Source organism: Mobula birostris, chromosome 15, assembly GCF_030028105.1.
Source record: "Mobula birostris isolate sMobBir1 chromosome 15, sMobBir1.hap1, whole genome shotgun sequence".
Classification (NCBI taxonomy): Eukaryota; Metazoa; Chordata; class Chondrichthyes; order Myliobatiformes; family Myliobatidae; genus Mobula; species Mobula birostris.
In genome coordinates this window covers 64,127,670-64,199,758 of record NC_092384.1, presented here as the reverse complement: position 1 = coordinate 64,199,758, position 72,089 = coordinate 64,127,670, and the positions used below count along the sequence as shown (strand labels likewise).

Below are 72,089 nucleotides of genomic sequence, written 5' to 3'. Positions count from 1 at the left end.
TTTCAACCTACAGAATGCAGGCGGTAAGGTAGTGCAGCAGTTAATGTAATGTTATAATAGTGCCAGTGACCCTGTTTTAACTCTGCCGCTAAGGGGGTAGTACGTTCTCCCCACGACCACATGGGTTTCCTCTGGGTGCTCCGGTTTCCTCCCATATTCCGAAGACAGACAGATTAGTAAATTAATGGTTATATGGATGTAATTGGATGGCAAGGGGTCATTGGGCCTGAAGGGCTTTTTACCATGCTGCATTTCTAAATAGAAAATATATATATTTTCAAAACATGGTTAGTATTGCACAAGTACAGCTGTGAAGATCCCTGCTGCACCTGATGACCCTGTGATCTCTGTCTCACAGGCCGATGTTAGACTGTCTTTAAAGAGAGTGAACGCTCGCAAGGCGGAAGGTCCTGATGGAGCACCTGGTAAGGCTCTGAAAACCTGTGCCAACCAACTAGCGGGAGTATTCAAAGACATTTTCAACCTCTCACCGCTACAGGCAGAAGTTCCTAATTGCTTCAAAAAGGCAACAATTATACCAGTGCCAAAGAAGAATAATGTGGGCTGCCTTAATGACTATCGCCCGGTAGCACTCACATCGACAGTGATGAAATGCTTTGAGAGGTTGGTTACGATTAGACTGAACTCCTGCATCAGCAAGGACCTGGACCCATTGCAGTTTGCCTACCATCACAATAGAGCAATGGCAGATGCAATCTCCATGGCTCTTCACACGGCTTTAGACCACCTAGAAAACTCAAACACCTACATCAGGATGCCGTTCATCAACTATAGCTCAGCATTTCATACCATCATTCCCACACTCCTGATTGAGAAGTTGCAGATCCTGGGCCTCTGTACCTCCCTCTGCAATTGGATCCTCGACTTCCTAGCTGGAAGGCCACAGTCTGTGCGGATTGGTGATAACATATCCTCTTCGCTGACGATCAACTCGTGGAGTGGTGCTGCAGCAACAACCTGGTACTCAACGTCAGTAAGACAAAAGAGCTGATTGTGGACTTCAGGAAGGGTAAGATGAAGGAACACATACCAATCCTCATAGAGGGATCAGAAGTGGAGAGAGTGAGCAGCCTCAAGTTCCTGGGTGTCAAGATCTCTAATGTTCTAACCTGGTCCCAACACATTGATGTAGTCATAAAGAAGGCAAGACAGCGGCTATACTTTATTAGGAGTTTGAAGGGATTTGGCATGTCAACAAATACACTCAAAAACTTCTATAGTTGTACCATGGAGAATATTCTGACAGGCAGCATCACTGTCTGGTACAGTGTCTGGTGACTGCACAGGACTGAAAGAAGCTGTAGAAGGTTGTAAATCTAGTCAGCTCCATCTTGGGCACTAGCCTACAAAGTACCCAGGACATCTTTAGGGAGCGGTGTCTCAGAAAGGCCATATCCACTATTAAAGACCTCCAGCACCCTTTTCTCACTGTTACCATCAGGTAGGAGATGCAGGAGCCTGAAGGCAGACATTCAGCGGTTCAGGAACAGCTTCTTCCCCTCTGCTGTCCGATTTGCTGAATGGACTTTGAACCTTTGGACACTATCTCACTTTTTTAAATATACGGTATTTCTGTTTTTTTGCATATTTTTTAATAATCTATTCAATATATGTAATTGATTTACTTGTTTATTTATTATTATGTTTTATTTTATTTTTTTTTTTCCCTCTCTCTGCTAGATTATGTGTTGCATTGAACTTCTGCTGCTAAGCTAACGAATTTCATGTCACATGCCAGTGATAATAAACCTGATTCTGACTCTGAAACTTAAAAATGTGGCAGGCATTCATTACAGAGTTATGGAGGGAGACAGCTCAGAAAGAGAGTCTTCAGACCAGTGATCGTGCACCAAACATCAGACACCCATTTACACCAGTCCGAAATTAATCTCCTTTTTAAAAATTTTGATCACTTCCCCCAGATTCCAGCACTCACCAGCACAATCGGGGAAATTTACTGCGTTTAGTTTCACGCAGTCCGTGCATAAGGTTTAGAGACTCGAGCCCATCAGGATAATGGACGGGAGGGAGAGGATTTGGGGGCAGGTGGTGTCCTCTGGGTGCTGGCTAGTAGCATCACAATCACTGGAGTTGAGTATGATCTTTCCTGAAGGGATTGCCTATTAGTGAGCCCTCAGGTGACTCTAGAGCAGAGGTTCCCAATGTGGGGTCCATGGACCCCTTGCTTACGTATATTGGTCCATTGCATGGAAAAGGTTGGGAATCCCTGGTAGAGCTGATTTGGGGTCTACATAATCCAGGATGTTAGGGTGGATTCCCTTAATGGAGAATGCCCGTCGATGCCCTTGTCTAATGTGGGGAGGCTGACGCAGGGTCAGCCACCGTGGTTCTTGACAGATCGAGGTCAGGGTCCAGTGGCACGGAATGGAAGATGACTGGGGATCCTTCACTACTGTAGCCTTCCTCCGCCTTCACTGCTGTTGTGATGTGGCATCATCTTTTGCCAGCTCCACTGTTGAGGTCATCGGTGGATTGCTTTTTGTCTGGAATCTCACCCTTAACATTACTGCCCTGCAAGACCCTACCAGGAGCTAACCGCCAGTTGGCTGAACTCCAGAGAGCATTGCTCTTGGAGTCTCGGGAACTTTTAAGCTTCTCCACTATGATCTTTGGTGAAGACTGGCCAATAAATAGCTCTCAATCAACCTCGTTGAAGGCTATCTTCTGGGTAATTTGTGGGAGTGTACTGCATCCAGTGTGGTTTGGCACAGTGGTACAGTCACTATCACTACCTCACAGTCTTAAAGCCCTGGGTTCAATCTGAACTCAGATCTTGTCTGTGCTGGTTTTTCACTATCTCCCTATGATCAAGTGAGTTTACCCCAGATACTCTGCATGTCTTTAGGAGTTGGGAGGAAGCCAAAGTTCTGTTAGCTGTACTACTGTACCACACTGGGTAAAATAAGCATTTTGCCACAAACACCCAGAAATTCTGCTTCAGTGAAAATGATTGAGAGATATATATTGACTAGGACTGGAGGATACTATTCCACACAAAACCTTCTCCCTCCTATACATTAACCACAATGACTGATTTTTCAGATAACCTAGTCATTTCTTTTGCTGCCACTGAAAGAGCCAACAATTTGATGTGTCAAATGGAAAGTCAAAGAAGCTTCACAGTAATAACAAAAAATTGTAATTAGAAAAGGTGCTAACATCAGAAGATGTACTACAGCTTTCATTTTCTGGAGTGGGTTGATGTAGATGATTAAAGATTGAAGATTAGCTTTATCTGTCATGTGTACAGTACATCAAAGTATACAGTGAAGTGTTGCGTCTGTGCCAAATCAAATCACCGAGGATTGTGCTGCTCAGGAGTCACCATACTTCTGGTGCCTGCATAGCAATCCCGCAGCTCACTAACCAGACCATATGGCATTGGCATCTGGGAGGAAACGGGAGCACCTGGAGAAAACCCACCCAGATTCGGGGAGAACACACAAACTCTTCACAGGCAGCAGTAGGAACCAGCTCCCAATCTTACACCTGGCAATGCAACGCGTTGCACTAGTCGTGTTGCATTGGTGGGATCAATGAGCACTGGCCCGACACATTTGAAATACTGTCCACTGTACGAAGGAGGGATGTTAATGCTTTTGAAGAAATTCAGAAAAGGTTTATTAAGCTAAATCTGGGATGGTTGGATTGTCTTATGAAGGAAGTTTGGGTAGGCTACACTAGTATGGAATTATATATTGGAACGTAAGGTATATGGAGGAATTTAAGGTGGCAGGAGTTATATGGGAGGCAGGGTTTGAGGATCGGCACAACATTGTGGGCCGAAGGGCCTGTATTGTGCTGAACTGTTCTATAAGTTCTATATAAGTCTACAAGGGAAAAAAGCAGGGATTTGATTGAAAAATATAAGATCCTGTAGGGTCTTGATTGGATGTGGTTAAAGATGACATTTCTTGAGGTACATGGTGACCCTCTAGTTTTAGATTTATAGTGCTGTGCAAGTCTTGGGCACAGCTAGGGTGTCTAAGACCTCTGCCCAGTACTGTAGTAATTCTGCTGCTGCGGCTGCAAAAAAAAATCATGATATATGTTAGTGATGATGAACCTGCTTCTGATATGGGTCTCCATTGTGGACTGAGAGTGGGAAGAGGGTGGGGAGAGGGGAATCATTATTGGGAAAGGGGAGTGGCGAGGGAGTAGGAAGCACCAGAGGGTCATTCTGTAATGATGAATAAACCCACTGTTTGGAATTAATTGACCTTGCCTGGTGTCTCAGGGCTGGGTGTATCTGCACCCATGGCAGCCCCAGCCCCTGGCACTTGTGCTCTGCCACCTGTCCCACCCATTTCCCATGGTTCACCACCCTTGTCATTCCCATCATCCTTTATCCCAGCCAGATTCATAAACTCGCCCTCCACTGCATGTTGATAAATACAGGTACTGTGCAAAAGACTGAGAGGCACCCTATCTACATAGTTACAAAATACACGTGGACTAAGATGTTAACTGTCCTGTGCTATCACCAGTGGGGTCATCAGTTGATCTGCCACCTGCCTTCAGGAGTGTCGGCCCGCTTATGATCAAGACTCCCTCGAGGTGGTGGACCAGCAGTGCTAAAACACCACCTCCAGCTTAAAAACTTGGCATCTGCCTCTATCAGTCACTTCCATCCAACAGATAGTCTGCTCTTCAGGTGTCTATGCAACTACTGAAGGGTTTGCAAGATATGTATACACTGTCTGACTATCTGCCCCTCTGGACATACTTGGTCCACACCCGTGCTGATCCTGTCTCTGCTGCCTCAGCTACAGCCCTGCTGGTTGATTTGATCTCTCTTCTAGTGAAGCCAATATATATATGTACCTAAGACTTTTGCATATCACTGTAAATCTAAAACTAAGGGGCCACTATTTAAGAGGTGTCCTTTTGAGACTAAGAAGAGGTGAATGCTTGCTCTCAGAGGGCTGTGAATCTGAAACTCTCTTCTTTCTAGGGAGGTAGAAGCAGAGTATTTAAATATTTTAAAAGCAGACACAGTAACTAGATAAGAGATAAGCAAGAGGTTTCAAGGTTACTGTGGTTAGAAGGGAATGGGGAGTTGAAGATACAGTAGATTACCCATGACCTTATCAAGTATTGGATCAGTGTCAAGGGACCAAGAGATACTTCTGTTCTTCATTCATAAGTTTGTACCCTCATCCAGCTGACAGCTCACACTCAGAAGACTGAAATGAATATCATAAACACAAGAGAATTTTGCTTTGTCCTCCACAAAAGGCGAGCTTTCCCCATGGCCACCAACTTTAATTCCACTTCCCATTCCCATTCCAACATGTCAGTCCACAGATTCCTCTACTGCCATGATGAAGCCACTCTCAGTTTGGAGGAGCAACATCTCTTATTTCGACTGGATGGCCTGCAAACGGTTGGTATGAACATTGATTGCTTCAACTTCTGGTAATATCGCCCCCTGCCTCATTTTCAATTCCCCTTTCTGCCTCCCCTCTTACTAATTTTCTTCCTCACATGCCCACCATCTCCCTCTGGTGCTCCTTGTTCTCTTCTCCTCGTCTTCCCTCAGGCAACCCCTCCTGTTCCCTTTTCCACAGAGCCTACTCTTTTCTCCTATCAAATTCCTTCTACTTCAGCCCTTTACCATTTCCACCTATCACCTCCCAGCTTCTCATTCCCTCTACCCCACCCACCCACCCATCTTCCCCCTCACCAGGTTTCATCTATCACTGGCCAGGCTATACTCCTCCCCCTCCCCCACCTTCTTATTCTGACTTCTTCTCTCTTCCTTTCCGGTCCTGACGAAGTGTCACGGCCCAAAGCATTGCCTGTTCATCCTTCATAGATGTTGCCTGATAAGCTGAGTATCAAGCTTTTATATATACACTCTTATATTTAAAATCAAACGTTTAAAGTAAACTTATTATCCATAAACATATACTGTACTGATGATGATTATAGCCGTTCTTTGCTTGCGAAGATCAAGAGGGAAGAAAAGTCCTCAGGAACGACAGCATGATCGTTGGTGACTGTAGAGGCTAAATCTGGATCTACAGACTCTGGAGCAGTGGGGACACGGGAACATCTGGGATGGGACCGCTTGGGCAACAGGATGCTTCCTACACCTCCTACTGTGCTGCATGTTACCATATACCATGTAGAACATCGAACATTGAAGTCTACAGCACTTTACAGGCCCTTCAGCCCACAGTGTTTTACCAACCATGTAACCTACTCTAGAAACTGCCCAGAATTACCCTACTGCATAGCTCTCCATTTTTTTAAGCTCCATGCTCCTATCTAAGGGTCTCTTAAAAGACCCTGTTGTATCTGCCTCTACCACCTTTGCTGGCAGTGCATTTCACGCACTCTGTGTGAAAAATTTACCTTTGACATCCCCTCTGTACCTGCTTCTAAGCACCTTAAAACTATGCCCCCTCATGTTAGCCATTTCAGCCGTGGGAAATAGCCTCTGACTATCCACACAATCAATGCCTCTCATTTTCTTATACACCTTTATCAGGTCACCTCTCATCCTCTGTCGCTCCAAGGAGAAAAGGACAAGTTCATTCAACCTATGTTTCTGATCGCGTCCACAATATCTTCAAGTGGGAAGGAGAACAGCCAGAGGTTGTGGTACATATTGGTACCAACGACATAAGGAGGAAAGGGGAGGAGGTCCTGAAAACGGACTACAGGGAGTTAGGATGGAAGTTGAGAAGCAGGACCTCAAAGGTAGTAATCTTGGAATTATTGCCTGTGACATGTGACAGTGAGTATAGAGCAGAATGAGGTGGAGGATAAATGCGTGGCTGAGGGTTTGGAGCAGAGGGCAGGAATTCAGATTTCTGGATCATTGGGACCTCTTCTGGGGCAGGTGTGACCTGCACGAAAAGGACAGGTTGCACTTGAATCTGAGGGGGACCAATATCCTGGCGGGGAGGCTTGCAAAGGCTTTTGGGGAGAATTTAAACTAGAATTGCTGGGGGGTGGGAACCAAACTGAAGTGATGGAGGAAAGGGAGGTTGGCTCACAAGTAGAGAAAGCCTGGAGACAGTGCGAAAGGGAGGATAGGCAGGTGATAGAGAAGAGACGCACTCAGACCGATGGTTTGAGATGTGTCTATTTTAATGCGAGGAGCATTATGAATAAAGTGCATGAGCTTAGAGCGTGGATCAGCACTTGGAGCTATGACATTGTGGCCATTACAGAGACTTGGATGGTGCAGGGGCAGGAATAGCTACTTCAAATGCCAGGCTTTAGATGTTTCAGAAAGGACAGGGAGGGAGGCAAAAGAGGTGGGGGCATGGCACTGTTGATCAGAGATAGAGACACGGCTGCAGAAAAGGAGGAAGTCATGGAGGGGTTGTCTACGAAGTCTCTGTGGATGGAAGTTAGGAATAGGAAGGGGTCACTAACTCTTCTGGGTGTTTTTTATAGGTCACCCAATAGTAACAGGGACATCGAAGAGCAGATAAGGAGACAGATTCTGGAAAGGAGTAATAATGACAGGGTTGTTGTGGTGGGAGATTTTAATTTTCAAAATATTGATTGGCATCTCCCTAGAGTGAGGGGTTTAGATGGGGTGGAGTTTGTTAGGTGTGTTCAGGAAGGTTTCTTGACACAATATGTAGATAAGCCTACCAGAGGAGAGGCTGTACTTGATCTGTTATTGGGAAATGAACCTGGTCAGGTGTCAGGTCTCTCAGCGGGAGAGCATTTTGGAGATAGTGATCACAATTCTATCTCCTTTACCATAGCATTGGCGAGGGATAAGAACAGACAAGTCAGGGAAACGTTTAATTGGAGTAAGGGGAAAAATGAGACTATCAGGCAGGAACCTGGAAGCATAAATTGGAAACAGATATTCCCAGGGAAAAGTACAGAAGAAATGTGGCAAATGTTCAGGGGATATTTGCCTGGAGTTCTGCATAGATACATTCCAATGAGACAGGGAAAGGATGGTAGGGTACAGGAACCATGGTGAACAAAGGCTGTTGTAAATCTAGTCAAGAAGAAAAGAAGAGCTTACGAAAGGTTCAAAAAACTAGGTAATGATAGAGATCTAGAAGATTATAATGCTAGCAGGAAGGAGCTTAAGAATGAAATTAGGAGAGCCAGAAGGAGCCATGAGAAGGCCTTGGCGGACAGGATTAAGGAAAACCCCAAGGCATTCTACAAGTATGTGAAGAGCAAGAGGATAAGATGTGAGAGAATAGGACCAATCAAGTGTGACAGTGGAAAAATGTGTATGGAGCTGGAGGAGATGGCAGAGATACTTAATAAATACTTTGCTTTAGTATTCATTACGGAAAAGGATCTTGGTGATTATAGGGATGACTTGCAGCGGACTGAAAAGCTTGAGCATGTAGATATTAAGGAAGAAAATGTGCTGGAGCTTTTGGAAAGCATCAAGTTGGATATGTCACCGGGACCGGATGAGATGTACCACAGGCTACAGTGGGAAGTGAGGGAAGAGATTGCTAAGCCTCTGGTGATGATCTTTGCATCATCATTGAGGAGGAGAGAGGATCCGGAGGAATGGAGGGTTGTGGATGTTGTTCCCTTATTCAAGAAAGTGAGTCTTACTTCAGTGATTGGTAAATTGATGGAGAAGATCCTCAGAGGCTGAACATTATGAACATTTGGAGAGGCATAATATGATTAGGAGTAGTCAGCATGGCTTTGTCAAGGGCAGGTCGTGCCTTATGAGCCTGATTGAATTTCTTGAGCATGTAACTAAACACATTGATGAAGGAAGAGCAGTAGATGTAGTGTATATGGATTTTAGCAAGGCATTTGATAATGTACCCCATGCAAGGCTTATTGAGAAAGTACGAAGGCATGGGATCCAAGGGGACATTGCTTTGTGGATCCAGAACTGGCTTGCCCACAGAAGGCATAGAGTGGTTGTAGATGGGTTATATTCTGCATGGAGGCCGGTGACCAGTGGTGTGCCTCATGGATCTGTTCTGGGACCCCTACTCTTTGTGATTTCTGTAAATGACCTGTATGAGGAAGTGGAGGGATGGGTTAGTAAATTTGCTGATGACACAAAGGTTGGGGGTGTTGTGGATAGTGTGGAGGGCTGTCAGAGGTTACAGAGGGACATTGATAGGATGCAAAACTGGGCTGAGAAGTGTCAGGTGGAGTTCAACCCAGATAAGTGTGAGGTGATTCATTTTGGTAGGTCAAATATGATGGCAGAATATAGCATTAATGGCAAGACTCTTGGCAGTGTTGAGGATCAGAGGGATCTTAGGGTCTGAGTCCATAAGACACTCAAAGCTGCTACGCAGGTTGACTCTGTGGTTAAGAAGACCTCCATCAATTGTGGGATTGAGTTTAAGAGCCGAGAGGTAATGTTGCAGCTATATAGGACCCTGGTCAGCCCCCACTTGGAGTACTGTGCTCAGTTCTGGTCGCCTCACTATAGGAAGGACGTGGAAACTATAGAAAGGGTGCAGAGGAGATTTACAAGGATGTTGCCTGGATTGGGGAGCATGCCTTATGAGAATAGATTGAGTGAACTCGGCCTTTTCTCCTTGGAGTGACGGAGGATGAGAGGTGACCTGATAGAGGTGTATAAGATGATGAGAGGCATTGGCCGTGTGGATAGTCAGACGCTTTTCCCCAGGGCTGAATTGGCTAGCATGAGAGGGCATAGTTTTAAGGTGCTTGGAAGGAGGTACAGAGGAGATGTCGGGGGTAAGTTTTTTTTACACAGATAGTGATGAGTGTGTGGAATGGGCTGCTGGCGGCGGTAGTGGAGGCAGGAACGATCGGGCCTTTGAAGAGACTCCTGGATGGATACATGGAGCTTAGACAAATAGAGGGCAACGGGTAAGCTCAGGTAGTTCTAAGGTAAGGACATTTTCAGCACAGCTTTGTGGGCTGAAGTGCCTGTATAGTGTTGTATGTTTTCTATGTTTCTATTCTCATAAGGCAGACTCTTTAATCCAGGCTACCTCGAGATTCTTAATTTTGCAGACACTCCTATTTGTCCTGATCTAAGGTCAGCGACAAATTTGAACTTTAAAGGAACCCGACTGACAAGTCTAATCGCAACAATCTGCAAGTTGCCTCAAAAAGTTAAGGTAACACACACAACTAAAGTTAAAGGGTAGCACTGGGTGGGTAGAACCTTGAAAACTGATTCTGCACAAGGAGAAAAGTTTGCAGCTTTAAGGATGAAAAGTCCGATTTTGACTTGGATTTTGATAAATAGGAGAAGTAGTAGGAAGTTAGGGAAGGTCAGTTTAGTAAAAGGCATACATAGGTCATTGCAGACTTCTGTTAGAAACCTGCAAACATGCAATCAGTGGGTATTTTATTAAGTAATATCAGAAGGGTTTGGGATAAATATGTGCACTTCTATGTCTTGGAAATAATGTTGAGAGACTGGAAGGAGAAGGTCAGCTGCTGAGAAAAACAATAGCAGCTCATCCCCAGCGATATTAACTACACTCAGTCCAGTTCATCCATGTTGAAGCAGTGCATTAGTGAGTGCTCCACTGGGTGAGGCTCTCATGATGAATGGACACTTCGATTGAAAGCTGAATACAGAGAGAGAGGGCCATTCCTCCATCAAATAAGCTAAAAACATCATGGCTCTAGGAAGGATGTCATGAATCTGGAAAAGATGCTGAAATGGTTCACGAGGAAGTTAACAGGATTGAGTCATAAGGTGTGGTTGAATAGGCTTGGGATATCTCTCTGGAGAGTAGGAGGCTGAAGGGTGACCTGTCTGTAAGAAGTTTTGTACATTTTCTCTATGGTAGGACCATAAGACTATAAGATATAGGAACAGAATGAGGTCTTTTGGCCCATTGAGTCTGCTCCGCTATTTCATCATGGCTGATCCAATTTGCCTCTCAGTCCCAATCTCCTGCTTCTCCCTAAATCCCTTCATGCCCTGACCAATTAAGAATCTCTCAACCTCTGCTTTAAATATACATAAAGACATGGCCTCTACAGCTGCCTGTAGCAAAGAATTCCACAGATTCACCTGTCTCTGGCTAAAGAAATTCCTCCTCATCTCTGTTATAAAAGGACACCCTCTATTCTGAGGCAGTTTACTCTGGCTATAGGCCTTTCCCACCATACATCATCTCCACATCCACTCTATCAAGGCCTTTCACCTTTCGATAGGTTTCAATGAAGTCACCCCTCATTCTTCTAGATTCCAGCGAATGCAGGCCCAGAGCCATCATACACTCTTCATGTGACAAGCCATTCAATCCTGCAATCATTTTCGGAAACCTCCTTCGAACCCTCTCCAGTTTTCAGCATATCCTTTCTAATATAAGGGGCCTGCACCTGCTGACAAAACTCCAAATGAGGCTCCAACAGTCTATAAAGTTTCAACATTACGTTCTTGCTTTTATATTCGTGTTCTATTGAAGTGATTGCTAACCTTGTATTTGCTTTCCTCACCACAAATTCAAACTGAAAATTAACATTTAAGGAATCCTGCACAAGAACTCCCAAGAGCCTTTGCACCTCAGTGTTTTGTACTTTCTTTCCACTTAGTAAATAGTCAGTCCTTTTATTTCCTCTATCAAAGTGTGTGACCATACACTGGCCGACACTGCATTCCATCCACCGCTGCATTGCCCATTCTGCCTGTCCTTCTGTAGCTTCTATTTCCTCAAAACTACCTGCCCCTCCACTTATCTTCATATTGTCTGCACACTTTGCAACAAAGCCATCAATTCCATCATCTTAATCACTGACATATAACGTAAAAAGATTCGGTCCCGACACAGACCCCTGTGGAATACCACAGGTCGGTGGCAGCCAGCCAGAAAAAGCTTCTTTTATTCCCACTCTTTGCCTCCTGCCAATCAGCCACTGCTTTATCCATGCTAGACTCTTTTCTGTAATACCATAGGCTCATAGATTGTTAAGCAGCCTTTTGTGTGACACCTTATCAAAGGCCTTCTGAAAATCCAAATATACAACATTGACCGATTCTCCTTTGTCTATCCTGCTTATTACTACTTCAAAGAATTTCAACAGATTTGTCAGGCAAGATTTTCCCTTGAGGATGCCATGCTAACTACGGCCTATTTTATCATGTGCCTCCGCGTACCCCAAAACCACATCTTTAACAATTGACTCTAACATCTTCCCAACCACTGAAGTCAGACTAACTGGCCTACAATTTCCTTTCTTCTGCCTATCATTTCCCAGTCTTCTGTATCCATTCCATAATCTAGAGATTACTCATGCCTCCACAATCTCTTCAGCCATTTTTTTCAGAACTCTGGGGTGAACAGGTGACTTATCTACCTTCAGAGCTTTCAGTTTCCCAAGAACTTTCTCTCTTGTTGACGCGTGTTTTCTCCAGGTGCACTGGTTTCCTCCTACATTCCAAATATGTACGAGTTAGGGGTAGTGAAATCACAAACAAAAGAAAAACCTCCAGTTACTGAAAAGGCTCTGATTCCTCAGCTCTTTTATTTTCCACTCCTGATGTCCAAAACGTTGACTGTTTACTCTTTTCCATAGATGCTGCCTAGTCTGCCGAGTTCCTCCAGCATTTTGTGTGCGTTGTTTAGGGGAAGTGAGAGCATACTATTTTGGGGCCGAGAGCATGGTGGCGCTTATGGGCTGGCCAGCACATCAACGATACATTTCATTGTATGTCTTAATGTAAATGTGATAAGTAAAGTTAAATTTGATCTTTATCTTGATCTTTATAAAATCATAATGAGGATAGATTCCAATGACTTACAGATCAGCAGGTTAATTAGTTATATGGGTGAATTGGGTGGCGTGGGTTTATTGGGCTAGAAGGGCCTGTTACCATGCTGTATCTCTAAATTAAAATAAATAAGGTCAGAATCATAGAGAGGTACAGGTCGTTCGGCCCATCCAGTCTGTGCCAAGCAATTTAAACTGCCTATTCTCATTAACCTGCACAGGGACCATAACAGTCCATGCCCCCACCATCCACGTATTTATCCAAACTTCTCTTGAAATCGAGCTCGCATGCACTACTTGCACTGGCAACTTGTTCCACACGCTCAAGACCCTCTGACTGAAGAAGTTTCCCCTCATGTTCCCCTTAAACTTTTCATCTTTCACCCTTAACCCATAACCTCTGATTTAGTCCCACCCAACCTTAGTGGGAAAAAAACATGCTAGCATTTACCCTATTTACACCCCTCATAATTTTGTATACCTCTATCAAATCTCCTCTTAATCTTCTACATTCCAAGGAATAAAGTACTAACCTATTCAATCTTTCCTTATAACTGGGGTCCTCCAGACCCAGCAGCATCCTTGTACATTTTCTCTGTACTCTTTCAACTTGATTTACATATTTCCTGTAGGTAGGTCACCAGAACTGTACTCAATACTGCAAATTAGACCTCACCAATGTCTTACAACACTTCAATATAACATCACATCGCCTGTGCTTAATACTTTGATTTATGAAGGCCAATTTGGTAAAAGCTTTCTTTACGACCCTATGGTGAATAATAGCATTTTATCTTCCGAGGTAAGGGAGCCTAAATCTAGAGGCTTAAGGCAAAGATAGGAGGGGAAGATTTTTCATACAGAAGGTGGTGGGTATAAGGAATGAGGATAATGTAAATGCTTCCGCTATGCAGCTGCAAGCAACTGATACCAGTTCTCACATAGTGCTATTTTAATACTTGTTTCTATGCAGTACAATGTCTAGGTCAAATATTGATTGCTCAATAACACTGAATGAGTGCATTTGCCAGCAGTAATTCAAGAGAGTGGCTTAAAGATTGCTCGAGATAAGCATTAAGTGGTGACTTTGTGATGTCCACATCCAGTATAAGAGTGAAAAATTGGCCCTTAGGAAGTTTGAAAACATCATAACATGATTTCTGTGTTGATTAAATTAAGCCTGAATTCATGATTTTTGTTTACAATAGTCATTGGAGGAATGACCAGACAAAAGCTTGATTGAAAAATATTATAACAATTAGTTATCAAGTAATTACATTTGTTTCCTTAGAAAAAAGTTGATTAGAATGGATGTGCCACTCGAAGTGACACATAGCACAAGGGTTTCATATCACAAGCAATAAAGTGAAAGCAAAATAGAAAAGAACATGAGTAAGAAAAGAACTAGAGTTGACAAATAATGTGTAAACGAGGAATGAATCAGATCATCACATGTTGTGCAATCTATCTCGCTATAAATTCTGTGATGGTAAGTGATATGGGAAACCACAGACTTTATGAAATCGATCAGTTAGTGAGGCAAGTAAGACATTATCGCAGAATCTTCTTCTACATGTGCCTTGCGTGCTACACTTTGTGGGTGATCATGGCTTTCCACATCGAACGATCCCATGCAGTGTCAATAATATCTCGCACACTTAGATCTGTTAGTTCTTTCAGTGTCTGTATATTTTCTTCTTTGCTTTCCTCTTCTGCGTTTCCCAGGCGTACGGCCTTGTAATGTAAGGCATTCTATTTCTCCCTTTCTGATGACATGGCCCAGGAATTTAAGTTTCCTCTCATTTAATGATCTCATTAAAGATCTTTTTGTATGGGCACGTTGGAGTTTTGTCTCATTAGTTACCCTATCTCTTTATGCTATTTTTAGCATTCTTTGAAGAAACCACATTTCTGTTGCTTCTAAGTTTCTTTGGAGTTCTAATGTTAAAGTCCGTGTTTCAGAGGCATACAGCAAGATTGACTCAGATATGATATTAATGAAAATTGTTAAACAAGATACTGTGAATGAAAACAAAGTATTCATAGACATTTTATGTAACATAGTGACTGCAAATTTGTTACCTAAAAAAAAGCATCCAAATCAAGTGCAAGATTGGATAATTATGGTCATATACACAAAATACTGAAGGAAATCAGCAGGCCAGGCAGCATCTATGGAAAAGAGTAAATAGCTGACATTTTAGGCCAAAACTCTTCATCAGGACTCAGGACTGAAATGTTAACTGTTTACACTTTCCCATAGATACTGCCTGGCCTGCTGAGTTTCTCCAGCATTTTGTGTACATTACTTTCATTTCCAGCATCTGCAGATTTTCTCTTGTTTGTGGATAGCTATGGTCGTGGAAAAACTCATAGATTATAGTTTGACAAAACTCATGGACGGCGGTGGATGTTTGTCACTCTTCAATTTTGTTAGGTTCTTCATTTTGCTTCTGTTAATTTTGGTCTGTCTCTGTCTATCAACCTCCTTAAGTGTAAATACTGATCAAAGCTAATATTAAACACTGCTTTGTTTTCACTGAAGGCATTTTGGTTAACAGTTTTTATTACTGCCATTCCTGAGGTCCCTTTTTCATTAAGAACATAATTGTAACTTTCTGTGTTGATTTTGACTTTTGCAGTTTAATCAGTTATGTCAATCTTTGCAAAGTTTTTGTGTGACTCAGCCTGCTTGATCTGTGATAGTTTTCACAAACTTTTTCTTTTGGTTTTAAAGCAGTTGCTTACTCCTTTGGTTGTATAGATTGATAGTTCATAGGTATATTGATAGGTCAAGTAGTTTCTTCCTCTTAAGTATTATAACTTTATTCTGTATTTCATTAAATTACTTTTTAAAAATACCTATTGATCTTTAGGTTGTTCATTTTATGTCATTAAGTAGTTAATTATATTAATAGCATGGTAATAACCAAAGACTGTCCATTAACAGATTTCCCTATATTAGATGTATATTTTAATTCATTCTTTTTTGTAGCATAACTATTGTTGTTTCTCTCACACCATTTTCTTAAGAGCTGTGGTGAAAGCAGTGGACCTCCAGGGTTTAAACGTAGTGCTGAAGAAAGATTACCAATGTTTTTTGCCAGCATTCAAGAGTCTTTAGCTTTAGATATGTTGTTGAAGAAAACTAGGCTTTTTAATTGTGAACAAGCTCCATCTCATCATGGAGAAGTCTGCCTTCTATTATTCTGGAACCTGATAAAAGTTTTAGATTGTAAGTCATTGGACATATGACACTGGAGCAGACTTAAGCTACTTGACCCAATGCATCTGCTCTGCAATCCAGCTTTCCTTCCCTTTTATATTGAATCAAACCAGTCTGCAATTAATGAAGTTGTGATGGCATTGTGTTTGCTGTCCATGAAGTTCTAAACTCAAACGGAGATCTTGAATGCTATCCGATATTAAAGGGAGGTTATACTTTATCCATCTACTCTTCAAAGGCTAGATCACTTCCCTGTTTATCCTGCCTGGCAAATTCAGCTGCACAAACCCATTTTTTGAGTGGTGAGTCCCTCTCCCTATCAAGGAAAAGATACTTCCAGCTAACAAAGTAGTTTAAGCACAGTTAATTTATCTTGAGTCATACACGTTTAAATCCAGACAAAATTCCAAGCACATTTAAATCTCACAAGAGATTTTTTCTCTCATAAAAGATGTCCAAGTTTGAATTGATTTCTAAAATACAAAGGATTTGCAAAGCACAGATACATTCCTATAAAATAAAAAGACATACCAATAAAGTTGCAGACAAATTTATCATCCGTTGCAGAAATCGAAGGCAGGGGAATGGATTCCAGTCACTGCTTCTTTCTGTCGTTCTTCTTGCTGAAGAATTCCTAACAAACCTGACTGTTCTCTAATACCTATACAGTTCTTTGCTACTTGGGTGATTTCACACATATAATACTTTTTTAGATATCCTTTCATATAGGTGAAACATATGGTATAAAAGATTCTGGTGACAGATATCCCGGACACCCAAAATTATTGCAGTGAATGTAGACTCTGAGTATGCAAATAAAACCATAAGACAAGAAGACAAGAGCAGAATTAGGCCATTCAGCCCATTGAGTCTGCTCTGCCATTCCATCATGGGTGATACCTGATCCCACTCAACCCCATACATCTGCTTTCTATCCTTTGATGCCCTGACCAATCCGGAAACTATCAACTTCCACTTTCAATGTACCCATGGACTTGGCCTTCCTCAAAATTTGTGGAAGAGCATTCCACAGATACACTACTTTCTGGCTAAAAAAAATCCTCCTTACCTCTTGTTCTAAAAGGTCACCTCTCAGTTCTGAGGCTGTGCCCTTTGGTTCTGGATACCCACCATAGGAAATATCCTCTCCACATCCACTATTGTTCCTTTTACAAAATGCATTATCATACATTTCCAAACACTGTATTCCATCTGCCACTTTTTTGCCCATTCTCCCAATTTGTCCAAGTCCTGCTGCAATCGGATTGCTTCCCCAGCACTACCTACCCCTCCATCTATCTTTGTATCATCCGCAAGTTTTGCCACAAAGCCATCAATTCCATTATCCAAATCACTGACAAACAATGTAAGAAGTGTGTTGACTTTGACTTCTCGTCAGCCATGGTTGCATCATTCTGCCTTTAGAAAACGCCGCCTTCTGCCAGATGTATTGTAAGAAGTCCCAATACTGACCCATGAGGAACACCACTAGTCGCTGGCAGCCAATAAGAAAAGGCCACCTTTATTCCCACTCACTGCCTCCTGCCTGTCAGCCATTCCACTATCCATGCTAGTATCTTTCTTGTAATGCCATAAGATTTTATCTGGTTAAGCAGCCTCATGTATGGCATCCACTATTGATAGATAAGATAGTTAGATAGATAGATAGATACTTTTTTGATCGCAAAGGAAATTGAGGTGTCACATTAGCACTAAAAAGTGCCCAGATATTAATATTAGAAGAGAAGTGGAAAGAATAAAAAATAATTTACCACAAACAGACTAACAGGAGGGGTTCATCTCTTCCCTGACTCATTGTAGGGCGTAATGGCCGAGAGTGAAAATGACCTCATATAGTGCTCTTTGGAGCAGCGCAGTTGCCTTAGTCTATCATTAAAAGTGCTCCTCTGTTCAGCCAAGGTGGCACACAGAGGGTGAGAAACATTGTCCAGAATTGCCAGGATTTTCCGTGGGGTCCTTTGTTCTACCACAGCCTCCAGTGTGTCCAGTTTGATTCCTATAACAGAGCCAGCCTTTCTAATCAATTTATTGAGCCTGTTGGCATCACCCGTGTCGTTGCCACTTCCCCAGCCCACCACCACATAGAAGATTGTACTGGCAACAACAGACTGGCAGAACACGTGAAGAAGAGGCCTGTATACTCCAAAGGACCTCGACTCTGGGCCTTCTTGTACTCAGCCTTTCTGTGGATGCTCCGCTCAAGTCTGTCACCCTGGTGCACCCCCAGATACTTGTAGGTACTCACCATCAATAGGCTTAGTCTTCCTAAAATCCATCACCATCTCCTTTGTTTTTCTAATACTGAGCAGCAGATGATTCAGCTTGCACCATTTGACAAAGTCCCCCACCTAGGCCCTGTATTCATTCTCCTTTTCTCCCTTTAAACACCCAATTATTGCTGAATCAACAGAGAATTTCTGCGGATGACATGGCTCAGTGATGTACCTAAAGTCTGATGTATACAGGGTAAACAGAAAAGGTGCCAATTACAGGGTGCCAATGTGGGGTCCCAGTGCTGCTTATAGCCATGTCTGACACACAGCTCTGAAGCTGCACAAACTGTGGTCTGCTAGTCAGGTAGTCCATTACCCAGGATATAATGGAAGTGCCAATCTGCAATGAACAGAGCTTTCCTCCGGCAGTGAGGGCTGTATGGTATTCAAGGCACTTGATAATCAAAAAAACGTGATCTTCACAGTGCTGTCCTGCTTATGCAAATGGGAGTAGGCTCTGTTCAGCAGGAAGACGACGGCATCATTGACTCCAATGTGCTCCTGGTAGGCAAATTGTAGGGATGAAGAGCTGATTCAGCCAGGGGTTGGAGGTGAGCCAGGACCATCCTCTCTAGGGTCCTTGTGATGTGTGAGGTCAGGGCCACTGGACAGTAGTCACTCAAGGCTTTCGGTCGGCTCTTCTTGGGTACTGGGACCACACACGATGTTTTCCACACAGTCGGGTCTCTTTCCAGGCTGAAGCTCAGGCTGAAAATGCACTGGAGAACTCCACACAGTTGTCCAGTGAACTCCTTCAGGACACTGGGATTCGCACCAGTCTGAGTTTCCCCAGAGCCCTTCTCGCCTGCCCAGTGGTGAAGGTGAGTCCGTGATGACTGGGGAGTTGGTGGATGATGAGGACTGGGGATGGTGAATACTGGGAAGACAGCAATTGGTATGTGGAGGTGTGGATGGTAGGTGCAGGACAAGGAAGGGATGTAGGCAGTGCTGGCCTGTGTTGTTCATGCACGTTTTGAATTGGAGGGTGAAGAGGGAGGAGGGGAGGCGCGGTGCTGAGGAAGTATTGGGTGTCTTGGCACCTGGGCTGGTGTGCTGAGGGGGATGTGAACAGGAGAGCATTGGCAAACCTATTGAAGAATTGGTTTTGACTCATTAGCTCATTCACGGCTGTATTCTGATGTTCTACAGCAAGGCTGATTGAAGCCAGTGATGGGTTTCATGCCTCTCTACACCTCCTGTGTGCTACTCTGCCCAACATTGTTCTCCAGCTCTCTCCTGTATTCCTCTTGATGGCATCAAGCTGTTCTGCAGGCTTCCTTGAGCTAACTAACTTATCCAGTGGTTGTCAAGGTTTGATTCAGGCCAATTAGCACAACCCCATTGTCTTACACTGCATCTCTTGAGCAATCAGCCTCACGCTGTGGGCCAGCAGTCTGTGCTCTATAGACAGTGCTGTTTGTTTGAAAAGCTGTCCTTTTAACTTCAGACTGATTATTGCTTGCAATTTACATTAAGAACTAAAGACTGGCTCCCGTTTACAACAGGAATCTAAACAACGAAGATTGATTGGAAGTTTAACTTACTCAGAACAACTCACTCATCTCTAGAAGTGTCAACTGCTGTTTTAGAGAGAGAAGTTTGGCAAAAAGGCTCCCTTCCCTCCTAGCCCAGGACAGTGAATAGTCATCACAAACTAATATATCAATTCTGCCATTAATTTACACAGCAACTGAGGGTCTAAAGCCTCTTGACATAGAAGATTCCTAAGATTCAATGCCATTTGAGTGAAGGAATTTATCTATTTTGAATGGCTGACCTCTTACTTTGAAGCTACTGTAGGAAATGGAGATGAACCAAGTATTCAAAAACCATTAAGCTGCTATACGCTTTCACCACTGATGTACAGTAAAAACAGTGTGTACCATCTACAGGATGGATTACAACTCACCAAGACTCCTTAAACTGCATCTCCCAAACCCAGAAGGACAATGGCAACAAAAGCATTAGAACACTGGCACCTGGAAGTTACTCTCCAAGACATACACCATCCTCACTTGAAATATATTACTCCTCTTTCACAGTCATGGGAGTCCTGGAACTTCCTTCAAAAGAGCGTTGCTTCTATATCCTCACCTCAAGGAATGTGTTTCAAGAAGACTGTCCACTATCACCTTCATTATGAAACAGATGATGTAGTGGGGTATTTAGAGTCATAAAGTACTACAGGACAGAAACAGGCCCTTTGGCCCGTTAAGTCCATGCTGAACTGTTATTCTGCCTACTTCATTGACCTGCAATTGGATCATAGCTCTCCATAACTCTCACATCCACATACTTATCAAAACTTCTCTTAAACCTTGCAGTCAAATCTAAATCCATTACTTCCACTGGCAACTCGTTTCACACTTGCACCACCCCTAAGGTTTCCCTTAAATATTTCACCTTTCACTCTTAACCTATGACTGGTTCTGGTCTCACTGAACCTCAGTGGAAAAAGCCTGTTTGCATTAACCCTATCTATACCCTTCATAATTTGTATACCTCTATCAAATCATCTTTCATTCTTCTATGCTTGAGGGAATAAAGTCCAAACCTGTTCTATTTTTCCCTATGACCAAGGCCCTCAAGTACTGACAGCATCCTTGTAGATTTTCTCTGTACTATTTCAATCTTATTGATATCTTTCCTGATAGATTTGGGCAGAAGGTTCCATAAAGCAAATTATTGAACAAAAATAAGACCAGGTGGTGTTGGAAATAATATAGTGTTGTGAAATGAGAATTGGTTAATGGAAGGGAAACAGAGAATAGGAACAAACTAATCCTTTTGGGATTGTGTAGGTGTGGCAGGTGGGATATTCTAGATTTCAAGAGGCATCAGCTGTTCAATTATTTGGATCAGGATATGAAGCATAAAACATCCAAGTTTGCGAAGGTGCATAGCAATCTAGGATTGGAAGAGGCAGAGTACAAGAGTAGAGGTGTCCCGTTCCAATTATTTAATTTATTTATTCAGTGATATGACACAGTAACAGGTCCGTCCAGTACAATGAGCCCATGCTGCCAAATTACATCCAAATGACCAATTAACCTACTAACCCATAATCGTTGCAATGTGAGAGGAAACCGGAGCACCTGGAGGAAACCAATGTGGTTCTAGGGAAAAATGTACCAACTCCTTACAGGCAGTGGTGGAATTGAACCCGGGTCGCTGAAGTAAGGACTTGGTGACACCACAGTAGGAATGCTGCCTACAGGTTCAGTCTCCCACCCTGAGGATGGATGTACTTCCAGCAGTGAGAGAGTAAAATGAGATGCATCAAATTGATTTGTACATTAGGCTTGTTGAACAAGAAGAGATTAAACAAGTTGGAGCAGTATTCTCTGAAGTTTACAAGAATGAGTGAAGGCCTTCTTGCTGGAGTTTAGAATGGTAAAGGAGATTTCACTGAAATCTATTGAACATTAAAAGCCTGGATAAAGTGGACGTAGAGAGGATGTTTCCTATCGTGGAGGAGTCTAGGACCAGAGGGCACTGCCTCAAAATACAATGATATGACCAATAGAGATGAGGAGGAATTTCTTTACCTAGAGGGTGTAACTCTGTGAAATTCATTGACACAGATGGCTGTGGAAGCCAAGTTACTGAGTATCTTTAAAGTGGGGGTTGATAGGTTCACGATTAGTAAAGGCATCAAAGGTTGTAGAGAGAAGGCAGGAGAATGAGGTTGAGAGGGGGCAATAATTCAGCTATGATGGGATGAGGGAGCAGACTTGATAAGCCAAATGACCTGTTTCTGCTCCTGTGTCTTATGGTCTAATGGTCTTTTAGACACAGAGTCACAGAGCCTTATGTACAGTGATTTGTTGTTTGGCCTATTGAGTCCACGTCACATTCAGGAACCATTAGCAGTAACCCTCTCCCTACATCCCCATTATCCTCACCAAACACCAAGGGCAATTAATTGTGACCAACTAACTAACCAACCCACACATAATTGGGATGCGGGAGAAAGCTGGAGCTCCGAGGGACAAATGTATGGGGTCACGGGGGGAGCATTGCAAACTCTAAACCAGAGTCAGGATTGAGCCAGGTCGCTGGAATTGTGAGACAGCAGCTTTATTAATGATGCTGCAGCACCGTTCAGTGGTATAAAATTCTCCCAATTTGATGCAGGGTGTCAACGCAAAATGTCAACAATCACTTTCACCAACATAGATGCTGCTTGACCTGCTGAGGACCTCCAGCAGTTTGTTTTGGATACAAGATTCCAACAAAGCTTGATTGGATAGATGCATCGTGGTTATACCCTGTCTGGGGTATATGGACTCAGAGGTTTACAGTCCTAAAAACAAAGGACATGAAATTCTGCAGATATTGGAAATATTGAGCAACACATACAAAATACTGGAGGAACTCAGCAGTTCAGGCTGCATCTAAGGAGGGGAGTAAACAGTTGACATAGATAGAGGAATGGCTGACAGGTAGGAGGCAGCGAGTGAGAATAAAAAGGGCCTTTTCTGGTTGACTGCCAACGACTAGTGGTGTTCCTCAGGGGTCAGTATTGGGACCGCTAACTTTCACATCATTTGTCAATGATTTGGGTAATGGAATTGATGGCTTTGTGGCATAGTCTGCAGATGATACAACTATAGGCAGAGGGGCAGGTAATGCTGAGAAAGCAATGCAATTGCAGCAGAACTTAGACAAACTAGAAGAATGGGCAAAAATGTGTCAGATGGAATACAGTGTTGGGAAATGTATGATAATGCATTTTGGTAAAAGGAACAATAGTGCAGACTATAATCTAAATGGGGAGAAGGTTCAAACATCAGAGGTACAGAAGGGCTTGGGGGGGTCCTCTTGCAGGACTTCCAAAAGGTTAATTTACAGGTTGAGTCTGTGGTAAAGAAGGCAAATGTAATGTTGGCATTTACTTCAAGGGGAATAGAATATGAAAGCAAGGAGATTATGCTGAGGCTTTATAAGACACCAGTCAGGCTGCACTTGGAGTACTGTATTGCAAACAGTTTTGGGCCCCATATCTCAGAAAGGATGTGTCGACATTGGAGACAGTCCAGAGGAGGTTCGTGAGGATGATTCTGGGAATGAGGGGGTTAATGTATGAAGAGTGTTTGACAGCTTTGGGCCTACTCACTGGAATTTAGAAGAATGCAGGAGGAATCTCATTGAAACCTACTGAATGTTGAAAGGACTAGATAGGATGGATATGGAGAGGATGTTTCCTGTGGTGGGGGTATCCAGAACTAGTGGGTACAGCCTCAAGATTGAAGGGTGACCTTTTAGAACAGAGGTAAGGAGGAATTATTTCAGCCAGAGAGTAATGAATCTATGGAATGTTCTGCCACAGACTACAGTGGAGGCCAAGCCGGTGGGTATGTTTAAGGTGAAGTTAATCATTTCCTGATTGGTCAAGGCATCAAAGGATATGGTGAGAAGGTAGGTGTAGGGGGCTGAGCGGGATCTGGGATCAGCCATGATGGAATGGCAGAGCAGACTTGATGGGCTGAATGGCCTAATTCTGCTCCTATGCAGACTTCAGGCTGAAATCCTTCATCACAAAGGAGAAGCAGGAAGGAGCCAGAATAAGGTGGTCTGGGGTATGGGTAGGAGCACAGTCGAGCAGGTGTTAGGTAAGACCAGGTGAGGGGAAAAGTTGGAGGGTGATGGGGAGGTATGAGGTAAGAAGCTGGGAGGGATAGGTAGAAGGGCTGAAAAAAAAGGAATCTAACAGGAAAGGGGAATGGACCTTGGAATAAAGAGAAGGAGGAGGGGCACCAGAGGGAGGTGATGAGCAGGTGAGGGAAATGGTAACCAGAATGGGGAATAGGAAAAGAGAATAGGAGAGGAGTGAGTAATTACTGGAAGTTGGAGAAATCGATGTTTATGCCATCAGGTTTGAAGCTACAAAGATGGAATGTGAGGTGTTGCTCCTTCATGTCATCAGATTGAAGAGATCAGTCGCTCAGGATAGAATGAGAAGAAATTTCTTCACTGGAAGATGGTAAACCTTAAGAATGCCACAGAAGGTGGTGTTTCAATCACTGAGTATTTTCATTACATGAGACTTTTAGATATTACAGAATTTAGGGATATGGAGTTAATATAGGAAAAAGATCCCCTTCAGGTAAACGATCAGTTGAGATCTTATTGACTAATGGACCAACACAAATAGTTTAATGTTTACCTCTGCTTCCATTTCTTATGTCTTTGACACAACTTTATTACAGAAAACTCAAAAATACATGCTCAAAGAATGTATCATTTTTAAGGACTTGCCCTTGTGTATTTGAGAAAATCTTTATGAAGATTAAAATCTTCTTTTTACTAATTTGTCCTGGTACTTTCAGGGATAAATATAGTGTCTATGGTTAAATAAATATTCACCCTAAAAGTATCCGATATTTGAATGAGTCCGTTGACAAAGACAATAGCTTTTCAACACTGACGTGCAGATGCCAGCCACCTTGACTGTGGTTCCACTGGTAAAGAAACGTGTTTAAAAAAAGCAAATGGAATGAATGCTTTAAAAGGAAATCAAAAATTGCATAACATGGTAAAAATCTGTTGGGTTTCAAACCAAATCTTGGTCAATGAAGGTCATGAGTTGGTCACATGATAAACAGCAAGCATATATCAGGAAAATCTGTGGGACAGGAGGATATTTCCAATGTGCTTGCTACTTCCTTAAACTGAAAAAAATCAAACAGCTGCTATTTCTCATAGCCACATAACCAAATACCATGCTTATACAGTTAGTGTCACAAGAATTTTGTTGTCCATGAATTGTTGAAAGCTAGTTTACTGCAAACCATAATTTTAAGTTTAAAATAGTGCAGGTGCAGTTTTATATTGTAAGGTTTTCAGTGTTTTTTTATATCCAATGTACTTTCTCGTCTGGTTGAATCCTTAAGAGGCTGCATAAAACATTTTGTTTGACATTGGTGCATTTTATCAATAATTTGCAAACCTTTTTGGTGAGAATTGTATGATTTGTGAACGTTACTTAAAAGTTGCTTGTATTTCTAAAGATTTTAAATGGCTGCAACTTACCCACCTTTCAAAGTGCAATTAGTCAAGAGCAAGCTTGATTTTCTGCTGATCAAGACTGAAGATTGTGCAATAATTAGTCCAAGATACAATGTTTGCTCAATTCAATATATGCTCTGATGTTAGATTAATGGTATTGTGGTACTGGGGACAGAGGCTAAATTTAGGATTTTGAATATCATTAAAGAATTAATGATGCAGAAAGTCTGACATAAACACAGAAAATTCTCATCAGGTCAGGAAGCTTCTCTGGAAAGAGAAAGAATTAACATTGTAGGTCTAGGGCCCTTCATCTAAACTACCTTATGGGATGGTGGTTGGCCTTTTGGATGTTTGGGTCAGTAGACCATTGGAGGAGATTTTGCAGACTGTTAAAGGTAGACAGTCAAACTTAGAGGAGGAGGCTTGTTACTCTTACCCATTGTGAGAAGTGAGATCTATATTGTTTAGAACGGGGCTGGGGAGGCTAAGAAGAGTGCCTAGTAGAGGGGAGAGGATAGACAAGAGGCTTTTGAAAACAATAGGGTGGAAGGGAGACCTTGTATTTTCCTAGAAAGAAACAATAAATGGCTATGGATCCAAGTAAACTAGAAAATGAAAAGTTAAAACTGGACTACAATCATTGTGATCAGTGAGGTAGACTCAAAGGATTAAATGCCTTTCTCCTGTTTCCATATTCCTGAAAAAACTCCCTTCTTTAATAAAAATTTACAATGAAATCTTCTACTTGGGCAGTGTGAATTAAATTCTGTGTCTCAGATTTGTATTGGAATTGGTTTATTATTGTCACATGTAACAAGATACAGTAAAAAGCTTGCCTTGCATACTGTTGTTATAGATCAAATTACTACACAGTGCATTGAGCTAGAACAAGGTAAAGCAATAGCAATGCAGAATAAAGTGTAAAGGCTTCCAAAAGAGTATAGTGCAGGTTATCAATAAAGTACAAGATTATAACGAGGTAGATTGTGAGGCCGGGAGTCCATCTTAATGTACAAGTGTAAACACAAAATAATCTGCAGATGCTCTTGTCAACGGAACACTCACAATGCGCTGGAGGAACTCAGCAGGTCAGTCAGCATCAGTTGAAAAGATTAGTCGACGTTTCGGGCCGAAACCCTTCGTCAGGACTGAAGGAAGAACTTTGGGGAGGGTTTGAAGAATGCTGGTAGTTGAAAAAAACAGTAATTTGAAAGACAAAGGGGTGGGGGAGGGGAAGCAGGGAGGTGATTGGCAGGAGAACAATGCGCAGTAGTAGAAGGAGGCGGAACTATGAGGGAGGTGATGTGAAATAAGGATAGAGGAAAGGAGGGGGAGGGAATTACCGGAAGTTGGAGAATTCTATGTTCATACCAAGGGGCTGGAGACTACCTAGACGGTATATGAGGTGTCATTTCTTATTGTACAAGTGGTCAAGTCATGAATCTGATAGCAGAGGGTTAGAGGCTGCCCTCGAGCCTGGTGGTACGTGCTTTCAGGAATCTTCTAACTGATGGCAAAGGGGAGAGGAGAGAATGCCCAGGGTAGGTAGAGTCTTTGATTACGCTGAATTGAGACAGGAAGAAGAATCCATAGAGGCGAGAATGCTTCCTGTGATGTGCTGACCTGCAACTCAAAGGTTCAAAGGTTTTTCCCAGGGCTAAAATGGCTAGCACACGAGGGCACAGTTTTAAGGTGCTTGGAAGTAGGTACAGAGGAAATGTCAGGGGTAAGAGAGTGGTGAGTGCGTGGAATGGGCTGCCGGTGACGGTGGTAGAAGTGGATATGATAGGGTCTTTTAAGAGATTCCTGGACAGGTACACTGAGCTCAGAAAAATAGAGGGCTATGGGAAACCCTGGGTAATTTCTAAGGTAAGGACATGTTTGGCACAGCTTTGTGGGCCAAAGGGCCTGTATTGTGCTACTGGTTTTCTATGTTCCATTTTCTACGTTCAAAGTTCCAATTTAATGTCAGAGAAATGTATACAATATACATCCTGAAATGCTTTTTCTTCGTAAGCATCCATGAAAACAGAGAAGTGCCCCAAAGAATGAATAACAGTTAAACGTGAGAAACCCAAAGTCCACCTCTCCCAGCTCCCTCCTCCCTTGCGTAAGCGGTAGCAAGCAACGATCACTCCTCCCCGTCAGCAGAAAAAATGCATCCACTACTGAGCTCCAGTAACTTTCTGGAGTTTCTTGATAAGAGAAACTGCAGAGTAAAAAATAAAATCTGAGATTCAACTGTTTTGAGAAGGAGGAAGGATGAGGGAGAAAAGAAAATATTTGCAATGAGGTGGAGACAAAGGACAGCAAAGGACACAATTGCTGGGAACAGATGATGAAAGTTGTTGTGTTTTTAATGTATCAGTAATATTTGTGTAAAATTGTAAATATACTGTTAGATTAAGCATTCTTTGTTGGTAAAGAATTCATTATGGTAATATGTATGAACTACGTGAATGGCATACGTCATCAGGCCACCACATAAAACATATGTCCCTCGCTTAAGGTAAAACTAAGTTAGACTCACAGTTTGGACTCTCCATCTTTTCCTTTTAATTAGTTAATATTTTGGAGTTACAAAACATAACAGAAGTGCTACTTATCTATTGGGAGGGCTTGTCAACAGAAGAAGACGGGTTAAGAGAGAAGGGTGAGAAAAAATGCTGTACTATGAGACACAAACAAAATAATTTCTGGAATTTCAAAATAAGAGAAAATTCTAGAAATACCCAACAGTGTCTGTGGAAACAGGAAAAGTGAATTGACATTAGAGATACAAGAGATTGCAGGTACTGTAATCTAGAGTCACACACAAAAAGCTGAAGGAACTGCTGATCTGCTGACCTACTTAGTTCCTCCAGCTTTGTGTACATTGCTTAACTTTAGAGATAGATGTCATCAAGTGATTTCAGTGTATTTCAACACTAGCATCTAGTCAGAGGGCATATATTTAACATGAGACGAGGTCAGATCAAGGGAGATGTGTGGAGCAAGTGTATTCACACAGAGAGTGGTGGGGGTCTGGAGTACCCTGCCTAGAGTGGTCGTGATGGCAAATACGACAGGAGTGTTCAAGGAGTTCTGAGATCGGCACATGAATGTGAGGGAAATGGAAAGATATGGTGTAGATAAAAGGGATTTGATTTGTTGGGTGTTTGATTACTAATTTAATCAATGTTGCACCACATTGTTGGCTGAAGGGCCTGTTCCAGTGCTGTACAGTTCTTGTAAACCTCTATGTCTATGTAGTTGTACAGATATTCCTTGTTCAATAAAAGCAAATCTAAGTGGCCAGTTGCTTTATTACCCTCCAACTAGTCTGTCTTCAATCACTGTCAAAGGCCAACAGTGGGACATTTGCTTACCAATAAGTTTTACGCCAGGTATTCGCTAATCTAGATCTTTTTGAGAGGCATTGAAAGAGGCTGCCCTCACATGAAGGCAACACTTGACTACAAATTTACCAATGAGCGCTGGAAGGTTGATGAGAAAAATGAAATCCGCACCGGCTTTTGTCATATCTAGCATTAAGAAGACCAATTATCTCAGTTTCAGCACATAGTTACAAGAGTTCATTGAATAATAGAAATTTAACATCACAGAAATTCATTCAGCTCATCATTTAATTGAAAGTACAAAGAATTTAGCCTACCATTCATATCTAAGAACTACTTAAATCTGATAAGTTGCTCAGTGTCTTGGACCCAATCATGCTTTCAAAGTTGAAAGTTCTAAGGTCATGTGTTATCAAAGTAGATAAGTGTCATCATATACAAACTTGAGAGTTATTTTCCTGTAGGCATACTCAATAAATCCAATATCCATTATAGAATCAATGAAAGACACACCAACAGGGTGATTAGTCAGTGTGCAAAAGACAACAAGCTGTGCAAATACAAAAAAGAAAGACAATAAAATAAATAATAATAACAATCAACACATTACAGTATCCCGTAGCAGTTTAACTCAATCTGATTACTTACACAGACCAGTCAAGTGGCAAACATCATTCACCAATATTTTGTTTTAAAATCCAAGCTCATAAAAGAAATCATACCTTTCTATAAATACAAGCCTGATCCAGTTTTAGGGTCAGATTATCATAAATTATATTATGACTCAACCATTATTACAGATAGGACAACCCATAATAATAGTCTGGATATAATAGTACAGGATAAACAAGCAAGATCAATAAGAGATATAGCCACTCCAAACACACATAACATACAGAAATCAAGAAGTGAAAAACAGCAGAAATATGCAGAATTAAAACAGGAAATTGAAAGGCTATTGAACATGAGTAGGGTATACATTGTTCCAATAGTAATATCATTTCAAAGTCACTACACAATAGCATTAAACAGTTTGGGCTACACAGCAATATCTATGTAAATCTCCAGAAAGCCACAATACTAAACATCGCTAGAATAGTCCGGAAGTTCCTAGCAATTGAGAAATGGACGTGTTTGGTTATGCCTGTACCTCAGGTTTGACCAGCTAGAGCTGAGAAAAAAATACAATAACAATAATAATAAATAAATATCAATAAATATTGGGAACATGGGATAAAGAGTCATTGAAATTGAGTCCATAGGTTGTGGGAACATTTCAGTGATGGGACAAATGAAGTTAGGTGAGGTTATCCTCTCTGGTTCAAGTGGGTGATGGTTGAGGGGTAACTGTTTCTGAACCTGATGCATGAGTCCTGAGACTCCTATACCTTCTTCCTGATGACTTTAATCTATGCCTGGGAATGACCATAAAATACATAAATCTTAACAATAACCAAAGGAATAGCCTCTATCTATATACAGCTTAAAATGTGATTTAAAAAATCCTGACCATAAACAAAGAGAGTGGCTTTAAAGACCACTTTAAGGGAGAAAAGAGAATTCGAAAGATAGAATAGCAGTGGTGCAGGGAGCAAAGAGCAGAAGACCTTAGTGAAGAAGTGATCAAATTCTGATCAATGATACATGGTCATCAAAGTCTATTCATCACCCCACCCTCACATGCAAGTACTTGCAAACATACCCACAGACGAACAGGTGGAGTATTTTAGTAATGTCGCTGATTGGTATCAGCAGAGGGAGCTCTGGTTAAATTTGCCTTTTTAAAACAAGCTTGTTGAAGCCCTTACAGCTGTATTATTAAGGCAGCCTGTTTAAGATAAACTTGGTACAGGATTTTTATAATTTAGTACTATTTGTGGGCATCGGTGAGGAGGCTAGCCTTTACTCTTAATGCCCAACTGGAATGCTTTAGCAGAAAAGTAAAATGGTTAAATGGTTCAGCATAGGCTAGATAGGCTGAAGGGCCTGTATCTGTGTTGTACTTCTCTATGTAAGTAAGAGTCACTTACATTGCAAAGCTGCTAAATGTGGAAGCCCGAGCAAGTAACTGGTTATGCAGCAGCTCGAATTGTGAAATGTTTAATGGCTCTGGGACTGTATTCACTGGAATTCAGAAGAATGTGGATTGACCTTATTGAACCTACCGAATGGTGAAAGTCCTTGATAGAGTGGATGTGGAGAGGATATTTCCTATGGTGAGAGAGACTAAAACCAGAGGACACAGCCTCAGAATAGAGGGGTGTCCTTTTAGAATGGAGATGAGGAGGAATTTCTTTATCCACAGAGTGGTGAGTCTGTGGAATTCTTTGCCACAGGCAGCTATGGAGGCCAAGTCTTTATGTATATTTGAGGTAGAGGTTGATAGATTCTTGATTGGTCAGGGCATGAAGGGATTCAGGAGGAAGGCAGGAGATTGGGGCTGAGAGGGAAAATTGGATCAGCCATAATGAAATGGCGGAGCAGACTCAATGGGCCAAGTGGCCTAATTCTGCTCTTAGATCTTATAGTCTTATGGTCTTATGGTTTTCACAAACATTCACATTGGCTGAAATTGTTATAGTTTCAAATTAATGGTAAATAATATACAGTTGTTGTTGTTGTTCGTCCTTCGTAGTCGAAGATGACCATGGCTTCAAAATCAAATGGGAGATTGGTGGCTGTGGGTCCAGAGGTGACTGATGAGGCCAATCCGGACCCTGAAGGCTCACCCACATGTGGAACACAAGTGGGTGGGTGCTGTCGTGGCAGTGGATGCTGCTCGGGCCTTGCGCACAGCACGCTTTCGTTGTGCCTCGATGATGCGCCTGACTTCAGCTGCACGGGCTCCTGTGGTGATCTTGCTGTGCCAAGCTGGACGGTCGAGGGCAAGCGTCTCCCATGTGTTGATGTCGACACCCAGTTACAGTTACAGCTACAAAGGTAAGGATACACACTCACATACACAAATACAGACAGAAAAATACACAAATGCAAGAACCTGCATGGGATCCCATAAGGAATCCAACCAGGAGCTCAGAAGTAGAAGGCTGCACCATTGTGTGTTCTCTTAAATTGCCCAACTATGAACATACCTTGTGTCTCAGATCATTACAGGTCTGGAAACATTACCACTTTGTTATCATATACCCAAGTCATCAAAGCCATGGTTTTCTTCATTTTGCATGCAACTCACATCTATAAAATCTGGACCATCTAGAAAAGTTATTCTCCCATTGGCATTGGTCGCAGTCTGTAAATTCCGGAGTCCCCTTCAAACTTAGCCATGCAGGTGTCTATCCCTTCATCCAATTTGCAGATGAATAAACTAAGTAGTTGAAGTACAAACTACCGGCCTCACCTCTTGCTGTGGAAGGAGCGTTACCTTTCTCTCTCTCATTAGTGAGAGAGAGGGTCTGTTGAGATGTCGGAGTGTTGAGATGGACAACAGCTTTTAATGGCTTCTAGATCATGGTCTCTGGGGGTTTGCTACAGCTGGCATGATGGGTGGTGGGAGATGCTGATACTTTTGCTGGAGCAAGTGGGGTGAGGGGAAGGGGGAGGGTTGATGCTTTGCTGCTGCTTGTGTGTGGGAGGGGAGGGGGCTTTTGGGTTCTACCATTTTCTGTCATTCATGCTTTGGGGTTATTTCACTTTGTTTCACGGATGTCTGCGAAGAGTAAGGATTTCATGTTGTATACTACATACATTCTCTGATATTAAATTGAGTCATTAAACCATTGAACCATTTTTATGAAGATATTTATTTCTTTGCAGTGCATAAATGCACAATGTTCTTGCACCAAACAGCTGGAAACCGATTGCCGCTGGAGACTTTGAGAGCCTGTACACGCTGAGGTGAATAAAGGGACAATATTCTTTTTAAATTTAGTTATCTCTTCACATTTTTTACATTGTTGGCAATGCCAGCAGTTGTTGTCATTCTTATCTGTTCTTGGGAAGGTGTTGGTGTCACTTTCTTTATCTGAAGCAAGTCTGGTGAAAGTACTCTGACAGTGCTGTTGGGAGAGAATGCCAGGATTTTAATGCAGCCATGATGAAGGAACAGCTGTAAAGTATGGGATTAATGTAGAGTTAGTATGGTTTATAGTCAGATGGGCCAAAGGACTTGTTTCCACACTGCACTCTTCTGTAAGCTACAGTACATATTTCTAAGTCAGGATGTGAGTTAGAGAGGAATCAGAGGGTGATGGTATTTCAATCAACATGAAACCCTCTTCCAACTTTGTGACAAAGTTAACATGTGTACGAGGCTTCAAAGTAACCCTGGTGAGTAATTGCAGTGCATTTTGCAGAATGCCAGAAATGCGAGAGTGTCAGGGGGCAGAATGAGTGTAGTTGCTGAGAAAAAAGAAGCTCAAAAATCTGAACATAGTTCAGTCACTTAGACCAGATGGACTACACCCTGGGGTTCTGAAAGAGGTCGCTGAAGATATTTTATGGGCATTAGTTGTGATCTGTCAAGAATCATTGGATTTGGAATGTTTCCTGAGAACTGGAAAATGCAAATGGTATTCCACTCTTTAAGAAGTGAGGGAAGCAGAAGAAAGGGAATTATATCTTGACTTCAGTGGTTAGAAGATTAGAGTTTATTATTAAGGATGAGTTTTCAGCATACTTGGAAACACCCGATAAAATGGGCCAAAGTCGGCATGGTTTTCTAAAGGGGAAATCTTGCCTGACAAATCTGTTGGAATTCTTTGAAGATATAACAGACAGAATAGACAAAGGAAAGGCAGTGGATGTTGCTTATTTGGATTTTCGTAAGGCTTTTGACAAGATGTCGCACATGAGGCTGCTTAACAAGATGAGAGCCCATGATAATACAGGAAAGGTACTAGCCTAGATAGGAGATTGGCTGACTGGCAGAAGGCAAAGAGGGGGAATAATGGGGGCTTTTTCTGATTGTTTGAGGTGACTTTGGTGTGCTGCAGAGGTTGGTGTTGAGATCTTTTCACGTTATATATTTATAATTTGGATAAGGGAATCGATGGCTTTGTAGCCAAGTTTGCAGACGATACGAAGATAGGTGAAGGGGGCAGGTAGTGTTGAAGGAGTAGGGTTCAGAAGGACTTAAACCAGTTGGGGGAATGGGCAGATGGAATACATAAATAGAATCATTCACGGACTTCTGCAGTATGGGCACTCTATAAAATACCACAGTTCTTTCATATTCCTCAGGATGAGTTGCATGCATGACAAAATCTAATGCAACAAAATCAGTAATGCAATAGCCTGCCTTCATAGGTGGCACTGCTACTCAGTGTAGAGGTTGTTTGATTATCTAACAATTAAATAAATAGTTTGGGCATGCATGATCATATTATTTGTTTAAGGCCTTAAGAACATCAACAACATGATTTCTGCTTGTAATAATTCAGGATATTAGCCCAATAGCCTAAACAAAGTATAGTGGTTATAGCAGATGTTAAAATTGAAAGTGATGGGCATTAAGGGGGAAGCACTTCAATAGCTGGAATCATTCCTCGTAAAATGCAAGATGATTGTGCTTATTAGAGCTTAATCATTAGCACAGGATCCTGTTAGAACATTGTCTTTGACCCAAATGTCTACAGCTGCTTCATCAAAGATTTTCCTTCCAGCTTATGCCAGACATGGGGGATGTTCTCATAGGATTACACAATGTTCACTTCCGGCATAGATTTCATGCAATTTACCAGAAGTTCAGCTGGGCCAAATCACCACCAAGGCCATGTTTCCTTTGGTGAGTGACTCACTCCCTGGCAGCCCATAGCCTTTCTACCATCTGAAAGCACTTGTCAGGAACAGTATGGAATGACCCATGCCTACCCAGTTGAGTGCTATTCCAATGACACTCAAGCAGCTCAACACCAGCCAGAAGCAAGCAGCAGTAGCGCACTTCACTGATACACTATCAACTGTACTGAGCATTAATTTACTCAACCACAGGTACGCAGCGACGACAATGTGTACTATCTGCATTGGGAGCTGGCTGAATAGACTCTAAGTGGGCTTGCTGTTCGGACCTTCAGTTAGATTACTGAGACGGCACCTCTTATGGCTCTACCGCCAAGAAAGATAAGGACAACAGACAACTTCGAAGTCCGAATACTGTGTAACTTGGATGGGAACATCGTCACTCTTTATTCTCCTCCATGGGAATTCAATAGTGTATTCTCCTTCTCCACTGTCACTGGATCTAAAACTTGAAGTTTGACCAGAAAGACTGGTCATCATCACCATCATCATCAGGTGCCATGCCCAGTTTGAGCTTTGACTGCCATGGCCCACACACTCCTGCTTCGAAAGACTGGTAACAGATCTAAAATGCAGCTCACTGTTACCCACTAATGGGCCATTTGGGTGGGCAAAACAGTTGTGTCCAAATCCTTCAAAACTGAATTAAAATAAGCATTTAACTCAATCCTGTTAACCTCTTTATCAAAACAGTAGATGAAGGATTTCCAATAATTATTACCTTTTATCATTCATTAATACAGTTATATATTAATATTTGAAATGTACAAATGAAGTCAATGCTATACATTAATACAAGATTTAATATTAAATTTATTGTCCTTGCAGTCCCCAAACTGATCTTATGTTAATTCAGTGTTATATAGGTCCCATTTGATCTTTTCTTGTAAATCAAGTTGACATTCTTTCTAAGAAAATGTAAGTGGTCGTGTGAAACTGAAAACTCATTTGGATTGTTGCCTACAGCTGCATTTTGCGACTGTGTTCTGCATTTACTGGTGTGAAGCAAAATTACAATGAGCACAATAATCTCTGATAAATCACAAAACTTGAATGTGCGAAGTTGTCACTTTAACTTAGTACTATGTGTTTAATAAGTCCAGTTTGTTCAGAGTCTGCCTTGTATTACCTACTTCTAATCTTTCCTTCAGTCAGACCACTCACTTTCTTTCTATCCAGAGGACTTTCTATTCAGGTTCAAGTTTATTGTCATTCAATTATATGAATGTGTACCACCAAGCAAGACAACATTCCTCCAGAACAGTACATAGAACTCACACACAACACATAAAGTAATATTGCCACCAATAAATTAACGAATAATAGCATATATTCCAGAAGATTGACATTTAGCATAAGGTGCATTTATGACATGTTATAACACTACTGACACATCATAACTAATTAGAAATGAGTGACATTCAGTAGTCTCACAGCTTGGGGCAAGAAGCTGTTTCCCATGCTAACAGTCTTTCTCCACCTGTCTGATGGTAGGATGTCAACGAGTTTGTGGGATGGATGGGCAGGATAATACATAGTCTTTCTTTAGTATTATCTAGATTGCAGTAAACACATGTCTTTACTGCAGTATTAGTATTACTTCATGTTCGGCACTCAGTTCTGAAAACCTACAATATCTTCTTTATTAGAAGTTGTGAAGTGTCCATATTTGACTATAGGACTATGTGTGTATCCAGATTCTTAAGACTGTTTTTAATTTTTTTACTGACTTCAGTCCATTGCCCCCATTGAGGCATAGACTGCTGACAGTAGCTCACCAGAGTCCTCTGTCCTAGGCCCAGTCTTTCACATTGTCTCCAGGTGTAGCCAATCTTCGTAGTGTATCCTTCCTCTCCCAGGGATGAGGTCTCTGGAGCTTCTGTTGGTACTTCTGTTGCATTGGGCTTTTATAGGATGAGGTTGCTAGCCTCATGCCCAACTCTCCTCCTTTCCTGGCCAGGCTTGGGAGCATCCATGCTGGAGTTGCTTTTATATCTGCTTCTACTTTGAACTTTGAGCTGAGCTTCCAACACAATCTCCTCTTCTTCACAACTATTCCAGTCCTTCCACCTCTGTAATGTCATGTGATTGCACCTCACCTGCTGCTGAAACCCCTGCTCATGTCTTCCTTACTTCCAAACCTCATCATTCAAATTGAACTCTTTTGCTGATTTCCTGCCTTATACTCTGCCCCATTTATCCATCAATCAGCACTATGATTTTAACTTGCATCATGCTCTATCACCTCAAATCTATTTATGTGACTTTCACAAACCAAAATACTTTTTTGGTCTTTAGCCTTTGGAGATGAGAATTGCTGTATTGGAACATGGGAAACAGTAACTAGGGTGTACCATTTATATCCTCGTAGCTACCATTCAATTGGATCCTATCTGATCAGTGACTCAAAATCATACAGTACTTCCAACTTTATAGAACAGATTTGGGCTGCTTATCTAAGAAAAAGATGTGCTGGCATTGGAGAGGGTTCAGAAGAGGTTCACAAAGATGATTCTGGGAATGAAAAGATTATCATATGAGAAATGTTTGATGGCTTAGGGCTTGTGCTCACTGGAATTTAGAAGGATGGGGGTGGGGGAAACACATTGAAAGCTTTCGAATGTTAAAAGGCCTAGACAGAGTAGATGTGGAAACGATGTTTCCCATGGCGGGGGAGTCTAGGACAAGAGGCACAGCCTCAGGATAGAAGAGCGACAATTTAAACAGAGATGCGGAGAAATTTCTTTTGCCAGAGGGTGGTGAATTTGTGGAATTTGTTACCACAGGCAGCTGTGGAGGCCAGGTCGTTGGATGTATTTAAGGCAGAGATTGATAGGTTCTTAAGTGGCCATGGCGTCAAAGGTTACGTGAAGAAGTCTGGGGATTGGGGCTGAGGAGGGGAGAAAAAATGATCAGCTATGATTGAATGGTGGAGCAGACTCAATGGGCCAAATTCTGCTCCTATGTCCTATGGTCTTATGGTCTTTCTCTGGTATCTTATACAGTCTTTGCTTCATAAAAGCTTCCTAACTGGAAATTTAAATGTAAAAATGTAATTAGCATCCTCTCTGGTTGTGGAACTGAGTTTCAAAATTCCACAGCATTGGTTGTCTTTTGCATGTTGGTTATTTGACCGTCTTTGTTTCTTTTTGAAGTTTTTCATTGACTCATTGTATTTTTGTATCTACTGTGAATGCCTGCAAAAATGAATCCCAGGGTAGTATATTGTGACATATATGTACTTTAATAATAGATTTACTTGAAATTTTCTCCTCCTCCTCTTTCCTTTTCTTCCTGGTCTACTGTATATCCTATTAGATTTATTCTTCAACCCTTTACTTCTTCCAACTATCCTGTACCAGCTTCTTACTTCAACCCTCCTCCTCCACTCACCCTTCTTCCCCTTTACCTGCTTTCACCTATTACCTACCAGCTTGTACGCCTTCTCCTCCCCCCACCTATTTATTCTGGCTAATGCCTCCTTTTATTTTCAGTCCTGTTAAATGGTTTTGGCTAGAAACGTCGACTAAATATTCCCAATTTTATTCTTCAGTAGGCTAGCCCTACATTTTAGCCTGGGTCTCCTTGGAATATTTGGTCAAATTAATAAAATCCAAAGATTTTCAATCCTACTTTGTATTCTATTTCTTTTTCCAGGGATGCTGCCTGACTGCTGAGTGTTTCAAGTACTTCCGCATCTCATTCTGGTAAGTCTATATTTCATTCTCTTAAAGGCCAGCAAATCCTTCTAGTAAAGGGGCTTTGATCTGAAACATTAACTCGATTTATCTTTGCTTCAGATGCTGACTGAACATTTGAGTGTTTCCAGCATCGTCTGCCTTCTTGTAAAATGGTGCTCAGAACTGAATATAAATAGAATCATATCACCATAGATCGCAAAAAAAAGCCATTGATACCAAAACAAACATTAAGCATTCCCACTAAGACTCTTCAGTTTCGAACAGCCCTCTCAAAGGTTCAAAAGGTTCAAAGATTCAAAAGTACAATTTAATGTCAGAGAAATATATACAATATACATCCTGAAATGCTTTTTCTTTGCAAACATCCACGAAAACAGAGGAGTGCCCCAAAGAATGAACAACAGTTAAACGTTAGAACCCCAAAGTCCCCCCCCCCAGCTTCCCCACCCTCCCATGCTTAAGTGGCAGCGAGCAACCATCCCCTCTCCCCCCACTGGCAAAAAAAAGCATCAGTACTGCCACCAAGCACTCAAGCGTGAGCAAAGCAAGAGCAAAGATATAGACCTGTAGTTACCCCAAAGACTTCACGTTTCACCTAGTATTTGACATACCGCAGGTTCTCTCTCTCCCTAATAAGGGAGAAAGAGATGTCTCCATTTTTCCAGCGAGCGGGGAGACATAACAAACAAACATCAAATCCCTAATTCCCTGCTTGTTTACTTGCCTGTCAAAGTGCCTCTTATTGTACCACACCTGTCATTTACCCTTTACATATCCATGTTGGTGGACCATGAAATATTTTGAGTCATTTTCCATTTCCAAGCTTCAAAGTTCAAAGAAAATTAATTATCAATGTACATTTATGTCACCATATCCAACCCTGAGATTCATTTTCGTGTGGGCATACTCAATAAATCCAATAACAATAATAGAATCAATGAAAGACTGTACCAGCAGGGCTGACAACCTGTGTGCAATAGACAAAAACTGAACAAATACAAAAAGAAATAATAATAATAATAAAATAAGCAATAACTATCAAAAACATGAAGTGAAGAGTCCTTGAAAGTGAGTCCATAAGTTGTGGGAACAGTTTAGTGACAGGCCAAGTGAAATTGAGTGAAGTTATCCCTGCTAGTTCAGGAGCCTGATGGTTGAGGGTTAATAACTGTTCTTGAACCTGGTGGTGTGAGTCCTGAGGCTCCTGTATCTTCTTCCTGATGGCAGCTGTACGAAGAGAGCATGCTGTGAGTGGTGGGGGTCCATGATGATGGATGATGGTTTCCTGCAACAATTCTCCTTGTAGACATGCTCAATGGTGGGAAGGGCATTACACGTTGTGGTGATATCATGTGCAGTGATGTGCCAGTACATGATTGGACAGAGCACTGAGCATGCGTGGGATTGCCAAAACGTCTCAGCACGTGGCTGGGGTATGACGTGTTTGTTTTATTACTGTAAATAAAAGTTCTCTAATTCTTCCAGAATATGATTCTTTACTGTTAACCCATGGTACATTTAAACTGAAGTAACATAACATGGTGTCAGAAGTGGTTCTGGAAGAATAATACGGGAGAATCGAGAATCGAAAATAATTGAAAAAAAAGAAGAAAAAATTTTGAACTGTAAACAGTAAAATGGAAGGTTTACAACCCCCACCAAAACTTCAGCTGACTGGAAATGTAGCTGAGAATTGGTGGATGTTCAAGCAACAGTTTGAACTGTACTGATCGGCGATCGATTATGAAGAAAAATCAGAAAAAAACCAAAGCTGCGCTTTTGCTCCATGTAATTGGGAATGATGCAGTAGAGGTATATAATAATTTTGTCTTTAGAGATGGAGATAATTTCAATTTAAAGTTGTTAATGGACAGATTTGAAGTATTTTATATACCTAAGTGTAATTTAACGTATGAGCGATATAAATTCTTCACATGTGTGCAGAAAGCTGCTGAAACAATTGATCAGTATGTTACTGAGTTAAGAAAGTGTAGTAGAACATGTGAGTTTGGATTGCTCATGGACTGTCTTATAGACTTGTTTGTGGCATTTGAGATAATGCTCTGAGAGAAAGGCTGTTGAGAGAGCAAGATTTAAATTTTGAAACAGCTTTGGTGCTTTGCAAAGCTTCTGAGACCATAAGGTTGCAGGCTGAAGAGCTTTTTGTCAAAAACTGCAATGTAAACGCTGTAAAAAAGCGTGAATACATCAAGAAATATAATAATACTTCGACGAAACCGACAGAGAGCAAGATGGCATTGAAAAGAAAAAAGGCATGTGATCGCTGTGAGCGGGAACATTGTCCAAATCAGTGTCCTGCATATGGCAAAATTTCCAATGGCTGCAGTAAGATTAATCATTTTTCACGCTGTTGTAAAAGTAGAAAGAAGGAAAATAAATTGAAACAAGTAAGTTCTGTGCTTGAAGATGAACATGAGGAATTTTATATAGATGTGATTTGTAAAAATAAACAAAGTAAGACTGACTGGACTATTCTGTTGCAAATGAATCAAAACAATATTTTATTTAAACTTGATAGTGGAGTGCAAGTAAATGTTCTTGCAGAATCTGAGTTTAATGCTTTAAAGCCAAGACTGAAGATATATCAGACAAATATAAAAGTGACTGGGTATTCAGGTACAGACATTCCAGTTAAAGGAACATGCGTGGCAAAAGGTACCACACAAAAATATTGTGCATACGCTTTCATTTGTGGTTGTGCAAAAAATGTACAGTCAATTCTGGGTTTATCTGCCTGTGAGAGACTTAATTTGCTGGAAAGCATTTTTGTCTTGGATAGTGACACAGAGCTGAAGCGACGGAATGTTGCATTACAGTCGGCAGAAGGTGATGTGACTCAACTGCAGGTCCAGCTCAAGGAGGCAAATGCTGACATGGAGAATACAAAAGCAGTAGCTGCAGTGTCTGAGAGGACCAAACAGGAGGCAATTGATGATGTGAAAAAGCAACGGCAGGAGGAGGTTGCTTCAATGCAAGTGATAATGAAAGAGACATTGAGAGAATATCAGATTCCGTTTCATCACCGTCTAGAGTAAGAATGCTCACAGTGGGCACAGTATAAGGAAGAAGTGAAAGCACAAGTGAAGGAATTGAGAAGTATTATTGAAATGATTAGTCTCAGCATAAAAAAGAGATTACACATTTAATGAATGAATTAGATGAAGAAAAGAAGATTTGTATTTCATTACAAATGGAAGTGGAACATGAATTGACCGATCTAAGGAGACGTTTGTCTGAAGGACAAGGAGACAAAGTGAGGATACAAGATAAAAGGAACACATGGACACAGACCAGATCATACATGGTCCAAACAGAGGAGGGAGCAGTGTTAAGAAAGAATCGCAAAGGCTTTAAGAAAGAGCTAACTTCAGAGTATCAGTTATCTGATATAGATATGTTTTGATTAACTTTGTTAATTGTTTTTCTTTTTAAGGAAAGGAAGATGTGGTGATATCACATGCAATGATGTGCCAATACATGATTGGACAGAGCACTGAGCATGTGTGGGATCGCCAGAATGTTCCAGCACGTGGCTGGGTTAAGATGTGTTTATTTATTACTGTAAATAAAAATTCTCTAAGTCTTCCAGAATAGGATTCTTTACTGTTAACCCACAGTACGTTTAAACAGAAGTAACGTAACATAAATGATGGACTGAGCCATATCCACTACTTCTGTTCAAGGGAACTGGTGTTTCCATACCAGCTGTGGTGCTGTCAGTCAACATACTCTCCATTACACAAAATAATCTGCAGATGCTGGGATCAAAGCAACCCTCACAACACGCTGGAGGAACTACTCTCCACCACACATCTGTAAATGTTTGTTAAAGTATTAGGTGTCATGCTGAATCTTCACGAACTCCTAAGGAAGTAGGGGCAGTGACCTCTTTTCTTCCAAATTGTACCTATGAGCTGCGCCCAAGACAGATTCATTGACATGATAACAATGAGGAATTTAAAGTTGCTGACCGTCTCCACCTCTGATCTCCTGATGAGGACTGGCTCAGGGACCTCCAGTTTCCTCCTCTTGAACTCAATAATCAGCTCCTTGGTCTTGCTGGTATTGAGTAAGATGTTGTGGCACCACTCAGCCAGATTTTCAATCTCTCTCCTCTATTTAGACTGATCTAATCGTTGGAGCAAATCATCACTGGATACTTGCAAACATTAATAATTGATTTCACAGCTTTCACCATATGACTAATTTATTAATATCTGTGCTCTTATGTTTCTATTTATATTAATCTACCACCTGGGTGTGGGGTGGAGATACGTCTCTACCAGAGGAGGTGTAAGGCACTCTTTCCTACTGCTGGCCTGCAGGTCACTCTTGGGCAAGTGTAGCACCGGCTTAGTCTCCTGACCAGGGTTACATGAAACCATGCGAGTAGGTGGTGGACAGTTGTATGGTGCATACAGAAGGTCCTGGCTATGCGACCACTGACACAAGGCAGACAAACTCTAAAGGAAATTGATAATTGCAGGGGACGCCCATCTTGTAAAGACGCAGCCCAGAAGGCAATTGCAAAACCACTTCTGAAACAAAAATTTGCCGAGAACAATCATGGTTGTGGGCCCATGATTGCCTACATCATACAACGCATACATAATGATGGTGATGACTCTGTCACATTTCTTTGTTTAATTAGTAAATTAGGATTTATCAAATTAAACTGTACTCAATAGTAAATATTTCAGACGTGACCATAGATCAACATGGTATTTCAAAATTATTTCTTGAAAATTAGAATACTTGCCCATTATCCTGATTTCCTGTCACCTGCAGTTTAAATTGTTTCCCAATAATCTGTAATTTCATGAATTTCAGTTTTAGCGGTTCTTTGAAAACGCAATACACTGTAGAGGCTGAAATTCGGAGATGAAAACAAACTGCTAGAGAAAGCCAGTGTATCAAGCAGCACCTGTAGGGGGAAAGGATTTAAAAGCAGTCCTGGCGCAGAGACCTTCACCTGAAAATTTGACAATTGCTTTCTTCCCAACAGATGCCACTTGATCTGCTGAGTTCCTCTAACAGTTTGCTCTTTGCCTTTGGCTGTTCTCTGATTGGGGATATGGAGGAAATTTTCTTCAGTACGCATTTTAATTTGGAGCACACTTCCTGGGGTGATAAAGAAAATAAAATCATACAGAGCTTTCAAAATGCAAATACACAGTTATTGGGACAATGTTAGAGAATGGTTCTCAGCAAGTAAATGAGCTTTATTTGGCACAAGTACTTTGAAATATGGTGATGTGACCACTGATGCCAGGCAGACAATCTCTGAGGTTATTGATAATGGCTGGGGTCACCTGTCCTGTAAAGACACTGCCCAGAAGAAGACAATGGCAAACTTCTTCTGCAGAAAAATTTGCCAAGAACAATCGTTGTTATGAAAAGACCATGTCCGCCCACGTCCTAAGACACGATATATAACGAACGGATGAACTTTGAAATACCGAAACGTACAGTGAAATTCGTCGCCTCCATCACAGCCTGAGGATGTGCTGGGGGCAGCCCACAAGTGTGGCCATGCTCCCAGCAACAACATTGCATGTCCACAGCCTACCAACCATTACATCTTTGGAATGTGGGAAGAAACTGGAGCACCTAGATGAAACTCACGCAGTCACAGGAGAACATTCAAACTCTTCACAGACAGCAGTGGGAAATGAACCTTGATCACTGGAATTGTAAACCATTATGATAGTCACTATGCTACAGTGCCACCCACAGTTCCATTAGATACTGGCACAGCATGGACCATTGGCTCAATTGCCTAAACAGGCTTCACTCTAGCTATCATATCATTTTACCTAAAGAAACAACCATAAACAGTACTTTTCTTGTCTATTGGAGCTGGTGAATTACACAGTCACATCTCCTTGTGATTATGCAAGAAATTTAAATCTTCGCTTCCTATTGATTGAGCACAAGGAAAGTAACACAACTGAAGTACCTAGTTCTTTGTCACCTCTATAGGTTGGTTCATCAGGCCTGACCCAACCTGTGGTCAGCTGAATTTTGCAAAACATTACCCACAGTCAGTAACGATGATGCAAATACACTGCTTCAAGAGAAGATGGAGCAAGATTCAAAGGTAGGTTTAAAAAGGATATTGAATAAAAATTTGAATAGGAAATACTTCCAAAGTCATGGGAAATTGGATTTCTCTGAAGAAGAGCTATCACAGGTACCGTGGGCTGAATGGACTCATTCTGTGTCATAAGATGCCTGAACAGCTAAATATAGTATGTGCACGTGACATTTTCCCAGTAATGGATTAGAATCAATCAAATTGACAAATCAGCATCCATTTAAATGGATCTGTTTTAAAGATGTTACTGACAGATCAGATCCAGGCAAAGCAACTAACAGTCCACTGGTGAAAGGAATCCTTGAAGTCCCTGTGAATGCAATCACGAACAATAACAAAAGGAGATCAAGGGTCAACATTAGTAACCAATTCTGGCCCTGTTAAACTATTTCCTTGCATCATTAAAATGTGTTGGCTGATATTCATCAAACTTATCCCATGACACTTATGTGTTAGAATTGTTAAGGAAATATTAGTAAGAACTTGGCAGTTCTGTTGTATGCACAGTAACCTTGTCAGCTAATTCTTCTGTTATCTGTATTTGTCACAGTATTATGCATTCTCTGTTACAAGAGCTTTAGTTGACTGAATGAACTGTAACGGCTCAAGAAAGGACTGTTGGCAATGCCGTCTCAGATTAACTTGAGATGTTGGTGAAATGAACCACACAGCAATAGGTCTCCATGACTGTGGAAGGCATCTAAATCATTGTGTGATATTTTCTGACCGAGCTCAGTGAAAGTACAATCTCTGAGGTTAGTAGTAAAAATTAGGTTATAAATAGGCTGGAAAGAGCACTGAGAAGATTTGTGAGAATATTACCAGTACTTGAAGGCCTGATTTATAGGGAAAGGTTAGGCAGACTAGGATTTTATGCCGTGGATCATAGGAGACAGGGTGGTAACCTTATAAAGGTGTATACAATCATTAGGGACATAGTCCTTTTCCCAAAGTAAAGGAAGAGGGCATCGGTGAGAAGAAAGATTTAAAAGGGATCTGAGGGGCAACGTCTTTACACAGAGGGTGGTAAGTATGTGGGACAAGCTGCCAGTGACTGTGGTTGTGGCATCTGAGAGTCACTTGGATAAGTTTTTGGAGAGTAGAAGGACATGGGCCAAATGCAGGTCAATGATTCCAGCTTAGGTGGGCACTTCGGTCAGCCTGGATGTGTTGCACCATGTTGTAATACGCTATGAGCAATGAGGAGAAACATGAAAAGCTGGATTGTGGGGTATGCATGCCATTTCAGTGATATGTTAAATACATGGTGATATATTGACCCACAGCTCTGAACTATCTGGGAGTGACACTTGATTTCACCTTGCCCTCTCTTGACTATTTTTATTATACGGCTGCATAGACCAAGGGTCAGGTGAACTTCACGCAACTTCACTTGCGCCATCATTGAAATGTTGCCACAAAATGGTCTCGATATTTATTGCTTATTTATTTGTTAATATTATTTCTTTATTTTTGTATTTGCACAGTTTGCTGTCTCTTGCACACTGGTTAAACTCTGAAGTGGTAGCGGTCTTTTCTTGACTCTGTTATGATTAGGAATCTATTACAGATTAATTGAGTAGGTCCACAAGATAAATGAATCTCAGGGTTGTATATGGAGACATAAATGTACTTTGATAATAAATTTACTTTGAACTTTAAAAGGTTGCTAAAGTGTGATGAGATACCAATGTGAGAGTACTTATTTCCTCTGTTACGCTGTTGCCATAAATATTAACAACAATCTTACAACTTTCTGGGAGCTAAATGATCATTCTAAATACCCTGTTGAATTCTGTAATGTACAGTGTTGTTGGTTTCTTGAAATCCAGTGGCAGCCGATATTACCTATGCAGGCATTGCAAATAACACAGATCTCTGACCCTGAGACACTCAATTCCATTTCTCTGCAACACACATCAAAGTTGCTGGTGAACGCAGCAGGCCAGGCAGCATCTCTAGGAAGAAGTACAGTCGACGTTTCAGGCTGAGACTCTTCGTCAGGACTAACTGAAGGAAGAGTTAGTAAGAGATTTGAAAGTGGGAGGGCGAGGGTGAGATCCAAAATGATAGGAGAAGACAGGAGGGGGAGGGATGGAGCCAAGAGCTGGACAGGTGATTGGCAAAAGGGATACGAGAGGATCATGGGACAGGAGGTCCGGGGAGACCATTTCTCTTGGTTACTTGGCTATATCCTATCAGAGGATCTTTCTTGGGACCAGCATGTAAATGCCATTACAAAAAAGGCACTGTAGTGTCTCTACTTTCTTAGAAGTTTGTATAGATTAGACACATCACCCAAAACTTTGACAAGTTATACAGTATATATGTGATTACAAAGAGGAGTTCGAGGGGATTTGCTATATCACCAAACAGTCGCAAATTTCAGCTGATGTACCACGGAGAGCTTTCAATCTGGCTGCATCATTTTTTTTTAATGTACAGTATTTCTGTTTTTGCATGTTTTTAAAAATCTATTCAACATACAAAATTGAATTATTTGTTTATTATTTATTTATTGTTATTGTTAGTTTTATTTTATTATTTTTTTCTACTAGTTTATGTATTGCTTGAACTGCTGCTGCTAAGTTAGCAAATTTCACGTCACATGCTGGTGATAATAAACCTGATTCTGGTTCCGATCTTGTGTGGAGGGGCCACCGCACAGGACTGGAAAAACCTACAGAAAGTTGTAAACTCAGCCAGCTCCATCATGGGCACTAGCCTCCCCGCAACAAGGACGCTTTAAAAAGGCGGCATTCATCATTTAGACTAAAAGGCCATAATGTATAAAAGCAGAATTAGACCATTTGGCCCATTGTTCCATCATACTATCATTGCTGATTTATTATCCCTCTCAACCCCATTACCCTCCCTAAACCCATAACCTGTGATACCCTTACTAATCACCGATTCACAGATTCATAGAGAAGTACATCACAGAAACAGGCTCTTCAGCACATCTAGTCCATGCTGTCTATTCCCATCAACCTGCAGCAGAACCATAGCCCTCCATATACCTACCATGCGTGTACCTATCCAAACTTCTCTTACACGTTGAAATCGAGCTCACATGCATCACTTGTGCTGGCAGCTCATTGCACACTATCACGTCTTCTGAGTGAAGAAGTTTCCCCTCATTTTCCCCTTAAACTATTCGCCTTTCACCCTTAACCCATGACCTCTGGTTGCCATCCCATCCTACCTCAGTGGATAAAGCCTGCTTGCATTTGCCTTATCTATACATCTCATAATTTTGTATACCTCTATCAAATCTCCTCTCAATTGTCTGAGGAATCTTTTGTTATAACTCAGGTCCTCCAGACCCAAAAAGGTCATTGTAAATTTTCTCTGTACTGTTTCAAACTTGTTTACATCTTTCCTGTAGGTAGGTGACCAAAACTGCACATGTTACTCCAAATTAGGCCTCACCAACATCTGATACAACTTCAACATAACATCCCATCTCCTGTACTCAATACTTTGGTTTATGAAGGCTAATGTATGTGCCGAATGCTTTTTTTAATGATTCTATATACCTGTGATGCCACTTTCAAAGAATTATTGACCTGTATTCCAAGATCCCTTTGTTCTACCACACTCCTCAGTGCCCTAAGGTTCATTGTGTAAGAGCTACTGTGATTGGTCCTACTGACGTGCAAAACCTCGCACTTGTCTGCAGTAAATTCCATCTGCCATTTTTCAGCCCATTTTTCCAGCTGGTACAGCTATGATAGCCTTCCTCGCTGTCCACCACGCCCCCAAACTTGGTGTCATTTGCAAATTTTCTGATCCAGTTAACCACATTATCATCCAGATCATTGTGTACAGGGTCTTTCTTTTGTTACATATAAAATGGCGACTTTGTTATGTTAATCTGGGGAATGCGGCTTTGTTGTGCTTTAACGCTGAAGAGAGTTTGCGCTAGCAGTTTGTTTTACTTTAAATTGAGATAGCAGGGTTGTATTAGCCAATGGGTGGTTATGTATCATTTTGTTTTCGGATACCATGCTGTATGATATGACTGTGGACTGAGTTTTGGCGGGGAGTCGGAGGAGAGACGAGGAGGACCGCGGACTTGCGGAGAGGCTCCGGTCGATCACTAAGGGTGTTCCCGAGCCGTGAGTCGACGGAATTCGGGTGGTCGTCTGAAGTCGAATTGAGCTCCAACGGTAGCGCGCGAAGAAATTGGACTTTGGACTTTGGTAAGTGTTGGCGCCTTTTTTTTCACTACTTTCCTCTCTGTATCAAATGTATATTAATGTCATAGAATTAGTAATATCTATAAAGTGTATTTGTTAAAATTTACTGGGTGTGCTGGCTGATGATTGATGTTGTGATTGATTTGGGCGGCGACTGACCCTGTGGGGAGTGTTGAGGTGGGTGCTGGGCTGGATTCCCCTAGACATACACGAGCCAATATAACGGAACGTTACAATTGATATAGGTGTCAAACAACAACGGACACAGCAGCAATCCCTGTGGCACTCCAGTAGTCACAGGCCTCCAGTAAGAGAGACTACCCTCCACAATCACTCTCTGGCTTCTCCCACAAAGCCAATTTCTAATCCAATTTACTACCTCATCTTGAATGCCAAGTGACAGAACCTTCTTAACCAACCTCCCATGTGGGACCTTGTCGAATGCCTTGCAGATAACATCCACTGCTTTGCCTTAATCCACTTTCCTGGTAACTTCTTCAAAAAACTCTATAAGATTGGTTAGCCATGACCTACAATGCACAAAACCATGCCGACTATCCTTAATCAGTCTATGTCTATCCAAATACTTACAGTGGCATGCAAAAGTTTGGGCACCCCGGTCAAAATTTCTGTTACTGTGAATAGTTAAGTGAGTAGATGAACTGATCTCCAAAAGTCGTAAAGTTAAAGATGAAACATTCTTTTCAATATTTTAAGCAAGATTAGTGTATTATTTTTGTTTTGTACAGTTTTAGAATGAAAAAAAAGGAAAGGAGCACCATGCAAAAGTTTGGGCACCCCAGGAGAATTTGAGCTGTCAGATAACTTTTACCAATGTCTCAGACCTTAATTAGCTTGTTAGGGCTATGGTTTATTCACAATCATTGTTAGGAAAGGCCAGGTAATGCAAATTCCAAAGCTTTATAAATACCCTGACTCCTCAAACCTTGTCCCAACAATCAGCAGCCATGTGCTCATCTAAGCAACTCACTAGCACTCTGATAATTAAAATAAATGATGCCCACAAAGCAGGAGATGGCTATAAGAAGATAGCAAAGCTTTTTCAGGTAGCCGTTTCCTCAGTTCGTAAGGTAATTAAGAGATGGCAGTTAACAAGAACGGTGGAGGTCAAGTTGCAGTCTGGAAGACCAAGAAAACTTTCTGAGAGAACTGCTCATAGGATTGCTAGAAAGGCAAATCAAAACTCCTGTCTGACTGCAAAAGATCTTCAGGAAGATTTAGCAGACTCTGGAGTGGTGGTGCACTGTTCTACTGTGTAGTAACACCTGCACAAATATGACCTTCATGGAAGGGTCATCAGAAGAAAACCTTTCCTGCGTCCTCACCACAAAATTCAGCATCAGAAGTTTGCAAAGGAACGTCTAAACAAGCCTGATGCATTTTGGAAACAAGTCCTGTGGACTGATGAAGTTAAAATAGAACTTTTTGGCTGCAATGAGCAAAGATATGTTTGGAGAAAAAAGGGTGCAGAATTTGATGAAAAGAACACCTCTCCAACTGTTAAGCACGGGGGTGGATCGATCATGCTTTGGGCTTGTGTTGCAGCCAGTGGCACAGCGAACATTTCACTGGTAGAGGAAAGAATGAATTGAAGTAAATACCAGCAAAATCTGGAAGCAAACATCACACCATCTGCAAAAAAACTGAAGACGAAAAGAGGATTGCTTCTACAATAGGATAATGATCCTAAACACACCTCAAAATCCACGATGGACTACCTTAAGAGGTGCAAGCTGAAGGTTTTTCCACGGCCCTCAGTCCCCCGACCTAAACATCATCGAGAATCTGTGGATAGACCTCAAAAGAACAGTGCATGAAAGACGGCCCAAGAATCTCACAGAACTAGAAGCCTTTTGCAAGGAAGAATGGGTAAAAATCCCCCAAACAAGAATTGAAAGACTCTTAGCTGGCTACAGAAAGCATTTACAAGCTGTGATACTTGCCAAAGGGGGTGTTACTAAGTACTGAACATGCAGGGTGTCCAAACTTTTGCTTCAGGCCCTTTTCCTGTTTTGTTATTTTGAAACCGTAAAAGCTCAGGCTATTTGAGAATTGCACTCTGGGAAATCCCCAGGACCCGATGGATTCTCTGGAGAGTTTTATAAGGTTCTTCCTCCTTGCTTATACCACATTTATGTTCTGCCCTTACAGATTCCTTTAAGGTAGGAAGATTACCGTAGTCTTTTTACGAAGCTTCCATTTTGCTTATTCTTAAAAAGAATAAGAATCCTACTGAATGTTCTTCGTATAAACCTATCTCCTTACTCAATTTTGATACTAAAATTTTATCTAAAGTGCTGGCTCATAGACTTGAAAATATTGTATCTTCTATAGTTTCGGATGATCACTCAGGATTTATTAAAAATCAATATTCCCATTTTAATATACGGCGTTTGTTAAATGTTATGCACTCTCCATCTAAGAAAATATCGGAATATGTGCTAACTTTGGATGCGTAGAAGGCCTTTGACAGAGTTGAATGGAATTATCTTTGTAAATCCTTCGAAAAATTTAACTTTGGGCCCAATTTGATTCATTGGATTAAATTATTTATTTCTCTCCGCTCAGGTTCTTGCTAATCTTCAGAATTCTAAACCCTTTAACCTCCAATATGGGACTAGACAAGGTTGTCCTTTGAGCCCTCTGCTTTTTGATTTGATATTAGAACCCATAGCAATTGCTTTGAGAGTCTAAAGAGATTACTGGTATTCTAAGGAGAGGCACTGTTCATAAAGTGTCACTTTATGCTGATGACTTATTGCTTTTTATATCTAATGTTACAACCTCTTTACCATCTGTGTTCCGTTTACAGACTAATTTTAGTAAGTCCTCAGGATATAAATTAAATTTATGTAAGAGTGAACTATTTCCTTTAAACAATTTCATACCAGCTGATATTAACTTTCCTTTTAAAATTTTGAGAAAACAATTTATGTATTTAGGAGTAAAAAGTACTAAGAATTATTAAGATGTATTTAAGGAAAATTTTATAACTTTAATGAACTATGTTTTTTTTAAAAAACCTTCTAATTGGTCACCTCTCTCTTTATCACCGGCTGAATTAATTCTATTGAAAATAATATCTTACCTAAATTTATATACCTTTTTCAAGCTGTGCCTGTTTTTATTCCTAAATTTTTTTTGACACTTTGGATTCAATTCTTTCTTCCTATACATGGAAGAATAAAAAACCTCGAATCAATAAAGCTCATCTTCAAAAAACCAAACAGAATGGAGGCTTTGCCTTACCCAATTTTAGGTTATATTATTGGGCAGTTAATATACAAAATATTATGTTCTGGATATATTACATTAACCATGAAAATTGTCCTCTATGGGTCTCTTTGGAAGTCAACTCTGTTGTGAAATTTTCCATTATTTTTATACTTGGATCCTCGCTTCCTTTATCTTTAAATAAACTAACTGACAATGTGGTAGTCAAACATACTTTGAAGATTTGGTTACAGTTTAGAAAACATTTCAGTTTATTGAGGTTCTCCCTTTCGAGTCCCATCTTTTCTAATTGTTTTTTCAAACCATCTATAATTGACTTATTTTTTTAAAGAATGGGATAGATTGGGTATTAACCAATTTCTGGATTTGTTTGATGGAGGAAATTTCTCTTCTTTTGTGCAACTCTCAACGAAATTTAACCTTTCCAATACCCACTTTTTTCATTGCTTACAGATTAGAGATTTTTTAAGATCTCAGTTACATACATTTCCTACAAGTCCAGATAAGAATATAATAGATTCAATTTTTAATCTAAAACCCTTTGACAACGGTTCAATATCTTACATTTATGGTCTACTGCTGGGACTGAAAAAGGCTTCTTTAGATAAAATTAAAAGAGACTGGGAAAAGGATTTACAGATTTTCATATCTGAAGAGAGCTGGAAGATTATTTTAAAATTGATTAGTTCTTCATCATTATGTGCTCATCATTCTTTATTACAATTCAAAGTGATACACAGAGTTCATATGTCTAAAGACAAGCTCTCTCGTTTCTACACAGATATTTCCCCTTACTGTGATAGATGTACTAATGGAGTGGCCACACTAATTCATAAGTTTTGGACATGTTTGAGCCTTGAAAAATTTTGGAAAGATGTATTTCAAACTTTTTCTGTACTTTTCAACGTTAGTTTTAAGCCCAATCCCTTGACTGCCATGTTTGGTATTGTTGAGGATAGTACTACAATACTGAAGCCATCTAATTTGCGGGTATTGGCCTTTATGTCTCTTATGGCCAGGAGGGCGATCTTGCTCAAGTGGAAGGAGGCCGCCCCGCCCACTCATGTTTAATGGCTATCTGATGTTATGTTATGCCTTGATCTACAGAAGATTCGTTGTTCGATTTCTGATTCTAAACATGATTTTCTAATGTTATGGGGACCATTTCTGAGTTATTTTCATAATTTTTGAACTGTTATTAAAGTATGGATCTGAGCTATTTTTATAATAATATTATATGGTAAGGTTTTTTTTTTTCTCTTCTCTTTTTACCAGCCAGCTCATTTTGGTAGTGGGGGTAGATTTTTTAAAATAAAATTTATTTTATTCCATTTCATTTCATAATTCAATTTTTTTTCTACATGATTGATTTGGACTATGGGATACTGTGATCATTTTACTGTGATTTTAAATGTAATGTAATTTGTATTACTTGTACCTTTATGAATTTTGTATTTATATTCATGCAATTTATATAATAAAAAATAGAGAAACTGTAAAAGATGGAAATAAAAAAGTAATCTTGCTTAAAATATTAAAGAAATGTGTCATCTTTAACGTTATGCCTTTTGGAAATCAGGTCATCTTTTACTCGCTTAGCTATTCACAGTAACAGAAATTTTTACCGGGGTGCCCAAACTTTTGCATGCCACTGTATATATCCAGTCCTTTAGAATACCTTCCAATAACTTTCCCACGACTGATGTCAGACTCACAGGCCGAGAGTTTCCTGGTTTCTGTTTAGAGCCTTTTTTAAATAGTGGAACAACACTGGCTATGTTCCAATTCTCCTGTTGCTAAGGATGATTTAAGTACATCTGCTAGGGCCCCGGCAATTTCTGCACTTGCCTTCCATCGGGTCCAAGAGAATACCTTGTCAGGCCCTGGGGTTTTATGCATCCTGATATGCTTCAGGATAGCAAACACCTCCTCCTCTTTAATCTGTATAGGGTCCAAAAAGCTGATGCAACTCTGCCTCGCTTCTATATATCTGTTTCCTGAGTAAATACAGATGCAAAAGTATTCAAGATTTCCTCCATCTGCTTTGGCTCCACACCTGGATTACTATTCTGATCTTGAAGACAACCTATTTTGTTACTTGCAATCCTTTTGCTCTTAACATATAGAAACAACACTGAGTTATGTCTTCTGCAGAAATTCTCTGATGACTCAGCAATACTTCGGTGTATAAAGGGAGGATGGGAGCTGAATACAGGGTCCTGGTGGAGGACTTTGTCAAATAGAGCAAGCTGAATCATCTGCAGCTCAACATCAGTAAGGGAAAGGAGATGGTGATGGACTTTAGGAAGACTAAGCTTGCTCTGCTCCTTGTTATTATTGATGGTGAGGACCTACACGTAGCTGGTTGACAGACTTGAGTGGAGCACCAACACAGAGAGTTTGTACAAGGAGGGCCAGAGTCACCTCTACTTCCTGAGGATACTGAGGTCATTTGGAGTATGGAGGCCTCTCCTTCACATGCTCTACCAGTCTGTTGTTGCCTGTACAATCTTCTATATGGTGGTGTGCAGGGGCAATGGTCTTAACACAGGTGATACCAACAGGTTCAATAAACTGATTAGAAAGACTAGCTCTGCTTTAGGAGTCAAACTGGACACACTGGAGGCTGTGTTAGAACAAAGGACCCTACAGAAAATCCTGGCAATTCTGGACAATATTTCTCACCCTCTGCATGTCACCTTAGCTGAACAGAGGAGCACTTTTAGTAGTAGACTAAGGAGCATTCGTAATAAGGTGGATGAATTGAAAGTTCAGATTGTTATTAATGATTATGATATAGTTGGGATCACAGAGACATGGCTCCAGGGTGACCAGGGATGGGAGCTCAATGTTCAGGGATATTCATGCATTCAGGAGGGATAGACATGAAGGAAGGGGAGGTGGGGTGGCGTTGCTGGTTAAAGAAGAGATTAACGCAATAGAAAGGAAGGACATAAGCCGGGAAGATGTGGAATCGATATGGGTAGAGCTGCGTAACACTAAGGGGCAGAAGATGCTGGTGGGAGTTGTGTACAGACCACCTAACAGTAGTAGTGAGGTCGGAGATGGTATTAAACAGGAAATTAGAAATGTGTGCAATAAAGGAACAGCAGTTATAATGGGTGACTTCAATCTACGTGTAGATTGGGTGAACCAAATTGGTAAAGGTGCTGAGGGAGAGGATTTCTTGGAATGTATGCGGGATGGTTTTTTGAACCAACATGTCCAGGAACCGACTAGAGAGCAGGCTATTCTGGACTGGGTTTTGAGCAATGAGGAAGGGTTAATTAGCAATCTTGTCGTGAGAGGCCCCTTGGATAAGAGTGACCATAATATGGTGGAATTCTTCATTAAGATGGAGAGTGACATAGTTAATTCAGAAACAAAGGTTCTGAACTTAAAGAGGGGTAACTTTGAAGGTATGAGACGTGAATTAGCTAAGATAGACTGGCAAATGACACTTGAAGGATTGACGGTGGATATGCAATGGCAAGCATTTAAAGGTTGCATGGATGAACTACAACAATTGTTCATTCCAGTTTGGCAAAAGAATAAATCAAGGAAGGTAGTGCACCCGTGGCTGACAAGAGAAATTAGGGATAGTATCAATTCCAAAGAAGAAGCATACAAATTAGCCAGAGAAAGTGGCTCACCTGAGGACTGGGAGAAATTCAGAGTTCAGTAGAGGAGGACAAAGGGCTTAATTAGGAAGGGGAAAAAAGATTATGAGAGAAAACTGGCAGGCAACATAAAAACGGACTGTAAAAGCTTTTATAGATATGTGAAAAGGAAAAGACTGGTAAAGACAAATGTAGGTCCCCTGCAGACAGAAACAGGTGAATTGATTATGGGGAGCAAGGACATGGCAGACCAATTGAATAATTACTTTGGTTCTGTCTTCACTAAGGAGGACATAAATAATCTTCCAGAAATAGTAGGGGACAGAGGGTCCAGTGAGATGGAGGAACTGAGCAAAATACATGTTAGTAGGGAAGTGGTGTTAGGTAAATTGAAGGGATTGAAGGCAGATAAATCCCCAGGGCCAGATGGTCTGCATCCCAGGGTGCTTAAGGAAGTAGCCCAAGAAATAGTGGATGCATTAGTGATAATTTTTCAAAACTCGTTAGATTCTGGACGAGTTCCTGAGGATTGGAGGGTGGCTAATGTAACTCCACTTTTTAAAAAAGGAGGGAGAGAGAAACTGGGGAATTATAGACCGGTTAGCCTAACGTCGGTGGTGGGGAAACTGCTGGAGTCAGTTATCAAGGATGTGATAACAGCACATTTGGAAAGCGGTGAAACGATCGGACAAAGTCAGCATGGATTTGTGAAAGGAAAATCATGTCTGACGAATCTCATAGAATTTTTTGAGGATGTAACTAGTAGAGTGGATAGGGGAGAACCAGTGGATGTGGTATATTTGGATTTTCAGAAGGCTTTTGACAAGGTCCCACACAGGAGATTAGTGTGCAAACTTAAAGCACACGGTATTGGGGGTAAGGTATTGGTGTGGGTGGAGAGTTGGTTAGCAGACAGGAAGCAAAGAGTGGGAATAAACGGGACCTTTTCAGAATGGCAGGCGGTGACTAGCGGGGTACCGCAAGGCTCAGTGCTGGGACCCCAGTTGTTTACAATATATATTAATGACTTGGATGAGGGAATTAAATGCAGCATCTCCAAGTTTGCGGATGACACGAAGCTGGGTGGCAGTGTTAGCTGTGAGGAGGATGCTAAGAGGATGCAGGGTGACTTGGATAGGTTGGGTGAGTGGGCAAATTCATGGCAGATGCAATTTAATGTGGATAAATGTGAAGTTATCCACTTTGGTGGCAAAAATAGGAAAACAGATTATTATCTGAATGGTGGCCGATTAGGAAAAGGGGAGGTGCAACGAGACCTGGGTGTCATTATACACCAGTCATTGAAAGTGGGCATGCAGGTACAGCAGGCGGTGAAAAAGGCGAATGGTATGCTGGCATTTATAGCGAGAGGATTTGAGTACAGGAGCAGGGAGGTACTACTGCAGTTGTACAAGGCCTTGGTGAGACCACACCTGGAGTATTGTGTGCAGTTTTGGTCCCCTAATCTGAGGAAAGACATCCTTGCCATAGAGGGAGTACAAAGGAGGTTCACCAGATTGATTCCTGGGATGGCAGGACTTTCATATGATGAAAGACTGGATGAACTGGGCTTGTACTCATTGGAATTTAGAAGATTGAGGGGGGATCTGATTGAAACGTATAAGATCCTAAAGGGATTGGACAGGCTAGATGCAGGAAGATTGTTCCCATTGTTGGGGAAGTCCAGAACGAGGGGCCACAGTTTGAGGATAGAGGGGAAGCCTTTTAGGACCGAGGTTAGGAAAAACTACTTCACACAGAAAGTGGTGAATCTGTGGAATTCTCTGCCACAGGAAACAGTTGAGGCCAGTTCATTGGCTATATTTAAGAGGGAGTTAGATATGGCCCTTGTGGCTATGGGGGTCAGGGGGTATGGAGGGAAGGCTGGGGCGGGGTTCTGAGTTGGATGATCAGCCATGATCATAATAAATGGCGGTGCAGGCTCGAAGGGCCGAATGGCCTACTCCTGCACCTATTTTCTATGTTTCTATGTTTCTAAGACAACTGCACTGCCCCAAAGAGCACTATATGAGATCATTTTACGCTTTACAATTAGGCTCTATAATGAGTCAACCTATAGACTGAGAAGAGATGACTCCCTCCTGTTAGAAAATTTGAGGTAACTTATTTTTTCTTTTTTCTTCTCTTCTAGTATTTGTAGATTTTGTATATCTGTGCACTTGTAATGCTACCATGACACTGTAATTTCCTTTGGGATCAATAAAACATCTATCTATATCTTTAGAATCCCTTAGGATTCTCCTTCATCTTGTCTGCTAGAGCAACTTCATGCATTCTTTTAGCTCTCCTGCTTTCTTTCTTAAATGTTCTCTTATATTTCTTATAATTCATTATCACCTCCTTTGTTTCTACCTGCCTATACTTCAGAATCAGAATCAGGTTTATTATCACCGGCATGTGACGTGAAATTTGTTAACTTAGCAGCAGCAGTTCAATGCAATACATAATCTAGCAGAGACAGAAAAAAATAGCAATAATAAATAAAATAAAATAAAACATAATAAATAAACAAGTAAATTACACGTATTGAATGGATTATTAAAAATGTGCAAAAAACAGAAATACAGTATATTAAAAAAGTGAGGTAGTGTCCAAAGCTTCAATGTCCATTCAGGAATCGGATGGCAGAGGGGAAGAAACTGTTCCTGAACTGCTGGGTGTGTACCTTCAGGCTCCTGTACCTCCTATCTGATGGTAACAGTGAGAAAAGGGCTGCTCTGGGTGCTGGAGGTCCTTAATAATGGACGCTGCCTTTCTGAGACACCACTCCCTAAAGACGTCCTGGGTACTTTGTAGGTTAGTACCCAAGGTGGAGCTGACTAGATTTACAACCTTCTGCAGCTTCTTTCAGTCCTGTGCAGTAGCCCGTCCATACCAGACAGTGATGTACCCTGTCAGAATGCTCTCCACGGTACATCTATAGAAGTTTTTGAGTGCATTTGTTGACATGCCAAATCACTTTAAGCTCCTAATAAAGTATAGCCACTGTCTTGCCTTCTTTATGACTACATCAACCTGCAATGCACCTCCTTTTTCCTCTTAACCAGGGCCTCAATATCAATAACAAAGTTCCCTGCACTTGTTAGTATTTCCTTTTATTCTGATAGGCCCATGCAAGCTTTATACTTCCAAAATTACACTTTAGAAGGCCTGCCACTTACCAAGTACACCATTGCCAGAAAAGAATCTGTTTCAATCCTCAATTGCCAGATCATTTCTGATACCATGAAAATTGGCCTTTCTTCAGTTTACAATCTCAACCTACAGACCAGACCTATATTTTTGCATATTTACTTTGAAACTAATGGCATTGTGGTCACTAGATGCAAAGTGATCCCCTGCACACACTTTTGTTACCTGCCCTGTTTCATTCTCTAATAGCAGATCCAGTATTGCACATTCTTTCATTGGGATGTCTATGTATTGATGAAGGAAACTTTCCGGAACACATTTGACAAACTCTGTCCCACCTAGTCCTTTTAAAGTATGGGATTCCAGTCAATATGTGGAAAATTAAAATCACCAACTATAAGAAGCTTATGTTTCATGCAACAATCTGCAATCTCTCTACAAATATATTCCTTTATATCCCTAGGACTGTTTGGTGGTCTATCATGTAGCCCCATTTATGTGGTCATACCTTTCTTATTTCTCAGTTCCATAACATCTCACTAATCTTCCTAGTTCTGCTAGTTCTAGTTCTAGTTCCTAGTGCTGCCAAGATAATCAAGGACACGACCCACCCAGCCAACAGACTTTTCATCCCTCTTCCCTCTGGGAGAAGGCTCAGGAGCTTGAAGACTCGTACGGCCAGATTTGGGAATAGTTTCTTTCCAACTGTGATAAGACTGCTGAACGGATCCTGACCCAGATCTGGGCCATACCCTCCAAATATCTGGACCTGCCTCTCGGTTTTTTTGCACTACCTTACTTTCCATTTTTCTATTTTCTATTTATGATTTATAATTTAAATTTTTAATATTTACTAATTTTTACTATTTTTAATATTTGATTTTTGTAATCCAGGGAGTGGGAAGCACAGAATCAAATATCGCTGTGATGATTGTATGTTCTAGTACCAATTGTTTGGCCACAATAAAGTATAAAGTGTAAACTAAAGTATAAAGTAGTTCTGGCCTCACTAGCACATGGCATGGATAGCAATCATGAGATCACAATCCTGGAGATCCTGCCCTTGAACTTAGCACCTAACTCCCTGAACTCCCTTTGCAGGCCCTCATCACTCATCCTACCCATGTCATTGGTACCAATGTGGTTCATGACCTCTTGCTGTTTGCCCTCCCACTTAAGAATGCTGTGGACTCAATCCAAGATGTCCTGGACCCTTGCACCCAGAGGGCAACATACCATCTGGGAGTCTTGTTCTCCTCCATTGAACCACCTGTCTGTTCCCCTAACTAATGAATCTCCTATCATCACAGTGTGCCTCTTCTCCCTATTCCCTTCTGAGCCACAGAGCCAGACTTTGCCAGAGACTCTACCGCTGTGACGTCCCTCTGCTAGGTCATGCCCCTTCAACAGTGTCCAAAGTGATATCCCTGCTGTTGAGGGGGACGGCCACAGGGGTACTCTGCACTGGCTCATTAACCCCTTTCCCCTTGCTTACTGTCACCCAGTTTCCAGTATCCTACACCTTGGGTGTAACTACCTCTCTGTATGTCCTATTTATCACCACTTCAGCCTCCCTAAATTCGGAGCTCATCCAAGTCCAGCTCCAATTCATTAACATGGATTATTAGAAGCTGCAACTGGATGCACTTCTTGCAGTTGTAGTCTTCAGGGACAGTGGACATTTCTCTGCTTCCCACATCCAGCAACAGGAACATTCCACAACCCTGCCTGGCATCAAGAACCTATTAAGTTCTGCTTTAAATATATCCGGTGACTTGGCCTCTACAGCTGTCTGTAGCGATGAATTCCACAGCTTCACTGCCTTCTGGCTAATGAAATTCCTCCACATCTCTATTCTAAATAGATGTCCCTCTATTCTGAGGCTGTGTCCTCTGGTCTTTGACTCTCCCACCAATGGAAAAATTCTTTCCACGTCCACTCTATCAAGGCCTTTCACCATTTGGTAGGTTTCAATGAGGTCAGCCCTCATTCTTTTGAATTTTAGTAATACAGTCCCAGAGCCATCAGATGCGCACCATATGACAGTTATGGAATTATTTTTGTGAAACCACATTATCAATAATGGATTCCCACATCTTTCCAACCACTGAAGTCAGTCTGACTTGCCTATAAATTCCATTTTTCTGCCTCCTTCTTTTCTTGTGTGAAGTGGCATTTGTAATTTTACAATCCTTTGAACCATTCCAGAATCTCAAAACTCTTGCAAGACCATCGCTGGTGCCTCCAGAATCTTTTCAGATAACTCCTTCAAAACTCCAGGGTGTTGACTATTAGATCTAGATGACTTATCTACTTTCAGACCTTTCAACTTTCCAAACAACTTGTCCGACACCTGCTTCTGCCCCCTGACACTCACAAAATTCTGGCCAATTTCAATAGTGAAGATTGGTGCAAAATACTTATTATTTTTGTCCATCATTTCTTTATCCTCCATTACTACCTCTCCAGTGTCATTTTACAGTGGTCTGCTATCTACTTTCATCTCTCTTTTGCTCTACACATATGTGAAAAAAAAACTTTTGGTATCTGTTTTATATTATTGGTTAGTTTACCCTCATATTATATCCTTTCACCACTTATGGATGTTATAGATTTCTTCTGCTGATTTTCAAAAGCTTCCTTATTCTCGAATTTCCCACTCATTTTTGCAATATTAAATGCCCTCTTTTTTGTTTTCATGCTGCCTTTGATTTCCGTTGTCAGCCACAGTTGCTTCATCCTCCCTTTAGATTACATCTTCATCTTTGAGATTTATCAATCTTGCATCTTCTGAATTGCCTCAGGAAACTCCAGCCATTGTTGTCCTGCTGTCACCCTTGTTAGTGTCCCCATCTAGCCAGCTCCTCTCTCATACCTCTGTAATTCCCTTTACTCCTCTGTAATACTAATACATCTGCCTTTAGTTTCTCCCTCTCAAGTTACAGGGTGAATTCTATCATATTATGATCACTGCACCTTAAAGGTTCTTTTACCTTAAACTTCCTAATCAATTCTGGTTCATTACAGAACACCCAATCCAGAAATGTCTTTCCCCTAGTGTGCTCAATCACAAGCTGCTCTAAAAACCTGTCTCATAGGCGTTCTATAAATTCCCTCTCTTGGATTCAGCATCAACTTGATTTTCCCAATCCACCTGCACATTGAAATCCCTGTGACTATCATAACATTGTCTTTTCTCGTGCCTTTTCTATCTCCCATTGTAAATTTGTATCTCCCATCCCGGCTACTGTCCAGAGGCCTGTATATAACTCCTATCAGATTCATTTTACCCTTGCAGTTTCTTAACTCTGCCCATAAGGATCTACATCTTCTGCTCCTACAGTATGTCACCTCTTTCTAATGGTTTGATTTCATTTTTTACCAACAGAACTACCCTACCCCTCTCTGCCTACCTGCCTGTACGTTTGATACAACGTGTATCCACCCAGGACATGCCCACTTCTCAATGCTACCAACAAGGAGGAGGTACAAGATCTCGAAGACACAGACTCAACATTTCAGGAGTAGCTTCTTTCCCTCTGTTGTCAGATTTCTGAATGAACAATGTACCTATGAACACCACTATATTTTTCCTCTCTTTTTGCACTTCTAAAGTTATTTTTTAATATATGATTCTTATTGTAATTTATAGTTTTTACATTATTATTATGTATTGCAATGTACTCCGGCCACAAAAGAGCTAATTTCATGGCATATGCCACTGATATTAAACCTGATTCTGATTCTCCTTGCATCACAGCTTGTTGTGGAAATACCAATGCCCAGGAATGGAAAAGCCAACAAAAATTGGTAGAGGCAGCTCAGTCCACCACAGCAAAGCCCTCCACATCATTGAGCACACTACAAGGAGCACTGCCACAAGAAGATAATATCCATCATCAAGGATTCCTACCATCTCTTCTCGCTACTGTCATCAGACAGGAGGTACAGGAGCCTTAAGTGCCATACCACCTTGTTGAGGAACAATTATTACTCTGTATCATACCCTATTACCTTATCATCAGGCCCCTGAACCAGCATAGATAATTTCACTCACCTCAACTCTGAACTAATTCCACTTTTAAGGACTCGACAACTCATGTTTACAGCACTATTTATTTGTTTTTCATTTGCACAAATTTGTCTTTTTTGCACATTGTTGTTTGTCAGTCTATGCTGATCTATAGTTCTCCATAAGTTGAATTGTAATGCTTGCAAGAAAATTAATCTTAATGTAGTATATGGTGACATATATGATGCATACTTTGATAATAAAATGTCTTTGGCTTTGACTTTTGGTTGCCTAGAAACATTTGTTGGATAGACTCCCAAAATCTAATTGTCATGTCAGTGCCTGAGTCTGGAGAAAAGTGTGGGATAAACCACACCCAGAGAAAAATAATCCAATAGCCAAACCGACAGGGTAGCTACCTGCTTCTGACCTGCTGCAGAACCCAGAGCTCCCTTAACTGCGTCTGTGTGAGACATAGTGGCTGTGAGCATAGTGTACAGATGGGATATCCAGATTCTGTATGATGGGTGAGTTGGGCTGAAGGGCCGATTGCAGTGCTGTGATAGTGCCAAACCCTGACTGAACTGTGCAGAAGGGATTGTCATTGTCACACATGCAGGTTTAAAGTTGATGTTACTGGAATATTAGATTGGTTAAGTAACCTTAAAAGGGGCTTATAATCATTGCTCCAAATCAGTAATATTGGCATATTGGGAGGCCACCTGGCTCATTCAGCTCTTTCAGCATTCTATCAATCCCTTTCCCTCATTGACTTCTCTGTAATTACTTTCTCTCTACTGTCCATCAACTTGCGCTGATTGTCCTTCCACACAAATGGTATTGGAATTGCTTTGTTATTGCCATATGTACCAAGATACTCTAAAAAGCTTGACTTGCATACTGTTTATACTGATCAGATCATTATACAGTACATTGAGATAAAATAAAGTAAAAACAACAACAATGCAGAATGAAGTGTAAAACTTACTGAAAGACTGCAGTAACTCACGAACACGAGCAAGTCTGCAGACGCTGGAAATCCAAAGCAATACACTCAATATGCTGGAGGAACTCAGCAGGCCAGGCAGCATCTATGGAAAAGAGTAAACAGTTGATGTTTTGGGCCAAGACCCTTCTTCAGGACTGAGAGGGAAGGGGGCAGATGTCTGAACTAAATGGTAGTGGGAGGAGAAAGAGGCTGACTGGAAGATGATAAGTGAAGATGAGTGGGTGGGAAAGGTCAACGGCTAAAGAAGAAAGAATCTGATAGGAGAGGAGAGTGGACAATAGGGGTAAGGGAGCAAGGTGGGGACCCAGGGGGAAGTCCTATGCAAGAGAGAAGTTAAAAAGTCAGAGTAGAGAATGGTGGGGCGGGGAATTTTGTTCACTGGGAAGAGACATCAATCTGCTTCACAGATTGCAGTACAGGGAAATGTTAAAGTACAAGATCGTAACAAGACAAATTGTGAGGCCAAGAGTACATCTTATTGTACAAGCGATCTTTTCAGGAGTTGGATAACAGTGGGATAGAAACTGCTCTTGAGTCTGGTGGTATGTGCTTTCAGGCGTTTATATCTTCTTCCCCATGGGAGGAGGGAGAAGAGAGAATGTCCAAAGTGGAAGGGGTCTTTAGTTATGCTGGCTGCTTTGCCTGTCGATCAGCTGGATGACTAGATATGGGAGGAAACCAAAAGGATCTAAGAGAAAACCATGTCACTGTATCGCCAATACAATAGAAGAAAATCATCATGATCTTTTGATCTCTTTTCCTTGCAAAGCTTCCTCTTAAAAGTGTCATCACTGGAAAGGGAATTAGTGAATGGAGTTTGGGAAACCTTCTGCAAGTAATTCCAATAACTTCTGAGTATGACTCACAAAAATACATTGGATTTGTTATAATTCTGTAACCTTATTAAAAAAAATCTCCTTTGATGATTTAGGACTTTAAAAGGTGTATCTTTTAAATCACCAACCTCTTTTATAAATGGTTCCTTTGAGGAATTTACGTGCTCGTTGTGGCGCTCTGTCTGGCAGAAGCTGATGTTGAGGATTTGGAGACATTGCATATTGCTTTCAGTCCATTAAAACAAAAGGATGAAAACGGTCGTGAGGCCAAATTTTCGAACTATGTACTTCTGGAGAATGAGGCTCCATTCTGGGTGTGTGAACTTGTAAAATTATCCCTGCAGCAAAATGAATGGATTTGATTCATAAAGGAAAATGCAACAAAGCTGCATGTTTGGCATGGAGCCCATCCTGGCAATGATTATGAACTGGAAAAATATCTTTGGTCTGAATTCCCATCTAGCATAGTTCCAAGTTGAATTTACCGTATTCTCTAATGTGCAGAGTAAAATGTAATCTAAAACATACTTACCAGAAACATTTCACTGTATTCTAATATCTGTCCATGCAGGATAAAGCTCCCCATATGCTATTCAACGATGTGGCTTGACCCATTAAGCTCAGAAAAGTAATATATTAGGAGGGTGTTCCCACATCAGCTAACCCCATGGATTCTTTGAATAAGACAGATGACTTAGCATAAATCAGCATTGAATTAGGATCTGCTCAGTGCTCAGATTTGCCAAAATCTGTACTGTGTTTGGAAAGAATTGTTCAATTCAATATAACTTGTATTTCAACCTCAATCTCTGTTTGACTAATTGAATCACCTAGTTCAAAGTCTGCTAAGGGTGATTAATAATGCAGTACATTTGATCAATCTTTATGTACTATTTTTCTTTGACTGAATTTGACACAATATTAATAACATAACTATAATTCTTTAAACAAATAAAAATGAGCTCCATGGTCAGTCCCCTCTGGGGAATGCGTGGATTTTCTCCAGATCATCCGGTTCCCTTGCACATTCTCCAGGTAAGTTAGTTGTTCGTTGTAAATTGTCCCACGACTAGGTTATGGTTAATTGGAGCTGTGGGGTTGCTGGGGGAGGGTGGCTTGAAAGGCTGCAGGTGCCTACTCTGCGCTGTCTCGCTAAATAAATAAACAAAAAGTCAATGAAATAGACAAATAAATAAATAAATAATGAATTCATCATTGATCTTATGCCATACCAATCACTGTGTCCTTGAACATGGAAAATATCTATTGAATTGAATTTATTTCTTACATCCTTCACATACATGAGGAGTTAAAAATCTTTGTGTTACATCTCCATCTAAATGGGCAATGTGCAATCATAGTAAGTTACAATAACTTATAATAAATAGAACGGTCAATGTAATATAGAGTACACTCAAATCGGCATGAGTTCATCAGTCTGATGGCCTGGTGGAAGAAGCTGTCCCGGAGCCTGTTGGTCCTGGCTTTTACGTTGTGGTACCGCTTCCTGGATGGTAGCAGCTGGAATGGATTGTGGTTGGGATGGTTTGGGTCCCGAATGATCCTATGGGCCCTTTTTACACACCTGTCCTTGAAAATGTCCTGATGCATGGGAAGTTCACAACTACAGATGTGCTGGGCTATCCGCACCTCTCTCTGCAGGGTCCTGCGATTAAGGGAGGTACAGTTCGCAGTGATGCAGTCAGTCAGAATGCACTCAATTGTGCCCCAGTAGAAAGTTCTTGGGATTTGTGGGCCCATACCAAACTTCCTCAACCATCTGAGGTGAAAGAGGTGCTGTTGCTTACAGACCATGTGAAGTCCTCGGCGATGTTGATGCCGCAGAACTTGAAGCTGTTTACCCTCTCAGCCCCAGATCCATCAATGTCAATAGGGGTTAGCCTGTCTCCATTCCTCTTGTAATCCACAACCAGCTTCTTTGTTTTTGTGACATTGATGGAGAGGTTGTTTTCTTGACACCACTGTGTCAGAGAGATGACTCGGAGGGCTGAGTGTCAGGTGATGACAATAAATCACATCGGTAGCAATTACTGTGAATTGTCAGTCTAAAATTACTTGGTAGAAACATTTCTTAACAAAGTAGATTTTGAAGCAGCTGTGCACCTAACAGCATCTGCCAGTAATTCGGCTTGTCCTTACACCCTATAGCTTCAAACATTACAGGGGCAAAAGGAAACAGCAAGGCATTCACACGCATTGATCCATCAAGTGATGAGTCTGCCCACTTTAGTCGAATCTAGTTGCATTGGTAGGCTTCCAAAGGGTCTTCTTTGCCAGTTTAACAAAACGGACGAAGGTTGGTCAGCCCAGCATGTTAAACATCTCATTTCACTGGTGAGATGGGGAATCAAAGTGCCTTTCTCTTGAAGCTCAATAATGCACAAAAACTTCTGAGTGTTCCCTATCACTGATGCATCATTGCTTTTGTGCCATCGTTATGGCAAAACAGGATTGTGCCATTCCATTTACTCATTTATTGATTGATTTAGAGATACACTGGCCCAATGAGCCACACCGCTCAGCAACCCATCTATTTATCCCTAAGCTAATTGCAGGACAATTTATAACAACCAATTAACTTAACAAAAGGTGTGTCTTTTGACTGTGGGAAGGAACCGCAGTACTACACAGTCACAGGTAGAAAGTATAAATTCTTCACAGAATGCCCCAAACTGTAGTAGCTTTGCTCTAGCCACAAAGCTACTGTGGTGTCCTAAAATTTATAATTGACATTAAGTTCAATGGGAATTGTTGGGGCAAAATATTCACCCAAACATATTAGTGAACATTGTTTGTCAATATGATCTCTCAGGACTTATTAGGTGAATCTGAAGAAGATCATGATACCTACTGGCCAAGTAGAAATGGATAGAAAATTATACTGAAGGAGAATATATTAGAGCAGCCAAGTGAAAGGGGGAACTCCAGTGAAGAAATTTTTGAACAAAGATTATTGGCCAGATAAACAAATTCTATATCAGACTTGGCATTGTTGGTCCCAGGGAATGTAAACAAGTTTAGAAAAGCCGAGATTCATAAGACATAAGTAGGGCGGATTAATTTTTTTGTAGAGAAACTCATCAGGCCCTGACTACAGATTGCAAATTCATTGAACAAGTGTTATGTCAGACATACCAAAGGAGCTGGGTATCGGTTTTCTTTTTTCAGTCTTCTCTTATTTATCAGCTGCCTCATTGAGTCAATAGGAGAAACACACCTCCCTTGCGAATGGTAAGCTTTCCACTGAGCGGTAATCTTACTAATTTTAACAGACAAAGTTTTTTTGATTAATAAATCAAGTGATCATGAGAAAGAATCTATAAATAACAAAGTGGGTGCTTTTGTCGCGTTGAGGTGGTTTCCTTAGAAAACAACATCTTTCTTTTGGTGAAAACTGTTTCAAGATTTTTTATTAAATAAAATTTATGGATTTGACAACGAGGCTCATTGTTGAACTAAACTGACAAAACAGAACCTTTGGAACTCCATTAATACTGGTGGATTAATTTACTGACAATATCTTTAAAGGTATGGATTAGTTTTTTTCTGCTCTTAGTTTATGTGTAGCTGTGATCTAGTGAGAATTCATTAATTTCCTAAATGGTCAGTATTAGGAAGGGGAATTAGATTTTTCATCAAGTTGGTTAAACTGTATTTAACCCAGAAAATGAAAATGAGTAAATTGTTACAATGATGTAGCGAGGTAATGCTTATGGGTTCAACGTCCATTCAGAAATCGAATGGCAGAGGGGAAGAAGCTGTTCCTGAATCGTTTAGTGTTTGCCTTTAGGATTCTGTACCTCCTTCCTGATGGTAGCAATGAGAAGAAGGCATGTCCTGGGTAGTGGGGTCGTGAACGATGAACACCAGCTTTCTGGGACACTGCTCCTTGAAGGTTACCTGGATACTATAGAAGATAGTGCCCATGATGGAGCTGACTAATTTTACAACTCTCTGCAGCTTACTTCAGTCCTGTGCCGCAGCGCCTCCGCCCCCGCCCCCCTACCAGATGGTGATATGGCCCGTTAGAATGCTCTCCATGGTACATTTGTAGAAATTTGCGAGTATTTTTGGTAACATACCAAATCTCCTCAGACTCCTAATGAAATATAGCTGCTGTCATGCCTTCTTTATTGCTGCTATGATATGCCTTTATAGCTGCATCGATAATTTTTATAGACGCTTGGTATGTTCTAGTTATTAAACCAGAATAGAAATTAAGAGAAAAATAATGTAGAGAAGGAAGCAAATAGCAGTATGAGGAGACAACACAGATGTTTGGAGCAGAGGAACAGTTAGTGAACTAGCCAAGGAAGACAAAGAATTAATTACATATAAAGTAGTTTATAAGCAGAGAAGTAGTCAATGCTGGCATATAACAGAAACACTTCACAGTTGTTCCAAGATTGTCATCTTTCAGTTTAGGATTGTGTCACTGTGTCAGGGCGTTTTGCTGAGCTGCTGGAGAACCATTCTCCAGATTTAGAGTGTTTGCACTTAATTGTTGTAGTGCAGAAATATATCAATTAACCTCAACTACAGAAATGAATAATTTCTCAGTCATGCTAATGGGTACCTTTAAGCTTGATACTCCAAAGATTTTATAGTCTCTTTTCTCTACCTTGTCAAATATCAGCTCATCCAAAGTTCTTCAGAGTATGGACTAAGTACTGAATTACCACTCTGTCCTCACTGAGTGGGAAGTCGGCAAGAGGTGCAATGGTTGGGGGAAATATTCCTGATCACAAACAGCTGGAAATGTTTAAGTCACTCTATGGTTCCTATCCATTTCAACAATCATGAAATTAATTAATTATTTAAAGCATCTGTACTCCTCTGTTTTCTTCTACATCCTTGCAGTCTATATCACACATACCTTGACAGGGCTTTATTCTGCATTTGTATCTCAGACTAATCTTCCATGAATAGTGCCGAGACATTACTAACGTGCCAAATGTTAAATTACGAATTTTGTCTTTAAATCTTTCTATCTTTATATTTTTGTTTCTCTGATTACTGTCACAGATCAGAATGGAATATTCTTCAGTCTCTGGAGTTTCCATCCAAAACATTATTGTAAATCCTGAGTAATGAACCAAAGGAATTAGAGTGAGAGTGATTGCAAAGAATTCTAAGCTAACATTAAGGAAAAATGTTATTTTTCCACAACAAATGCTTGGAGTCTAGAGTGCATTATTGAGGTAGCAAAATCTGATAGGTAGAAGTTTGCAGGGCTTGGGGCATGGTTAGGGAAGTGGGAATAGCAAGACTGTTAATATAAATGAAATGGAGCAAAAATCCTCCCTCCATTCAGTAACTATTCTGTAAGACATTCCATCTCCTCCTCTCTCCATTAAGACTTTCCTTCAGGACCACTTCTGATCAACTCTTCATTAACCCACCTCACCTTACCATTTTTGTTTTACTGATCCTTCTCTGTGAGTAAACTAGACAAAGATTTAATATTGCACCTGTTAAATGTTGCTGTAGAATTTCTCTTTGGGGTTAGGATCACCAAGAAAGGATGAACTGATAAAGACATAAACCATGAATAACACTTATTCAGTGACAATTTATGGTTTTCAACAATTTTTTGATTCTTTTCTCTGTACACTTTCATGGTTTTACATGGAGTTCAGGAAGGCAATGTTTTTTTGTGTGAGACACTAAAATGCTTAATCACTGCACTTTGAATCTTTATTTGAGGTTTTTTTGTGCATACGTGGGGATACCTGGTGCAACCATGTCAAATGACATGCAATATATACCTTGATGTCACACACACTGAATTGATTTTTGCATCCACCGACTGTAAGTGTAGTGTTTGCTAATTGGAACCAGGCCCATCTCGTCTGCTTCAGGGACTTTGAGATGTTGACCTTCTGGTAGGTCAGAACACTTTGAAGCCCATTGCATGGTATTTATCCCACCAGCACCCTTCAGAGCTGATATTATAACTTCAAATCCCTCCCACAGTAGACATGTTTGTATGTTAGATGGACCTCCCACCACTTGATCTTGCACATGATCCAGAATCTCCCTTTCCTTCAATAATGTATAATAATATCCTCCCGTGCCTCGCTGGTGCATCGGGCAGCAACCCAGCCGTTTCTTTAGTGACAGTCTGGTTTATGAGGCCAAGTCGCTAGGCCAAAGCTCAACCTAGCACAGATAGGAAGTGTGCAAGGAGCTGGCCAGGTTCAAACTCGGGACCATTCACCCCAAAGTCCAGCGCAGATGCCACTACACTACTGCTTGGCTACTTTCTCTATTGTTATCCCTTAAATCAATGCTGTAAACCTTCGTTGAAAATATTCTTCACATACTTCATTTGTTTATATATTTATATTATTACATTTAATATATAAAAAAACATATTATATTAATACCTATTATATAACATACACATTATATTTTATATATAAAATGAAATATAGTTATAAAATACTTTGCATCTATCCAATCTCCTTTGCACTTACTGTGATAGCCTTCATGTATAAGCATGATATAATGGAATTTACCATTGGTGTGCTTTGCATATAGTTTACTTGTGGCCCTTTGCACTAAGGTCAGTTTAATGTGGCTTTTTTTGTAACCATATTTCTAGATCTTGTTCATTCATCTTTACAGGTACTAATGTCCGCAGAGTTAAAAGAAGATTAAACATTTTGTTCAGTGTGTTATTTCAGTGCAGTGATTATCTTGTTCTGCTTAAATTCCTGTCTGTCCTGTTGGATTGTGGTTGCTACCAGTTAATGGCTGAGTTAACCACAGCAGACTGGGATTTAATATATGTGCAATAGAAACTCTCAGCTGCCACACACCAAATGTCAGGTATTTTTCTTACAATTGTCACTGATTGGAATTCGCTTGGAGGTAGTACTTTCAAGTGAAACTCTGACTTTGAATTGCAGTGACTGACCATGAAATTCCTCAAGCAGTGATCTTGGGGCTGGGAGATCCTGTGGCCAATTCTTCTTAAAGACCACCAGAGCAGAAATTCTGCTGCAAAGCACAACCATTATCATTGCAATTGTTGTGATCTTAGACAATTAAAAGCATTCTTCTGAGTATGTATAGTGTGCTTCAACAAATTATGTCTTCCTTTGTGCCTGTGATGCAGTTTCTTATAAAGACACTGACATTAATCAATACCTTAAAGCCCTTAAGGTTCTCCGAAACATTTTGTAAAGGTTCAAGGTCCGGTCATATTATTCGCTTGAGCCTTGAACCTTTGCAAATGCACATAGGAAAATGGGATTTTGGTATTTATTTCATGAGGATTTAATTGCAAGAGGAAAGGTATCTCACTGGAACTATGTAAGGCCCTGGAGGGACAACAGCTGGCTTATTGTACAGCTCCAAGAAAGGATAAATTGTGATGGTGGAGTGCAACAAAAAATCACCAGCAACAGACAATCTGCTGGAGGAACTCAGTGGGTTGAGAAACATCTGTGGGGATGGGACGGGAAGGACTACCTTTCTACCAATATTTCCAACACTATACAACTGCAGCATTTCTCCAGATAAGCACGTATGCTCTGTATATGATCTCCCTACAAAGAGATGTTTTTAAAATCTTAGACAATCACTGAGCACAAGGATAAAATCTCCACGTGATTGCACTTTGATTTATATTGCTTCCGACTTGATGTGCACTCTTTATATTGACAATCGTGTCCTACACCCTCTGCTGGTCAACCTGTACACAAATCATTGGAAAGTAGAAGTATAGCAAAGAAGGGGAATTTATGGATTTATACTGGGTATCTGAAAGAACAGCCTTATTAATCTCTTGCTCTTTCTCTGT

At 41.0% G+C, this 72,089-nt stretch overlaps 1 long non-coding RNA gene across 1 annotated transcript; it reads right to left on the bottom strand.

Annotated features, from left to right (window-relative positions):
- Window positions 1–31,452: 31,452 nt before the first annotated feature.
- Window positions 31,453–64,551, bottom strand: LOC140210322 (uncharacterized). Its single transcript, XR_011889216.1, has 3 exons — window positions 64,387–64,551; window positions 63,402–63,504; window positions 31,453–31,527 (listed from the first exon to the last, which is right to left on the bottom strand). It is a non-coding gene; the product is annotated as an uncharacterized lncRNA (long non-coding RNA).
- Window positions 64,552–72,089: the final 7,538 nt, after the last annotated feature.